This window comes from Chionomys nivalis, chromosome 2, assembly GCF_950005125.1.
Source record: "Chionomys nivalis chromosome 2, mChiNiv1.1, whole genome shotgun sequence".
Classification (NCBI taxonomy): Eukaryota; Metazoa; Chordata; class Mammalia; order Rodentia; family Cricetidae; genus Chionomys; species Chionomys nivalis.
In genome coordinates this window covers 75,333,056-75,404,013 of record NC_080087.1, presented here as the reverse complement: position 1 = coordinate 75,404,013, position 70,958 = coordinate 75,333,056, and the positions used below count along the sequence as shown (strand labels likewise).

Here is a 70,958-nt window from a genome sequence, read left to right as displayed (position 1 = left end):
CCTCTCCCAACTCCCCACCCCCCACTCTACTCCCCCTCCCTCTCCAGTCCAAAGAGCAGTCAGGGTTCCCTGCCCTGTGGGAAGTCCAAGGTCCTCCCCCCTCCATCCAGGTCTAGGAAGGTTAGCATCCAAACAGGCTAGGCTCCCACAAAGTCAGTACATTCAGTAGGATCAAAACCCAGTGCCATTGTCCTTGGCTTCTCAGCAGCCCTCATTGTCCACCATGTTCAGAGAGTCCGGTTTTATCCCATGCTTTTTCATTCCCAGTCCAGCTGGCCTTGGTGAGCTCCCAATAGATCAGCCCAAACTAAATTTAAAAGAAAGCTCAAAAACAAATAAAACAAGAACAAAAACTAATCTTGTTGTGGAAACTGCAGTGTGACCCATTTAATCACACAGTTTTCCCTTAATTCCATTCATCTTTACTAGTGCTCATTGCCTTGGGTCATTGGTCTGTCTTAAGGCCTCTGGTTTCTGCTACACTATGATAGTGGACTCTCACTGAGGCTCCTCTTGGATTGCCTGTTGTTGTCCTATGTCATGGAGATACTGCTGCTTTGGATCTGTAGGGTTGTCCCCTTCACATGCTCCAAGCTCATAGATTCAGTGGATGCTGGGGTGGGCCAACTCATAGCCCTGGTTCTGGGCCTAGGTGGTAGCTGGGTTTTTCAGCTCACTAGCTTTCCCTCATGGTCACTACACAGGAAAGCTTTCCAGCACTGCCTCAGCTAGCTCACCCAATGCAGCCTACAGGAATGAGTGGGGCCTATTCTGTTCTCAGGCCCTTGGATCAGGGGCCCTCCCTCACTCACATCATCAGGGTCAACTCTATTGTTTTTCCCAGGCAGAGTAAAGGGACCTCTCTTCTGACTGCTATAGGGAACATATGGGGTTTGGTGGTGTAGCACAGAAGTTTTTGTTCCACCCAGTCCCATAGCCATTCAGTCCCAAAGAAACACACAGAGGCTTATATTAATTATAAACTGTTTGGCCTATTAGCTCAGGCTTATTATTAACTAGCTCTTAAAACTTAAATTAACCCATAATTCTTGTCTGTGTTTAGCCACATGGCTTGATACCTTTTCTCAGTAAGGCATTCTCATCTTGCTTCCTCTGTGTCTGGCTGGTAACTATGTCTTTGTCTTCCCTCTTCCCAGAATTGCCCTAGCCTGGTCGCCCCTCCTATATTTCCTGCCTGGCTACTGGCCAATCAGCATTTCATTGAACTAATACTAGTGACAAATCTTTACAGTGTACAAGAGTATTATGCCACAGCATGATGGGGTCAGCTCTCCTGTCTTCAGGCACTCAGGCCTGACTCGCCTGTGTCCCTGACAACAGGGTCAGCTCTAAGGTACTGCCCAGGTGTACTGGAGAACCCACTCTCCTGTGTGCTGCAGCTGATGTGGAATATGGCTAAGTGTCTCAGTCTCATACACTGGGGCCAGCTCTCTCAGTTGCCACAGGTAGAAAGGGGCTGAGGGGGAAGGGCATCTTTTTTTCACCCATGCCATCACATGGCAGATGAGAGGAGGTCAGCTCTCCTGCTCTCATGTTCTCAGGGTCAGATCACCTGTATCCCCGACCACAGGGTCAGCTCTCCTACACTTTCCAGGTGAGGTGCATGCCTATCATGAGGGTTGAGGCCATTTCTCCCGGGCACAGAGGTGAGTTCTCCCTGATGGGTAGAGCCAACTCTCCTGTTACAGTATCCAGAAAGAGGCAGGGTCAACCATCTCAGGGCCAATGAATGGCAAAGCTGGCTCAACAAAGCATGGTTCCAACACAGGCCACCACCAGATCACCATGGCCCCTGCAGCAACATGGCCTCCAGGTATCAACATGCTCCCAGGTGGCCATCTAGACTCTGAGCACAAAGCCCTCAGTGGCAACTGGAGCCAGACACAAGCCCAGCCCTAACCTCTGCAGGGCCACGGACCCTGAATGACATGGCCCCTGCAACAACATGGCCCTTGTTCATCAATATGACCCCAGGTGGTGGGCCAAACTTCAAGCATCAGCATGGCCTTTCATGGTCTAAGAAGCCACAGACATCAACACAGACCCAGGCTGCAGTAGGGCCATAGACCCAGACATGGCCTTCTGCAGAAGCCCTGGTTCAGATGATACCATGGCCCAGCTGAGAGCCCTGGCCACCCAAATCAGCCTGGCCCTGCCAGCAACACAACCTTTGGACACTAACATGGTCTTAGGTTGCAGCCAAGACAGTGGGTATGGCAGCAACATGGGCCAGGGACATCAACACAGACCCCAACCACTGCAAGACCATGGACTCAGACATGGTCTTTGGCAACAGTCCGGGCCATGTTGTCATGACTTCTTTAATTTTTATTATTACATAATATTTATAATAAATAAGTAAATATCATCAACTGGGTCCATTTAGTGTTACTCATCTCTGTATGTGTTTACATCTGACCACTTGGGTTTGGTGACCTACAGGGGGACTCATCCTTGGAGAATACCGGTTCTCCCTACTCAGTACTCAATAATTGCCTGTAGCTCTTGATTTAGGGTTGGAACCTCATGAGATTTCTCCATCCATGCCACCATGTCAATTGGTGCTGTCATTTTCAGGTCTGTTTAGGTGGCCATATGGTTCATATTTCCTGGGTGCAGCTATCCTGTCATATTTAGAAAACACAATCTCATGTAAGATGCTATGGTTCTCTGGCTCTTAAATTCTTTCTACATCTTCTTCTATGATGTTCCCTGGGCCTCAAACCAGGGAGTTGCATTATATAGATTATCAACTCATGAAACCCATGGTGTTTCATTGTTCTTGCCATTTGGACAAGTTTTGGGGTTTCTTTGGTAGTTTCCATAAGTGCAAAAAACAAACTTCTTTGATGATGGTGAGAACAACACTTGTTTGTGGCTTTATCTACCCCAGGACGGGTTATATCCTCAGTCTCAGGTTCAGGTATTAATGTTACCGTGTTCTTGTCCTGCACTAGGTTGTGTGTAACAGTGCTGTGTAGACAACAGAGAGAAACTTGCCCTGTGTGGGACCTCTGACCCTTGTAAGGGCCTGTTTCCATGAGTGTTGGTCACTAACCTCCCTGCCAACCAGAACCTGAAGAATATACATGGCAAGGTTGACCACAGTCATATGCAAGAAGATCTGAGTGTTCAGAGATAGTGGGGATGCATTGCAGACTTTTTGATCTGTGAACTGAGCTACAGAACTTGATGGTAGACAGACCAAATGTGTCTTTGTAGGATGAAGTGCTATGTCCCTCCAAATATACTGACCTCCTATCCTCAACGTGAGCTAAAACCCTCCAAGGCTTTTCTGTCTAAGGCTGTCCTAGAGATAGATGGTGATGAGAGTTCCATTGCACTTCTCTTGGAAGCCTTACAACCTGTCCTAAGGACTTGATGTGTGAGCAGACACTTCAACCAGGATACCAGGAACAGACCTCCTTTCACCTCAGTGGTCCAACTGGACCACAACTAAGCCATGCTGCTAGGATGTTTCATGATGACTGACATGAGCCACTAGTCCCCTAAGGATGAAGAATGACTCTAAGAATGATCTAGAAATATGAAGGGTCAGGACAAGGTTTCCAGCAGAACTTCCTCTAACCATGGGTATTAATACCCTTTCTCTTAGACACATTGACCATGTAGACATCTGTCCTGAAGTTCATGTGAATATTGATTATCTGACCTATAGAAACTAGAAGAAAAACTTGCTAAAAATAACCTGATGGACCAGGTTGTACAACAGGTATGTTGGTTAGTTTGTGTCACCTGACACAAGCTAGAAATACCTGAAGAACATCTAGAAATTTCTTCCATTAGCTTGTTCTGAGGATGCATATATACAGCACTAACTTAATTATTGATTGAAGTGTGAAGGTACAATCCACTGTGGGTGGTAACCCTTGGCCTACTCAGTACCCAGTGGGAACTGTAATAGTATATTACTTGTATTTTGATAAATAAATTTTGCCTGATGACCAGAGGCAAAGCTAAGGCCACTAGAGGTCAGGCAATGGTGACACATACCTTCAATCCCAGGATTTGGGAGACAGAGTCAGATGGATTTCTGTGAATTTAAGGCCATCCTGGGCTACACAAGATCAATGCGGAAACAAATCCAGGTAGTGGTGGCTCACACCTTTAATCCCAATGTTTGGGAGCCACACACCTTTAATCCCAACACTAGAGGGAATATAAAATTGGAGGAGAGAGAGGCTTTGTCTGGTTAGTTTGCAGTTGACCATCTTTGGTAGAAGTAAGGCTTCTCTAGTGACTTGGTTATCTTGCTTTTCTGGTTTTCGGGTTGAACCCCAATTTTTTGTCTCTGGGTTTTTATTATTAATGCTACATTTGATGCCTTACATTTGAGGTAAAAATTCACAAAAAAAATACTTGCCTGAGGCTTTTTAGCAACCAACAAAGGCTAGGGCTGCACATGAGGCTTTCGCCAGAGCTGCACATGGGGCCCCAGCTCCACCCAGCTCTACTTTCTTTTCTTCTCCCCCACTCAGCACCCTTCTTGGACTGCTGCCAAACTAAGTAACTGCCTTGAAATCCAGTCAGGTTTTTAATGTTCTATGCAACCTCACATTTTCGTCAACATCATTGGTAGATTTGAACTCTTAAGGAGGGGAATTGATTAAAGAGAGAGTTTTCCCACATTAAAAATGGGGGGAAAGCATTACAATGGAGAGATTTGGGTCTCTGTATGATGATATACTAGACAGTTTGACAATGGAATGAATAAATGAGAGGATATCTAATTTAGATGGGATTTATGTAATGTCAATTGTAAACATAGTCAGCATTATGGTTTTTGTCTTATCATTAAACAAGTTGATTAATCTGGTAGCTAAGATATAGGTCTTAGAAAAATCTAATAAAACAGATCACAGAGTGATTCAAATCCAGACAGAAGAATTTAATGGACAATCAATTTCAGCACTGCATTATAAGAATAGAGAGGAATAGCCTAAGGTTCTCAGACAACCAACCTTAATATATCCAGTAATCTTGCAAGAATTGCCAAATGGCAAAGGTTCTGCTACAGCTAACTGGACTCCTGTGCCATTGTTATATTTAAAGAGATTCAAGGAAGCAATAGTCTCCTATAACAAGCATTCACCTTTTGTGAAGCGAGTGTTAAAATCATGGTCAGTTTGTAATAAAATTATCCCTAATGACTGGAAAGAGTTGGTTAATGGAGTTTTAGAGACTGGTACACAATAACAATGGAGTACCTGGTTCAAAGAAGAGGCTAAGCTTATTGAACAACAGACTAAAACTGGATTTATGCTGCACAGCAGCTTTAAATGCTTGGGACAGAATTGGAGGATTGAGGGAAAAAATGAGTCATTTAATAAAGTCATTAGGGCCCAAAGGCCCTTTACAGATTTTTTACAAAGACTGACTTCAGCAGTAAATAGAATGATGCCAAATTCAGAAATTAAACAAATAATAATTAAATTTCTGGCTTTTAAGAATGCCAATTCTCTATTCATAAGGATAATTAGACCATTAAAGGCAAGGTCAGTACCTTTGGAGGAATAGATCCAAGATACAATTAATATAGAATTTTTCAGAGCAATTAAAGAACCTAATGCCTTATTGTAAGAAACCATACTGCTGTGGATGATATAACAGCTATAGAAGAGAAAACAAAAAAATTATGAGAAACCATAAAGTGAGTATTTGGCAAACTTATATAAATGAACAAAGATCAACATTAAAATGTGAATAAATGACATTTTCATTGACGGTCTGGTAGACACACATGCAGACGTAACAATAATTTCATTAGAATATTGGCATTCAAATTAGTCTCTTTGAGATGTAAATGTTCAAGTTTTGGATATTGGAACTTTATTTTGGGTAAAGAAAAGCATGAGATGGGTTGAATGTATAGGGCTAGAAGGAATAGATGAATATTAAAACCAAATATTGCTAACATAGCAATGAATTTGTGGATTTATGATTTGTTACAGCAGTGGAATACTGAGATTAACATTGCCCCAAACTTAGAGACAAACCATAAATTAAAGTATGTTTCTGGGGAAAATATTAGAAGTTTTTATTAAAAAAAAGAACTGTCACCAACCATTCAGGTTGTACAAGAACAGAGCAAAACAGATGCTAATATTTCAAAAGCACTAACAGTCCTATCTCTAAAATGGTTGACAGACAAACCTATATGGGTTAAGCAATGGCCTTTAACAATAACAAAACTGAAGGCTTTATAACAGATGATACAGGAGCAGCTAGATGTTCAGCATATTGAAGGATCAATCAGTTCTTAGAATTTTGTATTTGTTGTTAAAAAGAAATCTGGAAAATTGAGAATGGTAACAGATTTAAGAGCTGTTAATAAGGAGATTCAACCAATGGGCCCTCTACAGTCTGGCATTCCTTTGCCTTCCCTATAGCCTAAAAGATGACCTCTTGTAGATATTGATTTACAAGACTGTTTCTCCACTATACCTTTACAAAAAGACAGAGAAAAGTTCGCCTTCACAATGCCTACGTATAATAATTGTCAGCCTGCTAAAAGATATAAATGGAAGATCCTCCCACAGGGAATGTGAAATAGCCACACTCTGTGCCAATATTATGTAAGAGAGTAAGCCACTGAAAATGATACATAAACAATTTCCGGAATCTATAATTTACCATTACATGGATGATATTTTGCTATCAGATTCAAATGTAGATACTTAAAAAGAATGTTTGAAGAAGAAAATCTTTCCTTGTTGAGTATTACAAATTGCTCCTGAAAAAAATACAAAGAGGAGATTCTATTAATTATTTAGGCTATAAAATAGCCTAAGTTTACAAAAAAAATTTGACCTCAAAAGGTACAAATTAGGAGAGATCAACTGCAGACTCTTAATGACTTTCAAAGATTGTTAGAAGACATTTCCTTACTGCAGCCCACTATTGGGATAAAACCTAATGCACTGATTGATTCAAACAAAACCTTAGTTGTTGACAAGAACTTAAATAGTCCCAGAGAATTATCAACTGAAGCTGAGAAAAAATTGACTTTGATTGAAGAGAAATTACAGAAGATATTTGTGGATTCAAATCTTAGCTGCATTCTGGTCATATTACCCTCCAAATATTCCCCTACATGAATTTTAATACAGAAGGAAGATATTAATTTAGAATAAAACTTTTTACCACATAAACTAAGTAAAAAATTTAAAAAATATGTGGAAAATGTCTCTGAGTTAGTTCTATTTTTTTCTTTTTTTTTTTTTTTTTTTTTGGTTTTTCGAGACAGGGTTTCTCTGTGGTTTTGGAGCCTGTCCTGGAACTAGCTCTTGTAGACCAGGCTGGCCTCGAACTCACAGAGATCCGCCTGCCTCTGCCTCCCGAGTGCTGGGATTAAAGGCGTGTGCCACCACCGCCCGGCTCTGAGTTAGTTCTAAAAGAAAAATTGAGACTTCATCAATTAGCAGGAATAGAGCCAGCAGAAATTATAGTACCTTTACTAATGATGAGATTAACAAATTATGGGAAGAAAGTGAACCCTGGAAAACAGCTTGTAGTAATTTTGGGGGGAGAGATTAACAACAACTGTCCTAAAAGTGATAAAATTTGACCTATAAAGAAAGTCAATTAGATTATTCCTCACATTGTATGGGATACACCAATAACTGGAGCCCCTACATTCTATATTGATACAAATAAATCAGAAAAGGCAGGTTACAAATCAAAAAATTTAAGTAAAATGGAACAAGGTCTTTATGATTCTGTCCAAAAGTCAGAATTATATGCTATTCTCCTGGTACTAAAGGATTCCTGGACAAATGAGACATCTAAAGAAAAATAACAAATCATCCAGGAAAAAAAAATGTCTCAAGATAAAGAGTAAATTGGCCTATTGGTATATCACATTTTCAACAGGGTAAAATTTCATAAATCTTTCCAAATGTTTGTTTCTGATGTTCTCTACAGACATATAAAGCAAATGGTCTTTTTGTAGTCACAGTCCAATTAAAGATTAAAGTTGGCTTTGGAAATGGAGTTTGGCTCTCTCCTTATGCTTATTAATGAAAAATTCAAAATCTCTGTCTCATGTCAGAAGAGCCATGATATGAGACAGAGAAAAACAAAAATTTAAGAGCTATTTTATTGTTACTAATCTCATAATCCTTTGATTTTATATTGACCCTTTGACAGCTTTTCTTAAGGCATAAGGCTTAATATTATAATATATATTGTTAATAATATATTGTATATATAAATATATATTTAACTTTACATCATGATATTAATGGTCATACAGAATACTAATTCTAGAAAAGTATTTTTGTCTACCTACCTATACATGATTTCTTGTTTGAGTCTCTATCAGTTTTCTGCAGTGAACCATGAGCATACCTAACAGCAACCTTTAAAGTCTCCATAAGGAGGATGGGGCCTCAACAATGATTCTTCCAGGACTATGATAACACCACTAATCTGAAAAAACATCACTTAAGGATCAGCTTTGGGCTACAAACTGCTCATAATAATTTTGAGGTGGCTAGCTGAGGTGATCTAGCCTAACAGACTACTCCAGTCAGAACTTGAGACAAGCCCAGCACTTTCCTATTACACAGAGACTGAACAAAATATGGTACAGCTACCTCTCTCAGGACTTGACAATCAACCCAAATTTTCCTTCATGATCCCCTAAAGATACCATCATCCCCAAACAGCTGGAAGTAAATTTAAGAATACTATGCCCACATCTCCAGGAGGTGGGATGGATGGTTTTTAGACATTCAATGAATTATGAATATTTGCCATTGCTTAAAGAGTTAGTTATAAGTTATTATTGGTAATGGTCAGGAGAAAAAGCTAAAGGAAATTAAATTCTAGGTTCTTGTTTTGAAAAAAGTGGATAGAGATATGATAAGAGAGATTATTGAATCTACTCTTTTATTTATTTTTAAAAAACAACCTTTTTTCATTTTACATACCAATCTCAGTTCCCACTCCCTCCCCTCCTCCCCTTCCCTCCACCTAATCACCAACCCCTAGGACAACAGCTCACTCCAGGGCTGGCCTCTGCTCTCTTCTCCCAATGTGTCCTATATGATGTAGAATGCCAGATGAGTTTCCAGTCTGCCCTGGGTTCTTAATGTTCTGAGAAGGTGAGATTTAATCCCCATAGGAAAGTGACATAGATGTCTGTGAAGGCTGAAAAGGGACCAGCTGATTGATGCCTGGAAAAGGGGACAGACCCATTCACAATGGAGTCACCAGTCAGGGTACATTGTCATGAAGCCCAGGAATTGTGTGAGGAGATTCATGTGGGTGTAACTTGGGTCCTGGAGAAAAGATAGACATCTCCATCACCCTAGGAAGAGTTTCAGAGGAACCCTCCATCTTCCTAGGATGTACCTATGATCTTTCCATAGCCTTCCTGGGATGCATCTGTCCTCTGTCTAAGTGAATTCCCCATGGCAGATGCCGGAAGGATAGGGTGGTAACATAGGACCCTCTGGTAGAGTGGTATACTTAGAAACACAGGAAGCATACAGTAGGTCTGAGAAGGCTGCCAGTGACCTCCAGGTCTGTAGGGATAGGGGTGGAAGCCAGATACAATTAAGCTCATGGCTCCTGTAAATACATTTCTGGGTGTTATGCGGACTTCTATCACTGTTTAGTGATTACTGGGGGACCTGAAGCTCGTGTTTGGGTTCTGTCCAGTTCGGTAACTCTGCCACCATTTGCCTACAGGAGAGAAATTTCCTGCTCTATATCCCAGAGAACAAGCAAATCCAAGGTGGACATGTGTCCTTTGTTCCACTCCTGGGGACTCTGAGGTCACATAAGTCCATCCGGAGAGTTAGTTAATGGCCTAGTCACCTAACCAGCTATACCCTTTGGGGGTCTCTGAAGATGTCCAGGGGACATAGCCCAACTATGACTTACATGGAAGCACACTGGCTTATTCATATAGCAGTAAGGTCTTGTTCCCTGTCAACTCTAACAGGTGGTAAAAAATCAAGTACTGACAAAAAAAAACTCCCCAGTGTCATCTGGAGTCTAGCTAGGGACAGAGATTTGCAACCTGGGCTTCCTGCTGTCTCTATGAGGATCCCATGGCTTCCTTAGTCAGGGCCTGCCTGATTCCCACAGAGTCTGTCTCAGGGCCTTGTGTCCTGTGAGAGTTCCAAGTTTCTGGTCTGAGGCTGACATCCTGGGGCTGAGTTTGCCCAGCACAGGTTCTGCTCTCTGCAGGTAGAGGTGAGGGGTTCTGACCTATTGCAGTTTGTCTACCCCATGTGTGTTCTGCAGGAAGGGCCCAAACCCCAGTGTGGGGACACTGGGAGGAGAGAGCAGGCACAGCCCGTGCTGGCAGTCCAGTGTATGAAGTAAGACATGCCACACCCGGCAGTTGGGAGACAGGTTTTCATTTACTGTTCACATGGAACTGCACGTGTGCTGTTTCAGCCTTCAAATCTCTGTTTAAAATCTGAAGTGTGTACAAGCCTGAGTCATTCTCAGTAACATCCCGAAGCTGGAGGGATCCATTGGGGTACACTGTCTCTCTTCTGCTGTGGACAGGCCCCCGGGTGACGGAATTTGTGGCTCTGCTGTATTCTGCAATTTTAAAGATCTGGATGCTGTACACTCCTCTGTACCAGGAAAAGGCCCTCACATCTTCTGGAAGATTGTGAACAAGAAAAAGAACAGTTTCCCCTTCGGCAGCATTTCGTGGCACTGGCTCTATGGTGAGTTGGGCAAAGCTGAGAGGGTTGCAGCACGTAGAGAGGGAAGCTGGAAGAGAAAAGAGAAACAGCCCTCACATGGGGATCACTGAGTTGGCAGAAAGATGGCAATCTCTATCCTGTGCAGGTGGATTTGTCACTCAGCCTAGAGATGTAGGGGTGGTCCATCCCACTCGGAGGAGGTCGGCAGCATGACCTCCATTTCCTCACTACCATGAATGTGTCATTTCTCTGCATCTAACTCTCCTCTCCTGTGTCTACATAGCTGCCCCATTGTTCCCCGTCAGCTTGAAAGGAAGTGAGGTACCAAACCAGGCAAAAACGCTTCCCAGGGTCACATGTAGTTGTGTAGTAGATGACTGGTACCAGGGCTTCTGATGTTGACCTCTCTATGAGGTTGCCATGGTTTCTCCCATGCATGGCTCAGGATGCTGAGCTGACTCTGACGTCTCAGGCTGAGTTACTTTCCATCAAGGTCTTCCTTGATACAAGGGAATCATGAGATGGAGTCTAATCTACAGTTGTCTGTCTCCTCCATGTGTTTCCTGCACTAAGTGCTTAAACCCCAACATGAGGACACAGTACAGAGGGGAGGCAGGCACAGGCCAGGCTCAACAGTCCTGTGTGTCTAAGTCCCGTCCGGCACAGACCGATCGCAGAAAATCACTTACAATCCACGTGGAGTTGCACATGCACTAATTCTATTTTCAGGTCTCTACTCAGAGTTCGTAGGGTGTAGAATCCAGTGTCTTTCCATGTGACATTGTGAAGCAGCAGGGATCCATTGCTGTACACTGTCTCTCGACCACTGTGTGCAGGGCCTGGCATAGTTGAATTCGTGGCTATTATGTGCCGAGCAACTTCCAGATTGTTGAACGTAATCACACCTTTGTACCAGGAAAAGGTTTGAAGATTCTCTGGGAGATTGTGAACATGTAGAAGAACGCTTGCCCCTTCTGCAACACTGGGCGGCACTGATTCAATAGTGAGCTGGGCAAGGGTGGGAAGGTGCCCACAGGTGAAAGAGGAGGCTAAAAGGGAAGAGAGAGATCCATCAATATTGGGACTTTGTACTTGGCCAAAAGGGAGCACTGAGCAGGTGTGTCCATTGCTCAGCCTAAGCTTGTGAGTGTTTCCCTGTCCTATTTGGTGGAAACCTGCACCCGACCTTCATGTTCTCAGTGTTCCCACACTTGTCATTTGCACTATATGTCTCTCTCCAGTTGTCAAGATTGTCCTGGCTTACTGCCATCAGACCCCTGCTCACACTTACAGTGGATGGTATTGGGGTGATGGCTGTCCAACCTCTTCCCCTACAGACCCTGTGTCTTCACTCTGACTTTGTTGTTGTTCTGTTTCTCTTGGGGTTCCAGTCAATACCTGACTTCACCTTCTAACTTCTTTACTCATCTGTCTTCCAGTCAGCTGTCACTGGGGCTCCATGAGAACTGAGATCTGTTCTATACTTTTGAAAGCAATACTACCTAGAAAATCTCAGATACATGTGGAGAATTAATGAATGAGTGAAAGATGTCCCAGGACCCTGTACGCCCATGGATTTATTTAACTTATTTATAGGTTTGTGGATCCAGAGCTGAATTTTTCCATTTGATTTGATTTTTTGTTCTCATTTGTATTTGTGTGAGATTATATGCAAGGGCATGTCTCAAGGTATGGGAGTGAATGCAGGACAGGTACCTAGGTGGATGTCAAAGGACAATTGCATTCTTTGCTTCTTGGGTGGAGAGACAATGAGGCAAATGCCTGTATCCCCTGAGCCATGTCACTGATCAACTTGGTTTTTCATGTGAGAAGTCTTAGCTGAGAACATCAGTCTTCAGAATATTGTGATCAGGGAAAATAACTGTGGGTAGCAACAATCAAGCCCCCCCCCCTTGCCATTTCTTGCACTGAGAGCTTCCTACAACTGAGCCTCTGTCTGGCCCTTTGGCTATTCCCCTACAAATCCCAAGACTCCTCTCAGGTACTTTTCCAGCTTAGGAGACTCCAGACAGTAGGTGAGTCCTCTCCTCTCACACACTGTCAACTCGTGATCTCCTCCCCCATGGAGTCCAGGACACTTTGCAGAGGGGCACTGAGTGTGCCTTCATTGTCTCTATGAACTGATCTGTCCTGTGTCACCTCTGCTCCAACACAGCTCCCAAGATCGGTGGTCGTTTCGCCTTCTAGCTGAGCCACCTCTCAGAAAGGGGCAGCTCCCAGAGTCCTATGGACTGTGGGCAGGGTCTTTGTTCAAAACCGTGTTCCACCCTTCTCCACTCCCAGTGTTGCCCCATCTCCCTCTCTACTTCTCTCTAAATGGTTCAGTCCTGCACACCACACAGTGATCAAAAGGGCTGATGAGCATCCCTGTGTCCTGAGAGAACAGCAGCTCACCCTGGGGCTGCCTTCTGCTGTGTCCTGCTCTGGGTCTGTCAGAAACAAGATGGAGCCCCTGCAGTCCCTGTGTGACTCTGAAACCCAGTCTGCCCTGTGTACTCAGCGCTCTAAAAAGATTCAATGTCTTCTTAGCAGGAATGTGACAAAGATGTCTGTGAGGCCTCAAAAGGAAGAACTGAGTAATGCGTAGAGAAGGGGACTGATCCAGTCTCACTGCAGGCTTTAGCCAGGATGCTGACCAAAGACAAAGGCCCAGGAGCAAATGTGTCAGGAGCCTCACATCCTGGGTGAGTGGGAGGAGATGACCTGAGTCCTACAAAGAGAGTGCTGGGCTCCATCATCTCATGTGGGGTTTCACAACAATGCTCGCACTCCCTCTACTGAGATGTCTAATGGATCTGCTCGTGTGCTCCCTGGCCTCTGGAGTGGCTTGAGCTTCTGCCTAGCTGATTCCTGTAGGATAGTCTATCTTTCCCAAAGGAAATACATTTTTGGGGAACTGAATATGAAGCCCTGGCAGTGGATCACACACAGAGAAGCAGCCATTAGGTCTGAGAAGGCTGTATCACTGATCTCCAGGAATGTAGGGACAGGAGCAAAAGCCAAGAAACAAGTTCCTGGTTGGGGAAATACTTTTCTGAGTATTGTTGTGTGTCCCAATGCTTCCCCTAGTGGTCATCATCTGGTGAGCTGTCCATCTCAGCAGGGCCTGTAGTCCATTGCTTGCAAGAGAGAATTCCCTGAGCTTAACCAGAGAGAACAATAACTTGTCAGGATATGACCTGTGTCCTCAGTCCCTCTCCTTAGTGACCCTGACCTTCCTTTGGAGTCTCATAAGCCCATCAGGAGAATTCATTAATGACCTGGGCACCTGTCCAGCTATGCTCTCCATGCTGAGTCTCTGGGAGAGATGTCCAGGGGACCTAGTCTAACCATGGCTCTCATGACAGTGCACTGGCTGGTTCCAGACAGCACAAGACTTTGAGTACTAGAAAGCACTGTTCCCGACCATAAGGAAGTCAAAATCCAACCTTCACAAAATGCTTCTCCAGGATACCTGAAGCTGAGTCTGGGAGAGAAGTCTGGAGCCAGGGCATCCTGTTGTTCACCTCTCCCTGAGGATCCAGTGTTTTCCTCAATCAGGCCCAATGTTGGTCCCTCAGATCTTCTCAAGGACACATTCCTGTGAGAACTCCAGAATGCTAGACAAAGGCTGATATCCTTGGCTGGACTACCCACCATGCATCCACATGTCTGCAAGGATTCTGGTCCACTGCAGTTATTTTCCACCACATGTGTCCTGCACTAAATTCCCAGACCTCGACGTGGGGACGCAATGCAGAGGGGAGGTAGGCACAGGCCAGACCTGATGATTCTGTGCATGTCCGGTGGAATAAATCCCACTCAATACCCAGCGTTCACAAAGAACCACTTACTGTACACAGGGAGGTGGATGGTTGTTAGTGACACAACTCTTGAATGTCTACTGATGGTTCGTAGGGTATAGAATCCTGAGTCCACATGGGTGACATTGGAAATCCACAGGGATCCATTGCCGTACACTGTCTCTCTACCGCTGTATTCAGGCCCCGGCAAACTTAAATTGTTGTTCAGTTCATAGAGTACAATTCTGCGTTTCATATTTGTTAGCCCTTTGAACCAAGCAAAGGCTAGCAGATTCTCTGGCAGACTGTGGACATATAGAAGGACACTGTCTCCTTCGAACACATTGGGCGGCACTGATTCAATGGTGACTTCAGCAGTGGCAGGTGAATGACAACAGATTAAAAGGAAGGCTAGAAGGAAAGGGGAAAAACCAATCCTGAGCAGGTGTGATCATCACTTAGGTGTGTGGGTAGGGCTGTGACCACGCTCCTTGATGGAGGTGAGCAACATGGCCTCTATTCCCTCAGAGCCTCTGATGGTGTCTTTTCCTCTCTATGTCTCCCTGGCTTCCCCTCCCAGCGTCCCTATATCCCTCCTCACATAAAGAGTATTTAGTATGAGAAAGTCACTGCAACCTCCTCTTCCTCTAGAGAGTCCTCACTTTCTGGTTTTTCTCTCTTCACTTTGTATTATCAGCCAACCCCTGACATCAGTTTCTGGATCCACTGACTTCCAGTCCGCTAGAACCAGGGCTTTGTGAGGACAAGAATTATTAGTGTGACCTTCTAGGAAGATCGAGTTCCTGGAAAAGATTCAGACACCTTTACAGAAGGAACAGAGGAATGTTGGAAGGAAGGGTGTCTCCATGGTATCATCTACATAGGTCGTGGTTTGGAGTGAATGGTAATAATTATATTCAACAGGGGCTGGAGAGATGGCTCAGAGGTTAACAGCACTGCCTGCTCTTCCAAAGGTCCTGAGTTCAATTCCCAGCAACCACATGGTGGCTCACAACCATCTGTAATGGGGTCTAGTGCCCTCTTCTGGCCTGCATGTATTACACACAGACAGAATATTGTGTACATAATAAATAAATATTTAAAAATATAATAATTATATTCAACTTTGATTTATTTTTTTAATTTACTTATATACTATATGTGTGTATTTCTGAAGGCACACAGGTCAGTGTGTGCAGGTGTAGGACCATGCCAGAGCAACTGTGCGGAGGGCAGAGAAGAGGCTGCAGGGGTGGGAACTGAGGACTGAATTCAGATGGTCTTGTCTCCCACACTGAGCCATCTCACTGGCTCACTCCTGTTGATTTATGTATGGAGTCACCCTGTCATGACTGGGACATCGGGCTTCAGAACATGGCAGCCAAAGAGAGTCACTTTGAATAGGGAGTGATTGGAGTTTTTCTCTTCCCTCATCACCTTCTGTCCACTGAGCGCTTCAGGATGCTGAGCCTCTGTCCCTCACTGTACCTTCTGCCCCAGAACTGCAAAGAGAAACCTCAAGTCCCCTCTCAGGTACCTGTCCTCTTAGGCGACTCCAGGTTGCTACTGAGTTTCTCTCAACCCACAGTCAGGGAGTGGGTACACTTACCTGTGAGAAGGAGCCCCTGCCAGGGAGTGCAGCCCTTGTAGGGAGTCACAGAGGATACCTCCATCTCTCTTCCCCCTGTGCAGTTCTCCCTCTGAAGAGAAGAGTTTCAGTTCCAACACAGCCCCCAGGCTCTGCTGTCCTTCCAGATGAGCTGAGTGTCCTCACAGGCGTTTCACACAACCAGATGTGCTGAGGGTTGTTGGATCTGTGTCCAGGGCACCGCTCTGTCCTTTCCACTCCCAGTGCTGTCCTACATCCCTCTCAACTTCCGATTATGTTTCTCCTCCAAGCAACACGTTGAACAACAATACTGATAAGCATCCCCATGCTCTCAGAGAACAGCAGCTCATCCCAGGGCTAGCACAGGCTGTGTTCTGGCCCTGGGTCTATCAGTATCCAAGAAAGAGCCTCCATCCTGCCTACATGTCCTTGTGACACAGATACCCAGCTGAGCATCCAGGCTGCGCTATGTTCTCCATGCTCTGGGAGGATGGGATTTACTCCCAGCAGGAAGGTGACAGAGATGTCTCTGAGAGCAAAAAAGAGACCAGCTGAGGGATGACTAGGGATGAAGGCCAATCCTGTATGACTAATGTCATGAGTCAAACTCCTGATTCGGGAGGGAGACCCAGGAGCAGTTGTGTGAGGAATTCCATGATCTCAATGTTATGGTAGGGGTGACCTGCGTGTCCTTGAGAGGACTGTGGGCTCCTTCTTTCTATGGAGGGCTTCAAGGCAGCCTTCAGCATTAAGTGTTGGCTGAGCTGTGTGTTCGGTAAGCCCAAGTCCTCCCTGATCTTACCTTTGCATTTCGTTGTGGTGATTCCCTGGTGGTAATCCTGTCATCCGCTGTGGAGATGCCAGGAGGGAAGAGGCTTTCAGGTTACCCGTACAGAAGAAAGATGTTCTCAGACACAGGTCACAGCAGGGTCTAGGTAGGGAGCTCTAGATTAGTAGAGACAGGGATGGAAATGAGTCTCCTAGGCAAGGTCATAACTCGGAAACAATTTTCTGAGGTTTGAGCGTGTGTTCTGATACTGCCCCCTGGGGGTCACCTGGAGAACTGCAATCTCATGCCTAGGGCTACACCAGGCAAGGTCAGCAAGTCCAATGTGGACTGCCTAATGCCCTCAGCACAGGGGGGATGTGGGGCCTGTCACCCTGCTCACTGAGCTCTTCAGAACTCCTAGTGGTAGGGTAGGCCTAGGCAAAGTTTCAGAGTTTCCTGGGAAGTCCTTGACAAAAGTCAAAATAGAAGAATATAGGTACCCTCAGGAGGAGCCCTGTGCTGGGAAAGTTTCAGAGAAAAGTCCTAGGACATTTCTCTGGAGACTCAAAGAGAGTCTATATGGGCTGTACATGCATGTTTGGGCCCATCACTGGTGTCTAAATCTTTCCTTCTCTTTGCCCACAGGTTCCAGAGGGGCTGTGATCTCTAGTACAGAGAATATTGATTTAAATGGATAAGTCTTCTACTCTTCCTTATACACTGTTCTATTTCTTTCTCTTGTTGATAAAAAAAATACCCTCAGCAACAGCAGTTTAGGAGAGAGAAAAGGGTCCATTTCCTTCTGAGGCCAGCACTGAAAGAAGTCAAGGCATAAAGCATGCTGCTCTCTCCTTACACTTAGCTAGCTTTCCTTTATCTATTTATTTATTTAGGTTTTTAGTGTGTAGCCTTCATTGTCCTGGACCTTGCTCTGTAGACCAGGCTGGCCTCGAACTCACAGAGATTCACTTGCCTCTGCCTCCTTAGTCCTGGGATTAGTCCCGATGTCTGCACCACCACTACCTGACAAGCTAGCTTTCTTATACAATCAAAAATCATCTGCTTAGAGATGGTGCTCCCCACAGTGGCCTGGTTCCTCCTGAATCAGTTAGGACAATCTGTCACAGACGTGCACCGTCTGACCTGATAAAGACAGACCATAGACATGCAGTTGTGTTACTCGGTTTAGACTCTTTTTTCACCAAAGTGACCTTGGGTTGTGTCAAGGTGACAACAAATGCTAACTAGGACACCATTTCAAACTGCTAAGTCCTCCTCCTCCACAAGGAGACTCCATGGGAAATTCCACATTATCCAAGTAAGCGTCCCTCTGAGTTCCCCACAGTTCTCACTTGTCCACAGACTCTCACAGCTGGACACTCAGAGCCAGGATTCAGCTTGGGGGCATCTTCCCTGGGTTTCACTTTTCCCGTTTCATAGATCCTCAGCCCGGAGATGCTCTGTCATCTACCACTTACACTCTGAAGAATTAATGAAACAGCCTCATCAAACCATAAGAGCGATCCTGACTCAGGACAGGCCTCCCAGGCATCTCCAACATCTGCCTCTTGTGGAATCAGAGCAGAAGCCAGTCACCAGGTGAGAAAAGACAGGAACTGGGAGCATTGCAGGTGAAAGAACATGGACATGGTTCAAAGCACTGGGTGTTCCTTCTGGGTCATGGAGATCATGAAAGCAAATGGTGGAACCATGAAGGCAAGAATTAGTGACAGAAAGAAAAATATACTTAACCTAAAGTACAATCTCTCTCCTTGGAAGAAAGCCCCCAACACATTCAAGACCAGTCCAGGAGAAACCAGAGAAGTAAGGAGAAGAGAAATAATCATAGCTGAGATCTAATGAGAGGACTGGAATTTGTTTGTACCACTGTATCTATCCATAAAAATCAAGGCTTTACCCCAAAGCTTGAAGCTATCATTTCAGGGATCTACTTACCAAGACCTGTACTTTTTTAATGGTTAAGTATATTTACTGAGTGTTTACATAAGGCCAGACTTTCTATGTGCACATTCAGTTAATTAATTATCATATGACCCTCTTTTTTCTTTTTCTTTTTATTGATTTTATTGAGCTATACATTTTTCTCTGCTCTGCTCCCTTCCTCTCACCTCCCCTTTAACCCTCTCCCATAGTCCCCATGCTCCCACTTTACTCAGGAGATCTTGTAAAACCTGTAATTTTCTTCACTGTGATTGTATTGGGCCAATGGCAGAGTTATGGACTTAGGAGATATAGAATCCACTAATATTAATATTGATGTTGGAAATAAAGAGTTCTTGGGAAGATGACTGTAGCTTCCTATTGATGAGTCAAGAGTGTCGTGCAGGTGGATTAGAGGCTGCACAGAAGGAGAGGTTGAGGTTTGACTCTGGATGAAAATGAATATTTGAGAGGGGTATGATCAGGACATCTTGACCATCTGGAGCAAACAGAATAAAGGCACATGTGATGTCAGCAGAGAGAAGGGGAATCCTGGTTTGCAGAAGCTGTGCTATAAACTTAGTTGGGCAGGACCCAGAGCTGGAGTGCAGATTAGTAGAAGACTTGAGTAGCATGCAGATCAGTAGAAGAGTATTCATGCAGTATGCACAAGTCCTGATCCATCTTGAGCACAGCACACAAACATCCCCACTGAAAACTCACGTGTGCGCTGAGCCTGATTCTGAGCTGTCCCCTGTCTCCATCACCCTGAGCCTCTCTAGACAGGAGAGTACCCTCTAACCCATTCTATCTCAATCTGGGCTGAGCTGCATGAGCTTGGGCTAGGCCAGGAGGTCCTAGTCAACCTAGGCATCTGTGTTGTGGGTCTATGTCACCAATCCAAGAGGGACCTAGTGTCCTAGCTCTACTCTTCTGTACTTAGGCAATTGTAGCCATAATGAAATAGAAATTACTCAAGGTGATGTTCAGAGTGAATGGGTCACTTAGGGAGGCACTCACTGGGTTCATACTCATTGGTTCCTGTATCCATTGTGACACTGAGTGAGAGTCCACTTTCCTCTGACAGCTTCAGCCTGTCACCTTCTGAGAGGCTTGACCATTTTTCCACAACAGGTAGGTTGTGTTATGACTCTCGGGTTCATGCTTTAAGGCCACTCTTCTCACCCTGCATGGGGTTAGAATTGTTCTTTGTGATGTTGGACTTGGGTGGCAGTGCTGTGCAGATAACAGGGAGAAGACGCGCCCTGTGGGATCTCTGGTATTAGCAAAGGCCTCTTTCAACCATGGTTGGTCTTTCTAAGCCCTACCTCCAATCCCTGTCCTTAAGAACCAGGCAGAAGATGACTCAGGAGGACCTGAGTGCTCAGAGATGGTGGTCTCCTGTGCTGTGGGGGAAGGTCTTTGTCATGTGTGATCTGAGTTTCAGAACTTGATGGTACAGATCTAGGACCTGGAGTCAGAGCCCCATTGTCTCTCCTGGTCCTTACTGAGGTACTGCCTACATCATGTCATGGAATGCTGTGGCCCTTCAACTGCACTGACCACCCTTGCTCAGCCTGGTCCAGAGCCCTACAATACCTTGCTAGTCACAGAAGTCCTATGTATAGGACAGAATAAGACTTCCCATTGAACATCCCTGAGAAGCATCCACATCCTGTCCTCAGGACTTGTGTGTACAGAAATCACACACATGAGATTATGAGGGGTCCTAGTACTCAGCTCACTACCCAGGCTGGACCATAACATGGATCAATCTTCCCAAGTGTTTGATGGTGTCTGACATGAATTACAGGGCTTAAAGGGCAAAGAATGGGTCTCAGAATGATCTAAGAGAGGGGAGGGCATGGAATACAGACAGGCTTGAAACAGAACCATTATTTCTCCCTGTTCTATAGTACACTGTCTCCCATAGGTGAGGACCATGCAGGGAAATGTGTTGAAATGTGAGTGGCTGTTTTATTTCTTGTAATTTTTATGTATATAGATACTTTGACTTCACATATATAAGAAAAATACATTGGATCCCCTGGAAATGGAGTTACAGGTGGTTATAAGCTGCCATACTTGTGCTGTGAACTAAACTTGGGTCCTCTACAACAGATTCCAGTGCTCTTAGCCACTGAGCCATTTCTCCAGTCCTTCCTGGTAGATGTTTTCAGAACTAGATCTGACTGGTAGAAGGTAGAGGGCAAGAACTTGCTAGAACACTGCCTGAAACAGGTGTGCTTGGCAGATCTGGGTTAGGCATATGAGACTCTGCTCTCTCCATAGGAGAGCATTCTTACTAATGCCCAGGCTCTAAGACTAATCCCCGAAAGGACTGCTTCTCTAAAGAGCACAATGAAGCATAATGAAAGACAGATGTTAAAGTTGTTTGAAGTCAGTGACTTCTTCAGCAGAGTCCCTGTGTTAGAGGCAGGATCTATTGGAAGGGACAAAGCAAAGCCCTGTCCTTCACCTTCCAGGAGTGACAATGTCACACCAGAAAACACATGATTTCCTGTCTAGTACGTGGGCTGTGGCGTCCTGGAATTCAGCAGAAATTCTTGAGAGGCAGGTGATTTAGTTCTAGAGTTGAATCTAACTGTTCATTTATTTTCATGACCTAGAAAATATGCTCCCTCAAGCTACAGATAACCAAGATTAACATCTCTGAAAGACAGCTCCTCCCTCTCCACAGACATCTGACAAGGCCTCCAAGGTAGAGACACTGGATATGTAGCTGTAGACAGAGAACTAGTGCTTCACATCTGCCAGTCATAAACTCCGTGAGCCCAATTTGACCACTGTGTTTTCTGTGTCTCAATATCCCAGTGATAGAACACATGGTAAATGATTGTTGCCATGGCAATAAGGTAGGCTAAATATGATCAGGAATCTGACATTGGGACAGGACAGCTGTCCACATCAGTCATGTCTGTTACTATTTACCTACAGAAGAGTGTTCAATAGACTTAATCCCTGAGGATATATAGTCATCAGGAGCACCTGGGTCTTCTATTCCTCCTTGCATACCATGACACTCCTGTGAAGTCTCTAAGACCATCAGAACAGTTGGCTACAGGCCTGGACACCTGTGCAGTTGTGCTCTTCATGCCAAGACTCAGAAGGACATGATCAGGTGACCTAGCCTAACTGTGGCTCTCATGGAACACTGGCTGGATCCATGAGCTAGAAGACTCAGACAACTGATAAATCATTCTTCTCTGTTAGCTCTAACATGTCAGGTTACAAACCCTGCCCACTCTCCATCAACTTACCTGGAGTAAGGATTCTAGGACAGTGATCTGGAGGCAGAACTTTCTGGTATTTAGTCTTACCTCTAGTTAGATTCCATAGTTCCATCAGCCAGACCCTCCCTGAGTACCACAGTTTTCTTGGGGCTACATTTATGGTGAGACACATACAATCTGTGCTTGTTTTGATCCTTTGGCTGCATTGCTTCACCACACATCCTGCTCTCGGCACGGTAAATTCAGATAAAAGATCCTAACATAGCCTATAATTTGTGATCCTAGAGAAGCTAAATAAGAAGGTGAACCCAAAGAAAAACATATAGTTATCCTCCTGGACATTGGAAGTAGACAAGATTGCCAGGCAAAAATTGGGAACTTGGGGGTGGAGTGGGATGGGGGTAAGGGGAAATGGGGAGAGAGAAGTGAGAAGGGGAGGATTGGGGGAGCTTGGGGGAATGGGATGGTTGGGAAAAAGGAAGGGTGGATGGGAGCAAGGAAGTATATATCTTAATTAAGGGAGCCATCTTAGAGTTGGCAAGAGACTTGACTCTAGAGAAGCTCCCAGGTGTCCAGGGAAATGTCCCCAGCTAGTTCCTTAGGCGGCTGAGGAGAGGGAACCTGAAATGGCCCTATCCTATAGCCATACTGATGAATATCTTGCATATCACCATAGAACCTTCATCTGGCGATGGATGGAGATAGAGACAGAGACCCACATTGGAGCACCGGACTGAGCTCCTAAGGTCCAAATGAGGAGCAGAAGGAGGGAGAACATGAACAAGGAAGTCAGGACCACGAGGGGTGCACCCACCCACTGAGACAGTGGGGCTGATCTAAATGAAAATGATTATTGTAAGTTAAAAATCAAAAGTGAGGGCTGGGGATATAGCTCATTAGCAGCATGCTTACCTAACATACACAAAGCCCCAAGTGGATTCAATCCCCAGCACTAGATAAACAGGACATGATGGCACACACCTGTAATCTGAGCACTTAAGAGGAAAGGCAGGAAGATCAGTAGTTCAAGGTCATCCTTGGCTTAGGTGAGCTCCAGATTTAGGAGAGACCCTGTCTGAAAAAAAATTGGCAGCTGGGTGTCTTGTAACTTTTCTATTGCGGTAAAGAGACACTATGACCAAGGCAAACTATAAAAGCCATTAAATGGGGACTTGCTTACAGCGTCAGAGTTAGTCCATGGTCATCATGGCAGGCAGCACGGAGGCAGGCAAGCATGCACTGGAGCAGTAGCTGAGAGCTGTCTGATCCACAGGCATGTTGTAGGAGGCTACTTGTTTGTTTCCTGACCATCCAGACTCCCGAAATAATCACACAGAAACTATATTATTTAAATCACTGTTTGGCCAATCACTTAAGCATATTGCTAGCTAGCTCTTACATCTAGAATTAATCCATTTTCATTATTTTATATTTTCTCATAAGGCTTGTGGCCTACTGGCAAGGTTCCAGCTGTCAGCTTGCATCTTTCCCCCTGGTGACTACATGGCATCTCTCTGACTCCACCTTATTCTCCCAGCATTCAGTTCAGCTTTCCCCACCTACTTCTGTTCTGCCCTGCTATAGGCCCAAAGAAGTTTCTTTATTCATTAACCAATAAAAGCAACACTTAGAAGGACTTCCCATACCACAGAAACACAGAAGAGAGAGCAGGACAGGGCCTGGTGTGGGCTTTTGGAGGCTCCTCCAACAAGGTCATTCCTCTTAATCCTTCTCAAACTGCAGAACCAAACATTCAAATATATGAGCCTATGGGGACCATGCTCTTTCAAACCAATGCAGTGGAGGATGGAGAGATGGCTCAGTGGTTAATAGCACCTGCTGCTCTTGCAGAGGACGAGTGTTCCACTTGAAACACCCACAAGTGGCTCACAACTACCTGTAACTATAGTTCCAAAAATTCTATGTCCTCTTCTGGCCTCCAAGGGCACCTGCATACACACATAGGCATAAAACAAAATTCATTATTTTTTTCAAAAACAGGGCAGGTGTCTACAGAGGAAAGACACCCACATGATTACAAACAAAGTTGACACCTCTATTGGGATAATTTACATATAATCAATCAAGTAAATAGCTCATTCTGTAGGTCTGAAATTTGAAAGCGCTCTTGATGATTAATAAATATTTAATGCCAGCCAGGCGGTGGTGGCGCACGTCTTTAATCCCAGCACTTGGGAGGCAGAGACAGGCGGATCTCTGTGAGTTCAAGACCAGCCTGGTCTACAAGAGCTAGTTCCAGGACAGGCTCCAAAACCACAGAGAAACCCTGTCTCGAAAAACAAAAAATAAATAAATAAATAAATAAATAAATAAATAAATAAATATTTAATGCTGATGGCCCAGCACCTCATTGGATCACCCACCCAAAGCCACAGGATCCTAGGTGGGAAATGGACATCAGTAAGCACAATTAAAATCCAGAGAAAATATATCCTGATTGCTCGACACTTGGAAATAGGGGAGGTAGGGGAGATGATTCAACATTCCTCCAAGGTCACAACCTCTTTAAACGTCCCCTATGCCTGTTACTTTATCTCCTGCTTCAGACTCTGACCTTGGACTACTGACTCCTTGATGTCACCCAACCTGGCCTCTTTGGGGACTGCTGGTTCTGTGTTCCTCCTGGCGCTAGCTCACAACTTCCACTTACAGCTTCTCCTATAGCCTTACCTCACCATTCACCAGCTGCCCCAGTCCAGTGCTGCCATGACTCCCTACCTTTTTCATATCACTCTCGTTGCCATGGCAAACTGCTTTAAGGTGTCTGGGACACATTTTGCAGGGACATTAAATCTCCTAGATTGCAACAAAACCTCAACCCTCAACACCCAGCTCAGTCCCAGAGCCCTGTCGTCCATAACACCTCAGTTCTTTGTGGTACTCAAGTCTACTATCACCTACCTGCTAACTGGTCAAGAGTTTGTGTGCTCGTATTTCTCTTCCCAAGTTGGGAGTGATACATAGAAAAGAACCCCTACTAATTCTGGCCATGCACTCAGTAGCTGCCCAACATAATAAAAGGTGGTTCAAATCTTGCCCCTTCTGGCTGTTGCAGGAATAACTGCAGGTGTTGCCACTGGGACAGTTGAAGAAACCACAAGGAAAAAAGAAATCCAACCCAAGCCTGCTCAGGAGGCAATTTTCTCCAAGCAAGTAGAACTGTCTCAGCACTTCTGGACTATTTAGTCTCAGGATACCCGAAGAAAAACAAACAGTCCAACTGAGACATCTGGTCGATTCACATCCAGGAGGAAGAAGAGAATCCAGCCCTGGACATCTGTTTGACCTGCTGCATCTATGAGAAAGAGAGGCTCACCTGGGGTGGGGGGTGAGTACCGATCTACCCCATTTGTCCCTACTTCCTGGTCCTGTCTCTGAGATATTGATAAGAACTCTGTCTCCCCCTTGTGGTTGGAGTTGAACAGACTCACTTTCAAAGCTCTACCTCTCTGCTCTTTCTTGCTTGGTTTTTGTTTTGTTTTTATTATTTATTTGATTTTTAATTATGTGTATATGGGGGAGTTGTGTACACATGTGGGAGAAGGTGGCTGCAGAGTCCAGAAGAGGCTTTGGATCCCCTGCAACTGGAGTTACAAGTGACTTTAGGCTCTCAATGTAGTTGCTGGAAATCAAACTCAGGTCCTCTGTGAGAGCAACACATGCTCTTAGCCCAGCATTTCTCAGCCTGTGGGTCACTACCCCTTTGGGAGGGTCAAACAACCCTTTCACGGGGGTCACTTAAGACATCCACATATAAGATATTTACATTATAATTCATAGCAGTACCAAAATTACAGTTATGAAGTAGCAATAAAATAATTTTATAGTTGGGGGTTACCATAGCATGAGGAGCTGTATTAAAGCCAATGTCACAGCATTAGGGAGGTTGAGAACCACTGTCTTAGCCACTGAACCATCTCTCCAGCCTCAGGATAAGCACATTTATTGGCCGTGTTTTCCCCCTGTACCAATAACACTGGGACTTCATCCCTAAAGAATCAGGAATTGGACCCGCTTGTCTCATGTGGGTCCACGCAGATAGGCTGGTAGCCAGCCAGGCTGACCCACCTGCCACTACAACGAACAAAGATGTGGTGAGAGGTGAGAAAGATGGAAGAGCCGAGTGGGGTGTGTGCTATGGAGAAAGGTGGAACTGGAGATGTGAAGACAGTGGTGACAGGTGTGAGAGAGCTGAGGTCAATGGTGGAACATGTCTGTGCCCAGTGGGGTTAACAGGGTCATGTGCATAAGCCTGGAGCTTATGAAGATGCAGATTCAGCCCCCAAACACACCTCCAGGCCATGGAACTGCCCTGGATCTGGGAAATGATGGAGGTCCAAGAAAAGGAATGGTTCACTTTCCAGGATTGGACCTCCTCAAAGGATCACTGTGGTTCAGGATGCCAATGAGGCCCATGGGTGATTAGTGGTCCTGATGCAGCCAGGGGCTGAATTAATGGGCTTGGCCCATGTTACCAGCTAACATCACTCAGATGTGGGTGATCTATGCCTCGGCTTGGAGCCATGTTGATATCCATGGGCTATGTTGATGTGAGTGTCCTGTGCTGTCACCTGAGACCATGTCTGAATCTGTGCTGCCACCAAGGGCCATGTCTATGTCTAAAGTCCTATTGCATCTGGGGTCTGTGTTGATGTCTAGGACCATGTTAACCACCAAAGGCCGTACAAATGTTCGTGGTCTATGCTGCAGGCTGAAGCCATGTGATGTCCACACCACATGAGTGACCTGCACTGCCACTTGAGTGGTCCAGGCTTTCTCTGGGTCTGTGGCCCTATTATAGCTGAGAACCTTGTTTGTAGTCTGTGCTGTCACCATAAACCATGTGGAAGCTCGTGACCCATGCTCCCATCTACTGTAAAGAGCAAGAAAGCTGCCTTTGCAGTGATATTGATGACTGCAAAGTTGAAAAAGAGGGACATGGAAGGATTCAGCGATAACCCTTACTCTCTCCCCAACCCCCACCCAAAAAAATAAGTTACAGCCTAAAAAGGAAGTCATCAAAAGAGAACTCTTAAGAAGTGTATTAAGGATGCTAAAGTGTAGCTCTCCACAACTGATGGCTTCCAGTGGGGGAACAGGAGGGGAAAGACTCCATTCTATTTAAGGGGGCCACTGATAGTTTGACCACACTGAATTTATAGATAACACAAATTGGACTCTCTTATCTTATTCAGAGAAAGTGACAAGGGTAGGGGGAGCAGATATTAAAGAACTGGGCAATGAGTGTAATCAGGACATATGATGTAAAATTCCCAAAGAATCAATAAAAATATTATATTAAAAAGAATCATGCATTGAACTAACCACCAATGGGTGGAGAAGGGGGTATCAGGATTAATGAGGTTTTAATGGGAGTTTAAGGTGACTGTTTCAATGTGTGACCAAATGTAAGCTGCAGTTTGCAGATGACGAGCCAAATAAACAGCCACTGTAGCTGCAGCAAAGCCCACATGCTTCCTTACTTACAGCCTCCCATTATCCAACCCAAAGCATTAGCCGTCCATGCTGTATACACACCCACCACCTAGTCACTTGCTAGTATCTCAATCATCAGATGATTGTGGCCAGGGAATCACAGAGCCATGCTTTTCTTAATTTCTCTGTGTTTAAAACAGGGAGGTCAGGTGGAACCAATGAACACTTCCTGATCCCTAGAAATGACCAGGGACAGCACAGGTGAGGCTGGCTTCACATTGGTCACCCTGTCCACCCTCTCTTATAATGAAACTGCAAGTGCCAAAAGTCCAATCTGTCCTCTACCATACACATGGCTCAGCTGCCAGAATGAACTTGCCTCCTAGTGGACACTCTGGGCTATGACTTTTATTTATGCAAATAAAAGATAAGGGCAATAGCCTGACCAGGCTGTGGACTTGAGCACCTTAAAATGGTACATCAGGCGGCACGCAGATTGAGATGGGAAGGGAGGGATATTTTAGTAATAAACAATGTCCCCAGTACTTATGTGAAGTAGATTTAGGCGCTGGAGAGATGGCTCAATGGTAAAGAGAACCTATTACTCTTACAGAGAACCCTAGTTAAGCTCCCAAATTTACATGGTAGCCCATAAACATCCATAGCTCCAGTCACAAAGGATCTGATGTCCTCTTCTGGCATCTTCCAGCAGGGCAGATATGTAGTTTGCAGACACACATGCAAGCAAAACAGTCATACACATAAAACCAAAATAAATCTTCAAAAAGGAAACGAGTAGAATTAAAATCCCATCATCACTTAGCTAGGCATCACCTTTAAGAATGAGCAAAATCAAAGCTGGGGAAGTGGCTCAGTTGATAGAGCACTCACCCGGCATACAAGAGGCCCTGGATTGCATCAGCGAAAAATAAAAACTGGGCACAGTGATACATGCCTGTAATCTCAGCACTTTGGTAGGTGAAGGCAGGAGGATTGGGGATTCAACATCCTTCTTATGTGTACAGTGAGTTAGAGGCCAGTCAGAGCTACTTGAGACCCTCTGTCAAAAATAATAGTGATTCTGAGTGAACTAACCCAGAACCATAAAGACACATGCTGTCTCTCATATGTGGGTGTTAGCTTTGAATCTTCAGATATGTGTGTTTAAATTGGGGTACCCAGAGAGGTCATGAAAATAGTAAGAGGTGGGCAGAGATAGATAATCTTCAAACACTTCAAAGAACTGTATAATATGGCATTTAAATAACTTAGGATTCTGTTAACTTGAGACACAATTACTTCTGGCAGCACTGATCTATTCCAGAGAAAATTTTGGGCACCAAATACACTCCACTTGGAGCTTATTTTCTTCTTGGCAAAACTGTCCTTTGGGCAAAGAACTTCCCCTGCCTCAATCGCTGACAAAATGCACAGTGTCCAGACTGAACAAGCAGGATACAAGCAAAAAGGCTGTCAAACCTTGCCAAGACGGTATAAGATGCTTTTTCAAATTTTCCTGCCTCTGAAAATAGTCTGTCTGTCAGATACTCTAGGCCTTAGCCAAAGTTGGTTGCCCCAACATTGCAAATGAGATTTTGGGTGATTGGTCAGATAGCCAGTTGTCACTGTCATCTCTTGCACCTTTTGGAAGTTGCTTGGTTACACTTTACTCAAGTTTACTCAAGTAATATTATTTCCCTTTTCAGATATTTGATGTTCAGGTATTTGGGGTTGAAGACTAGATAGTCATATTTACTTTCCTCTCATGACTTAGTCAAGCCATTTTTAATATAAGACTTTTATTCTTTAGGATAAGATAATTATTGAAACATTTAACATATGTTTCTTGTTTGATATTGTTCAAGCTGGTTGTCATTCTAATTTTTATGTATGTTTTTCCTCTTCTTTTCCCTGGACAATACTTGATATTTGTTCTTATTGTATATAGTTTTGTATTAGGCTTAGAACTCTTTTATTTAGACAAAGGAGGGGTGCTTTGGAGACTCCTTCAGCCAATAGCCTTTAAGATACCAGCCCACTTTGCGTATGGTCTCTTATACTATAAATGAAGATGAAAAGCATTCATGGGTCTCTTGACTGCTGAATTCAGTTCCAGTCCCAGAGGACTGTGAATTGCTACCCTTTCTGTGAGTTTATCCCCAAATAAACAAACTTTTGTTATACTTCATTCTGGACTGTTGTGGAATCCTTTTGCATGCCAACAGATGAGGTTTGCTTTTTTAAGACACAAATTTGGAAGAGATAAGGAAGTACAGATGCATCTGGGAAAGGGTAGGGAGAGATGTAGCGGTAAATACCATCAAAATATACTGTATAGCTGGGTGGTGGTGGTGTGTGTCTTTAATTCCAGCACTCAGGAGACAAAGGCAGACAAATTTCCGAGTTTGAGGGCAGCCTGGTCTACAGAGTAAGTTCTAGAACAACCAGGACTACACAGAGAAACTTGTCTCAAAAAACCAAATATATGTGTGTATTGCATATACTTAAATATGTATATAAATATATATGTGTGTGTAAATACATTATAAAATTCTCAAAAATATTTTTAAAGGTTTAGAACAAATGAGGGCTGGAGAGGTGGCTCAGCGGTTGAGGGCACTGACTGCTCTTCCAGAGGACCTGGGTTCAATTCCCAGCACCCACAATAGTTGATACATGACTGTCTGTAACTCCGGCTCCAAGGGCCCCAACGGTCTCTTCTAGACTCCTGTAAACTCAAGTGTGTATCACACACATATACATATAATTTTAAAATGAGATTTTTTTAATGAACAAAATTTCATCATACATTATGAATTTCTACTGTAATCCTAGCCCTTAGAAAGCAAGACAGAAGATTCAGGAATTCAAAGCCAGCATGGACTACCTGAAACCTTTCTCACAAAAAACTAAATGAAACTAAGGATGTAGTCAGTTGATAGCATGCTTGCCTAGCATCCACAAAACCCTGGGTTTGACCTTCCTATTCTGGCGTGAAATCTGAAATGGTTGTACCAGACTGTGACCCCAGCACTTGGGAGGTGGAGACAGGAAGATGAAGAACTCAAGATCATCCTCAGCTACATAGCAAGTTTGAGGCCAGCCTGGACTATATGAAGCTCTTCTTTCTTTTTTGTTCTTTGAGGATTTCACACAATGTATTCTCCTATCTGGTGAGGGCATGTTCTCAATGGAGGTTCCCTCTTCCCAGATGACATTAGCTTGTACCAGTTTGACAAAAACCACAGTGGGTTAGACACAAACACTGCATCATAACTTTCTGGTCTTGGGCATCAGTGGATTTTGGCCTTCGGGGCTTGTTGAAGTGAATCCTCTGCAGTTTCCAAGAAACAACTGCACATTCACCTGTGACAAACATCTCCTGGACTCACCTGTGAGGTCTGCGCCTATGGGGGACCACCCTGGCTACAGCACTCTGGCCTGAAATGAACTTTTTGATGCCAATGGTGAGAAAACAAAACAAAAGAAAGTTCCAGATCAGAAGCTAGCGACTGAGAACAGGAAACCAGGAACATCAAAGTGCATTTAAATAAATAAACATCATCTACAGTTCTCTTAGGGTGAACAGCAGCTGGACAGTGGAGCAAACCGTATGTTTAACGTGTTTTGTTAGTTAAGTTAGCTCTTTGATGCTTTCATGTGTGTGTATGATGCATTCCGGTTATCCTCTCCCTCACTCCCATCTTCCCATCCTTCCCCAACCCCTGACATTTTCTCAGAGTCACAACTTTGAGTTCTGTTGTGTGGCCCATTTCATGTAACCAGGACCACCTGTGTGACCACTGGATTGAGATCACCCACTAGCGACTGGTGGGGCCACCAATAGTATATCACCCCCTCCTCTGTCTGCCCTGTATCTCTTCCTCCATTCGCGTGGCATCTGAAGCTGTGGTGTGTCACACAATATACCTTTTTGTCCAATCAGCACCACTCATAGAATATTCATTGCTGTGAGTCATTGGTCTGGTTCATGGCCTCTGGCACCCCATCATCACACAGAAACTGTATTAATCAAATCACTGCTTGTCCCATCAGCTCTAGCATCTTATTGGCTAACTGTTACATATTCATTTAACCCATTTCTATTACTCTGTGTATTGCCACAAGGCTGTGGCTTACCAGGAAAAGTTCTGGAGTCTGTCTCTGGTGGGGCTCCATGGCTTCTCCTTGACTCCGCCTCCCTTCTCCTAGTATTCCATTTAGTTTTCCCAGCCTAGTTCTGTTAGTGATAGGCCCAAAGCAGTTCCTTTGTTAACCAATGCTATTCAATTCACAGTATACAAAGGGGAACCCCACATCAGTGTGGGGAATTCCTTAGAAGGACATCTCCATCTGAAGGAGTCCCACAGGGGCAAGGGCCTGCCTTGCCTCTCCTGGTCAGGTCAGACACCTCCTGGCACAGACCTGTGACTTCAACAGACAGCCCAACAAACAAATGAGGCCCTGGGCCCTAATGGCAGTGACTTGGGAATGGGGACTCACCAAGACGAAGTCAGTCTTAGCCTGGCGGAGAGCAGGTGCAGACGAGGAGGGTGTTTTCCAACACATAGCCAATAGGAAAAAATCATCCCTCTCAGTAGAACCTCCAGATGAAAAGTTTTTATGGCCCAACAAACCTCTCTGCATATGCAATAATCCAAATCAGACCAAATCAACCCAAATTAGAAAAGGCCCAGGTTTAATGAATGCCAGTGCTCCCAGGTGGCCTTTCTGGCCCCCCAGGGATGGAAATGGGAAGGAAGACCAGGAAAACCATGAAGAGGGAAAAGGGAGACTGGAAAGATCATGTGTTCGTTCTCTGGGGGACAGTTTAAATGCTCTGTGGGAGTGGCCTTGAGGCTCTCTGGGGAGGGTTACCATTTGGCGGGTTTTCTCAGAGGTCAAGTCTGGGCTGGGACAACTCCTGGAAAGGAGCCTTCCACCCAAACATTTCAAACTCCCAGACACACGGATGCCTGAGACTGGGGTGACGCCCCAACCCAAACATTCCAGACTCTTTGACAGAAAGATGTCCACAGCTGGGGTGAAGCTTCCAACCAGACAGTTAGGATGGGCCAACCCAAGGCCCAGGATGTGGGTCTGGGTGATAGGTAACTGAGCTGATCGGTTCAGGTCTAGGTCCAGGTCACTGGGACCACCCTCCTCAGGCAAGGGGCTGAGCCAGCTCTCATAGGCCCATGGTAAAGGGCATTTTCTTAAATAGTGATGGATGGGGGAGAGCCCATTGTGGGTGGAACCATCCCTGGGCTGGTGGTCCTAGACTCTATAAGAAGCTCCTGCCTCCAGGTTCCTTTCCTGCTTGAGTTCCTGTCCTGGTTTCCCTCAGTGATGGACTGTTACCTAGAAGTGGAAGCCAAATAAACCCTTTCCTCCCCAACTTGCTTTGGCCACGGTGTTTCATCACAGCAGTAACAACCCTGACTAGGATAAGCGTTTACTGGGAAAGAAGGCTCACAAAATCAATTTTTTGTTTTGCTTCTTGTTTTTTCGAGACCGGGTTTCACTGTAGTTCTAGAGCATGTCCTGGAACAGGAAAAAAAAAAAAAAAAGCACCCAGCAATTGGATGGCAGTGATGTGAACTGTTGGTTTCTGGTTACCTTGGGGAGAGTGCCCTTCTCCATAAGAATTGCATGTGGAAGTAATCAGGGACTGGCGAACTATTTCAACCATGGTAGGAGCAAAGGGATCAGAAAAATAGTAAAGAGGATGAAGACACAAGTAAAAATAATAAAACAGAAAACATCGGATAGTGCCAGGAGGGAGTTCCAGTGAATACTGACGCCCACGTTTAATTGTCGATTGCTTAAAATACCCGACCCCAAAAGATAGGAGTAAGATTTTTAAAAAGCTGCATTAACATGATACAAGAAAATGAACAGCCGGGCGGTGGTGGCGCACGCCTTTAATCCCAGCACTTGGGAGGCAGAGGCAGGTGGATCTCTGTGAGTTCGAGGCCAGCCTGGTCTACAAGAGCTAGTTCCAGGACAGGAACCAAAAGCTACGGAGAAACCCTGTCTCGAAAAATCAAAAAAAAAAAAAAAAAAAAGAAAGAAAAAGAAAAGAAAATGAAAAATGAACAGGCCAGTTGAGGTTGTGGGCTACACCTGTAGTTAAATATTCTGTTGCTAGAACAAAACAAGTCACGCTCACACCCTAGACCAAAACACTCTGTGGGCAAACCACTCACAGGGTGGAATCCAAAGTTATCTCCACAAAGGGAACTGGAACTTAGTTGGATCCTTAGACTTGTTTGTTTGCTTGTTTGTTTTTGTTATTGTTATTCTGAGACAGGGTTTCTCTGTAACTTTGGAGCCTGTCCTGGAACTAGCTCTTGTAGACCAGCTGGCCTCGAACTCACAGAGATCCGCCTGCCTCTGCCTCCCAAGTGCTGGGATTAAAGGCGTGCGCCACCACCTCGCAATAGATCCTTAGATCTTTTGTTTGGGGTAGAAATAGAACCACTCTAGGCCTGAAATACGAGGCCTGGATATAAGCCCCACTTGTTGACAATAACCTTGAGAGAATAGAAGTAAGTTCCAACTCTCTAACCTTTGGTCGTGGTGGAAATAGGCTCATATTTCTGGGGCTCCATAGTCATAACACTCAAGAATCTTTATCAGCTGAGACATCTCTCCAGAGTCCCCCCCCCGCAAAAAAATCTTTTTATAATGTTTTTATTTTATGTGCATTGGTGTTTTACATATATAAACTCTGTGTGGGGATGTCAGGTGCCCTAAAACTGGAGTTACAGACGGTTGTGAGCTGCCATATGGAAGCTGGGAATTGAACCCAGGTCCTCTGGAAGAGCAGCCAGTGTTAAGAACCGCTAAACCATCTCTCCAGCCTCCTCCTTCAAAAAAATCTTTTTTAAAAAAATCTTAAAATGTAAAATAAATTCTCTAAAAATATGTGAAGTATGTATATAAATATTTAAAACCGAACAGAACAGGGCACAGGCATTGGCAGAGTCATACCAACTTTCACCACCAGAGGGCACACCAGGCTTAGTTTAGGGCTCCATTACGTCTGAGTTTGGCTCCACCAATTCCTAGACATCCTTTCAAAGTATTGAGGACTCCTAAACTGGGTCGTGAAAAGGAGCTGAGCATGGTGGCACACTCCCAGCCCTTAAGGGTCAAAGGCAAGAGAACCAGGAGTTCAAGGTCATTTTCTACAACTGCAGTTCTCGACCTGTGAGAAAAAAAAAAAAAAAGTGGCAACCACTTTGTCTGTTGAATGGCCCTTTCACAGGGATCACAACAGTGACAAAATTACAGTTATGAAGTAGCAACTAAAATAATTTTATGGTTGGGGTCACCACAACACAAGGAATTGTATTAAAGGGTCACAATAGGAATGTTGAGAATTAGTGTGCTACAACTTAATTCAAGGCCAGCCTGGGCAAAAGTGGCAACAAACACACCCACCGCCAAAAAGAAGTTAGGACAGAGATGCCCCACATGGTGGACCACGATGCTCCAAGAAGCCATGGTTTTTAAATTAAAAACCCCAGGACCAGGTCCGGGATACCTCCATAGGTATACTGGAGGCTGATCTTGGAGCCTCAAAAAGCTCCCAAAATGATATAGATGTATCATTGCTCTTAGCACCCATGAGAACTAGAGAGTAAGAGCCTGCTGCAGAAGACACAAAGAAGTCAAGCTGAAAGCGATCTGAAGCTTCCCTCCTGCTGGTGCTACAGAGGCTGTTCAGGGGGAAAGTCGCCAACGACCTCACCCAGCTATGGGCCCTGCAGCCCTGGCCTGCAAGACAAGGCCTCGCGCAGCATTTGTAGTGGTGCCACAAATGCTCAGGGGTGACCAACTGCTTTCTCGTCGGATCTGAGGCCCAATCCACACAGGGAGTTCCATGGTACTGTAAACCTGGCCAAAAATCTACAGCTATGGGAGTCAAAGTCTCCAGGGGGAACCTACTGCTGATGGTTCCCTAGATAAGCGTGTAGTCAAACTGCCTTCTAAACATTTCTGTTTATAGCCACAGACCAACGCAGCTCTCAGCCTTGGCCAGATAAGCCTCTTCTGGAAGCAGGTGACAGTTAAAACAGAGACTTATAAATGGCCAAATTGGGGCTGGAGAGATGGCTCAGTGGTTAAGAGCATTGCCTGCTCTTCCAAAGGTCCTGAGTTCAATTCCCGGCAACCACATGGTGGCTCACAACCATCTGTAATGAGGTCTGGTGCCCTCTTCAGACATACACACAGAATATTGTATACATAATAAATAAATATTTTTAAAAAATAAAATAAATAAATAAATGGCCAAATCGCTGAGAGTAAGTGAGTGCTTAGTGCTCAACACTAAACAAGACATCTCCATCAACTCCCCTCCAAGACCATGACAACATCAAAGAAAAGTGGTGAAGAAAAGGCTGTAAGGACCAGAAGACAGGGAAGAGTCCCAAAATGCTGTCTTCTGTCTACGTAGCTGTTACACAATGAACACTGAGCAACCATGGCTACCTGCACAGGGCCTGCCCCTTTCTCCCCTCTTAAAAGAAGACGTGAAAGTAGGAAGGGCCTAGCTGGGAAAGAGATAGGAGTCGGCAAGAGCAGGAATGGATAAGAAAAGTTAAAAGTGAGCCCGGCGGTGGCAGCGTACACCTTTAATCCCAGCACTCAGGAGGCAGAGGCAGGGGGATCTCTGTGAGTTTGAGGCCAGCCTGGTCTACAGAGTGAGTTCCAGGACAGGCTCCAAAGCTACAGAGAAACCCCCTCAAAAAAACAAACAAAAAAGAATAGGTCGCTGGTTTGAGGTGGGGAGCCATGTGGATCTCTAGAGGAAAACCATTTATTTTAAACTTTATTACGTGTGTGTGTGTGTGTATGTGTGTGTGTGTGTGTGTGTGTAGGTCAAAGGACAACTTTCTGGAGTTGGTTCTCTCCTTCCACGATGTGGGTCCTGGGTGTTGAACGCTGGTCATCAGGCTTGGCAGCAAGCGCTTTTAACTACTAAATAAACCCTCTAACTGAGAGGAGAAGCACTCTAAAGTGAGCTGCAGCATGTGCAGAGGTCCTAAAATGGAGCTTGTCCAATAATTCAGACACAGTAAAGTCATTTCTGCCACAGTATGGAGCTCAAGCCTGCACCGGTGTCCATTAGAGCCCCACCCCCTCTCCAGCCTACACAGGAACGTCCTTCCTTGCCCAGCTGTACCGCCTTCCACCTGTCCGTGGTCACTGCGCACGTCTCTCTCGTTGTTTCTCTGTTCCCTTTACAAGTGGGTGTGATGGAGCTAAAGCATATTTACTTGACAGAAGCTTAATTATTCATCCGCGGGAACCTGAACAGGGAGTTAAAAGAGGTCACGGGGTCAGGGTGGGGTGGAAAGAGGTGGACGAAGAAGGACGGGGCATGGGTGGGGGGCAGAGTGGGGTCACACAGTGGAGTGACAAGGGGTATGGCAAAGCAAGGGTTTGTGGGACACGGGTGGAGATGAGTTAAGGGTGGAAAGGAGAGGTGGGGACTTGGTACATTAAGAAAAGGACAGGGAAAAAGAGGATGAGGGGTGGAGAGGGGGAGTGGAGAGACCCGACTGTGGGTAGCAATAGAGGGAGAGACAGCGGTGGGAGATGGGACGCGGAGAACAGAGTGAGTCGAATGGGTGGTTCAGAAGTGTACGGATGGGAGTTCAGAAACTGGAGGGAAATCACGCCCGGTGGGCTCCGGACTGCCAAGGAAGTCTGCGGCCGGGGCGTGGCTGGGGGTGTGCAGTACACAGGATTCCTCCACCCCCTCGGAGTTCCTAGTCTTCTCCTTTAGTCCCGCCTCCTCCTTGGGAGTAACAAGCCCACCTTCCAATCAGAGTCACGGGCTGGGCAAGGAGTATCCAATGGCACGGCAGAGGCGGAGCTGGGGAGGGGGCTCACACGGCCAGGGGAGGGGGCGCGGAGCATCGAGGGCTCAGGATCCGCGAAAGGCGAGCCATGGCGTTGGGGCTGCAGCGCATGAGGTACAGGGCTTTGGGGATAAAATGATGGGGACTGGGGGCTCTCCTTGAAGGGGGTGTGGGGGAACCCCTCATCTGTGGGGTGTGGCTCAAGTTGAGGACACTCTGGAGCGCGCGACTGGGGACACATCCCCGACGCACCCTCCAACCCAGAGGGTTGCAGAGGTTCTGGGATTTACCCCCAGAGCTCCAGCTGTCCCGCCCCCCTCCCCAGGAGTAGCTTTGGGGTTGTGAGCTGCGATTTCCTGATACACGGGGTTCAATCCTCCTTTTGGACTGGGAGTGAAACTCTAAATTCCTATGGATTAGAGGTGGTTGTGTTTGATCAGTGGCCTCTCTTCCGAAAGAGACTTTCCTCGAAGCTACTGAAATGAGTCTTTCTCGGCCGTCAGACGCCACTTGTGACTTCCAGAAGAGAGATTACTTTTATCCTGCCCATTATAACAGTCTCCCAAATTTCAAGTTGCTCAAGAAATGACCGGAAAGAATGACTCGTTAGGGGCTGTGTGGGACCCAGCACTTGGGAAATCAAAGTCAGCCTGGCCTACATGGCGAGTTCCAGACCAGCGCTTTGGTCTACACAGAGAATTTGTCTCAACAAAACGGCAACTTAAGGGGGAAAAAAAAAAGTAGGGTCACCCCTTTTCAATGCCAAAGGAACAAGCCTGACCCACTTCCCAAAGCCTGGTTCTGTGTCTCATTCATCTGCCCCCACCCAGTCTGTAATTGAGGGAGAAGGGTCCCACCCAAACCCTATTTAAGGGACATCCTACGGGAGAGATGCCCTGTCTGATCAAGCGAGGGAAGCAGCGCCCTCCTGTGGCCGGGAACAGCTGGGGTCATCCTGGGAAGAAGTGGATTCTGTGTTCACCTTGCAACAGGTGCAAAGGCTAGGGACCATAACCAGGTTGCCACAGGGGACCCCAGAAAACTGCCCTAGACCCTTGACAGTCCCTGTCTAAACTGAGGTGTCCCTCAGCTCTCGCCACAGTTGCTTCTCTCTGGCTTCTTAGGTCTGACTGGTTTTCTCTACACCCTGATTTTACCCTCACCTCAACCCACCCAGGCTCCCTTTTTCCCGTTCTCCTGTTTCAATTTCTGGCTCTGAACCCACCAGGGAACTCCATCCCCACCCCTTCTTGGCTAGTCCTTGCCTCGCCCATGATAGTGCCCCCTATGGTTGTGTGAGGGGGCCCCTCTGAACAGAAGTAGATGTCTCCCCTGGGCACCTAAGGCCAGCCCTTCCTGTGGTGTCATCTCGTGCTGCCGCACACCCACTAGTAACTCGCACCCGCCTCCCGGTAGAGCTCTGGGCCCCTCCTGCGCCCCTAGGATGGCACTTGGCATCGGAGGGGACTTAGGTGATGGTAAGTGGTTCCCTCCGGACCATGCACCTTCTTCCTTGTAGCTTTCGGCTTCCAACCATCTCACCCTTTTGGGGGGGGGGTGTTCTTGGAAAATTCACAACAAGCACATTGCCCTGAGTACCCACCTGAAAGCAGGGTTCCCCATAAAAACAGGACTGGTGACTGGCATCCCACCGAATAGCCAAATGACCATACTGTTGAGAACAAGTTAGATCAAGGTCAGAGAGGCTCCTCTCTGACCCCCTACCCCAAGTCCTTTCTCCCACCCGAACCTTGGCCCCTGGCCTGCCAGCTCACCTCCAAGCAATATCAAAAGGGGTCTCTCCCCAGATATAAAGCTAAGTCTCCACCACACCTCAAATCCTTCACAGTTTTTGCCAACCCACGAATACCGAGCTGAGAGTCAGAAGAGAAGCCCAGAATGTGCGAAAGAGGCTCCCTTAATTTCCTAAGCTTTTCGGGTGGGGAAAGAAATGGGGACTTTTCTCCCTTGGCGAAGGGGCCACTGGGCCCCAAGTCCCCCTTCCCAGGCCTCACCCTGGGCCTCTTGGCCACACCCTCTGTTCTCAGCTAGAACACGGAGTAAGGGTGGCAAAGTTCCAGGCGCACGTCCCAGGCTGGGCACACTGCCAAGGGGTTGGACCAGTGCTGGGCCAGCTAGGAAGATCTGCAGCAATGCTGGGACAGGAGGAAAAGACTTAGACCACCGGGCAGAAAGGAGCAGGCAGGGGTCCCTTGGCTGGTGGGCACACCCTCCTGAAGAATTAGCGTTTTAGAACGTGGGCCCTAAAGTCAGGGTTCAAATCCCATTTCTGTGCTGTGTGATCTTGGCCCAGAGATTTCCTTCCCTGAGCGCCCACTTCAAAGGTCTTGGATAATGGGGGTCAAATCTCTCCCAGCGAGAAAACTTGTGCCTCTACACACACACACACACACACACACACACATCCAATGAGGTGCCAGAAGTCAACAGACCTGATTCCCTAGGGATTATTGTGTGGCCTCAGGCAGGGCAATTTCTATCACCTCTCTGAGAGGTAAGCAGAAAGGTAACAATGGGTGCTGGGTAGGTGTGGGACTTAACTGAAGCTACTGAGCAGGGAAGACAGGAAGGAATGAGGAGGACAGTCTAGGAATTACCACCTGAGTGACACAGGAGGGGGTGTCATTGCTCTGAACCTCTATCTGAGACAGGCTGACCTCGAGCTCACTACATCCAGGGGTGACCATGAACTCCTGACCCTCCTGTCCCCACCTCAGTGCCAGAGTGGCAAGCCGGTGCCACCCTGGAGGCAAACGCTCCACCCACTCACTGAGCTACATACATCTCAGGCCCCGTTTCTACCTTTTAAAAAACATCACACTCGTTTATTTCTGTGTATGGGGGAGGGGCTGCGTGCTTACCTTGGGGGGGGGGTGGTGAAAGTCCGGGACACCTTGCAGGAGTCTGTTCTCTCCTTCCACCAGGTGGGTTCAGGGTCCAAACTCAAGTGATCAATCAGACTTGGCACTGTTTCTACATTTTTAAAGGGAGAGCGTCACTTCTGCTGCCTGTCATAGTTGTTAAGACTGGAGGGTGTCTCTACTCTGCTTCTGAGTGTGCAACACACTGTCACTGTCATTTCATCATGAAGAGGCGTCCGTGTAAGAGCCAGGTGTGTGATTACACACTCACAAGCATACACATACTTGCATGCACATGTGTAATTGCACATTCAGAGGCCCATAGGTTACTCCAGGGTACAAGAGACTCATAAACTACACTAGCCAATCGCCACGCCTCACTTCCTAAACCTCTGACATATATTAACTCATTTAATCTTCAGACCACTGTCGGAATCCGTCATGGTGATGCAGTCCTATGACCGTAGCACTCAAGGAAGAGGTTGAGACAGGAGGATCATAAGTTTCAGGCCTGTCTGAACTACACAATGAGACTTTGTCTCCCAGACCCACCTCACATGCCCCCAAACCCAAACAAACAAAAACCACCCCTTGGGGAGGAGTCGGGGCTATTACTGTGCCCAGGAAGGCTAAGCAACCTGCCCAAAGTCACACAGCAAGGGCAATAATGGTGTCTGAACTGGAACCCTGACCCAGAAGAGGCAGCCCCTCCACTCTGTTTCACAGCAAGGCCAGAAAGTCAGCGAGAGGCCCTTACTTCCCCTCAGAACATCCGGAGAACAGACTGAGAGGGGAAGGAGGGTCCCTCTACAGCCACCAGCTGGCTCATTCTATGGCGGAAGAAACCCTGCCACCCTAGCGCCAGAGAGTAGGGTTACAGAGCTCAGCTGCCTGGGAGGCGGGACGCCGGCCCCACCCCCACCCCATTCCCCCTTCTCTCTCCCAGTTCCCTCTGTCCAAGGGCCCCCAGCTCAGTGAGGCCCGCCCACCCCCACCCTCTGGGCAGGAAGACAAACAGGGCTGGAACAGTACAGTACAGGACGGAATGTCCTCTGGGCGGGCAGGACTGAGGCCCCTGCCCCCACCAGCCAAGAGGGAGTTCATGGGGGCGCCCCCTTGGCTCCTCCAGTACTAGGACAGCCTGCCCCCTTGAGGGCCTTACACAGCCTTGCACTAATGGGCTTCCCCACTCCACTCCCGACCCAGAAGTGATGACGATTAAGAAAAGGCAGTCTCCTGTCCCAGAGTCGGCTTCCTGGAGTAGGGGGCCAGCATCACACGGAGTTGACTGGGCTCAGTCGGGTACAGGTTGTGTGATCTCTTGGGCAAAGGACTTCAGCTTTCAGAGCCTCCGTTTCCCCCTTTGCAAGGTGGGTTTTAAATTCTCCCTCTCCCCTGTCAACACCAGGCATAGTGACATGACTATAAATGTATAATCCCAGAACTCATGAGGTGGAGTCAAAATCAAAAGCCTAGGGTCATCCGGGGCTTAGGCTACATGAGACCCTGTCTCAAATAATAACTGGGTGCAAAAGGCACACACTTTTAATCCCAGATCTTGGAAGAAAGAGACAGGCAGATCTCTGTGAGTTTGAAGCCAGCCTGGTCTACAGAGTCCAGAACATCCAGGGATACACAGAGAAACCCTGTCTCGAAAAACCAAATAAAATAAATACATAAAAATAAATAATAAACCGGGAGGTGGTGGGATTTCACTAAGTTCAAGGCCTGCCTGTTCTACAAAGTGAGTTTCAGGACAGCCAGGACGGTACACAGAGAAACCTTGTCTAGATAGATGATAGATAGATAGATAGATAGATAGATAGATAGATAGATAGATAGATAGATAGATAGATAGAGAATGAGACAAATAAATAATAAAATTCCCTTGGGCTCCCATGAGGGTCAGCTGAGTACATGTGATAAACACATAGGACTGATCAACTGCTAGTTTGTGGGTTAGAAATCTTGTAAGCATCAATAATACTGAATATAAGACTAGATACAATAAACCTTTTGTAAAAGAAGAAAAAACCAAAAAGAGACATATGAGTCAGGTGTGAAGCACAAACCTATAATCCCTGCACTTGGGTGATAGAGGCACAGGATCAGGTGTTCAAGGCCAGCCTGAGCAACATAGGGAGCTCCTATCAAATAGACTATAGTGTCAGATAAAGTTTGGGATTTTGTTTGGTTGGTTGCTTATTTGTGATTGAGACAGGCTCTCACTATGTAGCTCTGACTGGCCTGGACATGTAGACTAGGCAGGCCTCGAATTCAAAGATCTACCTTTCCCAGTGCTGGAATTAAAGGCATGCACCACTACTACCAGGTTTTCTAGGTTTTTGTTTTGTTTTAAACAAGTTTTGGTTTGGTTTGGTTTTTCGAGACAGGGTTTCGCTGTAGCTTTGGATCCTCCCCTGGATCTAGCTCAAAACGAACTCAGAAAGATCTGCCTGCCTCTGCCTCCCGAGTGCTAGGATTAAAGGAGTGTGCTACCACTGCCCGGCTTACACCCGGAGTTTTAAATGGGTTTGGCACTTGACAGGGAAAATGGTGTAATAGTGAAAATGAGTAATTGATAGATATTAATATTACTCGTGAAAGATCGAGATCTCTCTCTGTCTCTCTCTCTCTCTCTCTCTCACACACACACACACACACACACACACACACACACACGGAAGTCAGGCATTTTAAGTGTATTAAAGGGTAGAGGTGCTGGGCAGAATACAGGGGTTGGTTTGCTGTGTCACCCTTGGTGGGGCCCTGCCCCTCTTAAGGCCCCTTTGGTGTGTCGTTAGACTTTGAGATATCTTTGTGAGATTCAGCTTGTCAGAGGAGGGGAAACCCGGAGGGAAGGAAGCCTGGAAGGCTGCGGGCTCTTCGTGCTCCAACTCTCCTTTGGACTCAGGCCAGCTCTACCACCCCCTCCCACCGGGAGGCCTCCATGTCTCCCAGGCGGCGTCTCTAGCTCGGGAAACGAGCTGCAGACAAATCCTGGAGAGAACAGAACGCCTTAGGCACACATCCCTGGGGAAGAAGCCTGGAGCAAGGCCCTGCAGGGAGGGCCACATGGGCTGGAACCAAGACAGGTAAAATTTGGGATAAGGAGAGGGGCTTCAAAGGGAGAAGCTGCCGGGGTCCAGCGATGTCGCCGGAACCCCAAGTGGAGGCGTCCCATATGTGATCTATCGCGTACAATTTCCTTTCCACAGGTCTAGCACGGAGCTGCGGAAGGAGAAGTCGCGGGATGCTGCGCGCAGCCGGCGCAGCCAGGAGACGGAGGTGCTGTACCAGCTGGCACACACGCTGCCCTTCGCGCGCGGCGTCAGTGCGCATCTAGACAAGGCCTCCATCATGCGCCTCACCATCAGCTACCTGCGCATGCACCGCCTCTGCGCTGCAGGTGAGCCCGGAACGCCCCTCGCCCCGCCTCTGCCCAATGCGGAGGCCCCGCCCCCGGGAAGCCTTTCCTGCCTCCCTGGCCCTAGAATCGGCTCTCTGAGCGAAGAACCGCCCTTCTAGTGCTGGACCAATCGGAGTCCTGGGTTCAGATAGACCCCTTGGGAGGCCCCACCCCTTAGGATCTAAGGAGGCCCCTTGAGGTCTTAGGCTTGGTCTTTATGGGAGACTAAAGTTCCTACCCACTTAATTTTGTGTTTATTTTCTTTTTGTTTCTTGATTTTTTGGTTTTGGTTTGTTGTTTCTTTTTCTTGAGACGGGATCTCACTGTGTAGCTCTGACTGGCCTGGAACTTGCTATACAAACCAAGCTAGCCTTGAACCCACAGAGTTCTGCCTGCTCTGCCTACCTAATCCTACCCACCCATTCACCCCGCCTTCAAGTGCTGGGATTAAAGGAATGCACCACCACATCGCCAACTTATGTGTTTGGTTTCTTTTTTGCTATCCTGGATATTAAACCCAAATCCAAGGGGTGTGGTATCCAAGCATCCACCGCAAAGTGATGGCCCCCCAGACCCCCCTCACTGGGGGATTCTAGGCCGGCATCCTACCACAGAACCACATACCCAACCTCTTGACTATTTTATTTTGACACAAGGTCTTACTAGGTTGCTCAAACGGGCCTTGAACGAGACGTGAATTTTTGGTCCTTCTGCCTCAATTTCACATAGCCACCACGCTTTGCCAATCCTTGCCGGCCCCAGGAAGCTTCACAACCTGTTTTTAAAATTCCTTGAAAGCCTCTCTTCATCCTCTGTCCTCTTCTCTAGTTCTATTTCTTGTGCGTTCTCTCTCTCTCTCTCTCTCTCTCTCTCTCTCACACACACACACACAGAGAGAGAGAGAGAGAGAGAGAGAGAGAGAGAGAGAGAGAGAAAGAGACGCCTAGAAATTTGAAAAGGTTGCATTATAGAGGATCTACTCATTAAACCCCCTTGCCCCATAGAAGAGGGGGAGTTTGCCCCTTGTATAATTCTATCAGCTGTCCTCTGACTTCCACGTGCACAGGAAATAAATAAAATGTAATGGAATTCTGTCTTCTGGAAGGCCCTGACATTTTAGAATTCTGCCCATCTGGCAGACTATCCATACCCTCCCCCAAGAACTCCAGAAAACTCGCTCACAGCTCCAGAATTCCAACTGACCCCAAGCCACATTGAAGTTCAACTCCTCAGTTCACTCTTAAATCTTGGGGGATTCTCTCCCCTCTGGGAGTCCATGTTCCTGTTTTCAAAGTGTAGTGGCCTGGTCCTCTTCTTTAGGATTTCAGGTCCCTAGAATTTTCTCCCGCTCACCTAAGCATTTCTATGAATTCATATGGGCGAGGGAAGATGGAGGGAAGCTAGCTAGGGTGAACCCATGACTGACCACAGCTGCCCCATCCTCCCCCTCCCCGCCGGCTTGGGCACCAGGGGAGTGGAACCAGGTGGGAACAGGGGGAGAGCCACTGGACGCCTGCTACCTGAAGGCCCTCGAGGGGTTCGTCATGGTGCTCACCGCCGAGGGAGACATGGTTTACCTGTCGGAAAATGTCAGCAAGCACCTGGGCCTCAGTCAGGTGAGCTGCCTGCTCTGTGTCTGCTCCTCCCCTACTGGTGATGCGGGGGGGGGGGGATGGTTCCCCAAAACCTGAGTTCTTCCTTTATGAAGTTCACAGAATGGCAGAGGGAAGAGAGGAATGTCACCAGACAGAATGGTCAAAGCTGTGACGGCACAGCCTAGATGTAGGAAATGTGGAGCCGAGAGGCCTTCGTAGCCTAGGAGGAGATGGACTTGGGGCTGCTAAAAAGAAAGGACATCTTAGCTGAAAGCTGATTGACTTAGCCAGTCAGGCTGTGAGCAGAGGGGCAGTGAGGACCGTGACTGTACATGCCGGCACAGGCAAAGGCCCAGAGGGGAGATGAACATGGAACAGCAGGAAAAATGACTAAGTTCATCACGGACAGAGGGCAGTGGAAGAAGTTGGGCGGGATAAAAAAGGTCAGACAGATTGACAGGTAGATACTGTGTGTTCAGTGAGGTTTGTCTCCAACGCACTGGGGAGCCATAGAAGTCAAAACAATGGGGAGGTTTGCTCAAGAGGTAAGATCATATTTACAGTTTATAAAGGGAATAGAGAAAGACTAGAGGTTAGGGGATCAGCAGGGACTGGATACCCCCTCAGGCGGAGGAGAGGAGCTGAGCAAGACATTGGGGAACTGGAACTAGCTTTAATTCATCCTTAAAGTAAACCCTGTATAAGAAAGTTTGTGTTCTTTTTTCTCTTTCATGTAAATGGCTGTACAGTGGACCTCTGTTCCTTCTCCCCGATGCATAACCCCACTCCTGCTACCAATTTCTCTGTGAGTGTGAGCTCTCAGAGTCAGACGAGTGACTGCCCCAAAGTTCCAAACTAGAGAGGGATAGAACCAACTCTCAAACCCAACACATTGTGTTGGGTCCCACTATGGGTGCTTTTCATCTGTGTCCCCTCCTCCCAGTACCAGGCTCATTTCCTAAACTGAAACAAGTAACAGACTCTGACTGCCCAGGAGGGGTGACTCACCCTTTGCATTTGTGACTCCTGTTTTTATTTTTATTTGTTTTTATTACTAGTAAAAGTTTATTTAACTATTTTATGTACATGGGGGGCCTGACTGACTCTGTGTGTGTGTGTGTGTGTGTATGTGTGTCACCTGCACGACAGGTGGGTCCTGCATATATGTTTGTGCATCATGTGCATTACAGGTGCCATCAGAGGCTAAAAGGGGACATTGGATCCCCTGAACCTGGCATTACAAGCAGTTGTCATTCACCTGATATGAGTTCTGGGAACTGAACTCAGGTCTTCTGTAAGAGCAGCAAGTGCTCTTAACCTGTGAACTATCTCTCCTCTGTCCCTTTCTTTCTTTCTTTCTTTCTTTCTTTTCTTCTTCCTCTTCTTTTTCTTCCTTCTTCTTCTTCTTCTTCTTCTTCTTCTTCTTCTTCTTCTTCTTCTTCTTCTTCTTCTTCTTCTTCTTCTTCTTCTTCTAGACAGGGTCTTCCTATGTAGCCTTGTAGCCTTAGCTTGCCTGGAACTCAATATGTAGACCAGGCTGGCCTGGAACTCATGGAGATCCACCTGTTTCTGCCTCCTGGATGTTGGGATTAAAGGCGTGGGTTATCCCACCCTGAACAACTCTCATTTTAAAAGAATTCTCTTGCTCCAGAGAGCCATAGACTCACTTCACTTACTTTATTGAGCTTTTCCCCTCCCTTTGAAACAGCATGTCATATAGCCCAGGCTAACCTCAAACCCACTATGTGGCAGAGAATGTCCTTGAACTTCCCATCCTCCTTCCTCCACATCCCCATTTCTGAGATTATAGGTACTTGACACAGTGCCCAGATGCTGTGTCTGATGTCAAATCCAGGGTCCAGTCTGAATTAAACAGGTGTGCTACCCACTTACCCACATCTCCAACCCAAAACATTTTCTTTTCTTTTTTCTTTTATTCAAATGTCATCTCCTCAAAGAAACTATTCAGGGCCACTGTCTTTTATTATTATTATTATTATTATTATTATTATCATCATTATTATTATTTGGTTTTTTGAAACAGGGTTTTTCTGTGTAGCTTTGGTGCCTGTCCTGGAACTAGCTCTTGTAGACCAGGCTGGCCTTGAACTCACAGAGATCCACCTGCCTCTGCCTCCTGAGTGCTGGGATTAAAGAGGCACGTGCCACCACCGCCCGGTGAGGGCCACTGTCTTTAAACTAGATCATCATGTGACCTTACCCAGGTGCCTCCCCAGATGCACACATGCATGTCCACCACCCAGTAAATGTCAAAAGGCAAGGATCCATCTATGATCTGTCCAATCATTTAGGAAGGCTCCTAATAAGAATTGGGTGCTGAGAACTGGTTGCTGAATGAAGGAGTGGGTGAATGAGTGACTGAGGAGGCCGATGACCTCAACCAGATTCCTGATTGGGGCAAAAGTGACAAGCAGAGGGTGGAGGAGTCAGCCCAGGAGTCCTGTTCAGTGTGTCTTCTCTCCACTATAAACCCTACCCTTTCCCCAGCTGGAGCTCATCGGACACAGTATCTTTGATTTCATTCATCCCTGTGACCAAGAGGAACTCCAGGATGCCCTGACCCCCAGGCCAAGTGAGTGCCCTGTAAACCCAGACCCCACTTCCCAGCCCTCCCTATCTGGAACACCTGCATAGAGAAAAGTGAAGGGAATTACCTATGCCCTGACTGCTCCCTTCCCTGAGTGCTCCATTTCCTGGGTACTCCCTTCCCTGGGTGTTCCCTTCCCTGGGTGTTCCCTTACCTGGGGACTCCCTTCCCTGAGGGCTCCCTTCCCTGAGTGTTTCTTTCCCTGGGAACTCCCTTTCCTGAGTGTTCCCTTCCCTGGATGCTCCCTTTCCTGGGTGCTCCCCTTCCTGGTTCCAGGTCCCAGCTTTGGGGATGAGGCTGGGGAGACTTTAAGATTTTATTTTTGAGTCAAACAGTGGTAGTGCACACCTTTAATCCCAGCATTTGGGAAGCAGAGGCAGGAGGATCTCTGTAAATTTGAGGCCAGCCTTCTCTACAGAGTGAGTTCCAGAACAGGCTCCAAAGCTACAAACAAAAAAAAAAAAAAAAAAAAAAAAAACCCAAAGATTTATTTTTGCTAGGTGTAGTGGTGCATGCCTTCAGTCCCAGCACTCGAGAGGCATGAAAATATCTGTGAGTTCAGGGTCAGCCTGTTCTACAGAGTGAGTTCCAGGACAGCCAGAACTACATAGAGACCCTGTCGTCTCCCCCACCCACCCACCCAAAAAAAAAAAAAAATGGAAGGAAGAAAAAAAATTATTTTTATTTTAAGTAGGCGGAGCGGAGGGAGGGGTGCTAAGGGGTGGAGCGATGATTGTACAGTGCAGGTGACTTCAGAGGCCAGACGTGGGTTTTGGAGTTACAGATGGTTGTGAGCTGCCTGACATAGATTCTGGGATCCAAACTCAAGTCCTCTATAAGAGTAATACCAGCTCGTAACCGTTAAGCCATCTCTGAAGCTGGGGAGACTTTCACATTCACTTAGCAACACGTCACTTCTCCGTGCCTTCCCAGGTCTGTCCAAGAAGAAGCTGGAAGCCCCCACAGAGCGCCACTTTTCCTTGCGCATGAAAAGCACACTTACCAGCAGGGGGCGCACGCTCAACCTCAAAGCTGCCACTTGGAAGGTGGGCTGGTACTGGTCTCAGTGGGATGGGTCTGACCCCTGAAAATCTCACTCCTTATTGGATCTGGGTCTCCCGGGCTCAGAGATTTGCTGGAACTCCTTCAGACTGAGTCCAATAGGGTATTAGAACACGTATGAAATTGTGTATCCCGGGGCCAGACATTAGGATGGCAAGGTTCTCAGCCTCCTGAATTAAGTCTCCCAAGTTTCCTGAGGGTTGGAATGAGGATCCAAGACCATAATCAAGGATCTTTTCTCCCCGGTTCCCTATGGGACCCAGACATAGGTCTCCCAGCCCTATGGGTAGCCTAAGGCTAAGATGGATACCCACACTCACAACGCCCCACTTCACCCAAAGGTGCTGCACTGCTCAGGACATATGAGGGCCTACAAGCCCCCTGCGCAGACTTCCCCCACCGGGAGCCCTCGCTCCGAGCCTCCCCTGCAATGCCTGGTGCTTATCTGTGAAGCCATCCCCCACCCATCCAGTCTGGAGTCCCCTCTGGGCCGAGGGGCCTTTCTCAGCCGCCACAGCCTGGACATGAAGTTCACATACTGCGATGAGAGGTGGGCAGTGGCTTTGTGCAGAACCACACCCACCCACCATCTCCTCTCTTTGGTTTTGTCCAAATTCATTCTCTCTCTCTCTCTCTCTCTCTCTCTCTCTCTCTCTCTCTCTCTCTCTGTGTGTGTGTGTGTGTGTGTGTGTGTCCAGTTTTGCCCAAATTTTTTGTGTGCCTGCTTGCCTGTGTGCCTGTCTCTGAATGGCCTTAAACTTCTAACCTCCCGAGGGAGGGGATTACAGGCATGCTGGGGTTGGAGCCTAGGACTCTGTGCATGCTAGGAAAGTCTCTGACAACTTGGCTACATACTCAGAAGCAGTGACTCCAGGTTCTGATGTCTTGGATTTCCATCCCGGGCCTGTAACACTGCCCCAGTGACTTGGCCTCTCTGCACCTCCGTGTCCTCAGCTGTCCTGCAGGAGAACAGTGCCCATTATTTGCCATTTTCCTCAGCACTCCTTGCATCGCACAGTGCAGAGCACAATGCAAGGGTCTCATTTTCAGTCTATAATGATTTTCATTCTTTCTTTTTGTCGTTTCTGCTCCAGCTTCATGCTTCTTTCACATTATTTTCTTTATCTTCTCTGCTTCTTCCTTTTCCACCCTGTCGTATACACACACCTAATTAATTCCTTTTTCACTTACTTATTTACTTATTGTTGTGGTACCAGTGGTGGAATGCAGGGCCTTACACATGCTTGGCAGGGGCTCTACCCCTGAGCCACACCCCCAGCCCCTCAATGGAAGATTCTAGGCTCTGCCACTAAGGCATGCCCTGAGCCCTTGGTTTTTTGATCCTGCTTCAGCCTCCTGAGTGCTGTATTACAGGTGTAAGTTGTCACATTCTTTCTGTTTCTTACCCTCCCCTTGTCTCTCTGTTGCTGTTGTTGTCTGTGACACCTGCCCTTTCCCTCCATCTGGGCCTTGACCAGTACCTCTCCATCTTACTACAGGATCGCAGAAGTCGCTGGCTACAGCCCTGAAGACCTGATTGGCTGTTCTGCCTACGAATACATCCATGCACTGGACTCTGATGCAGTCAGCAGGAGCATCCACACTTGTAGGTGACCAACATGTCCCCAGGCCAGAGCCAGCTGCTGCATGATCCCACCTAACAGTAATCCCCAATCTCCTGAACAGAAAGCCCAGGGTGTTGTGGGACTTCTGCCCCCCGAACCCCAAATGCTAGGGTCTGCATTTTGTCTTCTATGACCTCTCACCCCTAATTCCAGCTTCCTGAGCTTTCTGTCCTCAGGTGTCCCCGCTAAGACACTGACCCCATCCACCCTTTCCCCAGTGCTGAGCAAGGGCCAGGCAGTAACGGGTCAGTATCGCTTTCTGGCCCGGACCGGAGGCTACCTGTGGACTCAGACCCAGGCTACAGTGGTGTCAGGGGGACGGGGCCCCCAGTCAGAAAGTATCATCTGTGTCCACTTCCTGATCAGGTGAGCAGAGGGTGTAATGTGTATGGAGGGATGCATTGGCAGACCTGTGCTTTGTGCGTGTCTAAGGAAGTGTACATGTGTGCCTGTTTGGAACGCTTATGTCCATATGAATGCACATATGCATCTCTGTGTGTTCTTTTTTAGTTTCGTTTTTCAAGACACGGTTTCTCTAAGTGACCTTGACTGGCTTAGAACTCTATGTAGACCAGGCTGGCCTCAGACTCACAGAGATATACCTGCCTCTGCTTCCCAAATGTTAGGATTAAAGGTGTGCACCACCAGGGCCCCTTGCTAATTTTTTTAAAAACAAATTATTGGTGGTAGATGAATGGGTTGAAGAGATGAGTTAGCAGATAAGAGCACTGGCTGTTCTTCCAAAGGACCTGGGTTCAATTCCCAGCACCCACATGGTGGCTCACACCCATCTGCAACTCCAGTCCCAGAGGATCAGGCATCCTCTTCTGTGCATACACAGTGCATACATGGTGCATACATGGTGCACAGTCGTATAAGCAGGCAAAAATCCATACACATATAAATAAATAAATAAATAAATAAATAAATAAATAAATAAATATTTTGCTGGGTGGTGGTGGCAGTGGCACACACCTTTAATCCCCGCATTCAAGAGACAAAGACAGGGAGATCTCAATGAGTTTAGGCCAGCCTGATCTACAGAGCGAGTTACAGGACGGCCAGGGCTGTTACACAGAGAAACCCTATCTCAAAAAAACCAAACAAAAAACATTTGTTGGTGTTTTGAGATAGGTTCTCATGTAGGCCAAGCTGGTCTCAAACTCATAGCAATCCTCCTGCCTCGGGCTCTCGAGTGCTGACTAGGTCCAGACCAACAGTTCCTTTCTCATGGTGACTAGTGGTCTGGAGAATGAGTCAGCACTGTTTGTTTATCTGTGTGCCAGCTGGGGGACTTGGGCTGTGTCCTGTTGGGGGTTATACAAACAGCCGTTATGAACATTCTCAAGTGGGGTCTTGTGAGAATGAACATTTTCATTTCTCCTGGGTAAGCATCTAGGAGGGGAATGGGGAGGTCATATGTTTCCATGAAAACTGAACTTTCTAAGGAACTGAAAACTCTTCTCACAGTGCTGTGCCATTCCGCCTTCCCTCCAGCAGAGTATGTGAACCCCAGTGCTCCCCATCCTTGCCACATGTCATATTGCTGCATATTTTCACTTTAGGAATTCAAATTGCTAATATCTGGAGTAGAGTGCCTGCTTGGAATGGCCCTGTGAAGGGCTGGGGAAATGGCAGGGGTTGGGGGGTAAGAGCTGAGCTCCTGCATAGAATCTCTCAGGACAGCTGGAGATTTGGCTTAGAGGTAGAGCCCCTGCCTAGAATCCCCCAGTGAGGGGCTGGGGTGTGGCTCAGAGGTAGAGCCCCTGCCTAGAATCCCCCAGTGAGGGGCTGGGGTGTGGCTCAGGGGTAGAGCACACCGGGCCAGAGACATTCAGTCACACGTTTAAAGTCACACAGCTCAGAAATGGCAGAGCTGATATTTGAACCCAAGATGCTAGCTTCAGAGTTCTTGTTCTCAACCTCTGTGTAGTGATGCCTAACTGAGAGGTGTCTGTGAACTGAATAAGTGAATGAGCTCCATGCAGTCTGCATGCATATACATGACACAAAGTGCATAGAGGTTTTGGTGCATGTCCTTTTCCTCCAAATACAGGTATTCCTCTATGTCTGTGCGTACCAAGCGTGTGCCCGTGTCACTATGTACATTCTGCCTTTCAGGGGTATAAAGCTGGCCATCTTAAATTGGTACGTCCCCAGGATAAGCTTAGTGAGGGTAGAGTCATAACTTCTCCAGGAGCTGCTGGGAGCACCAGATGTACTTGTGTTCTGCCCTATGGGATGCTTTTGCTAGTGAAATGCAAATGAATGCATGGTCCTCAACCTCAGATCCACTCCTCCAAAGCCAATTTACCCAGCCAGCCTTAGGGTTGTCTCCAGAGCCAGAGACTGTGGGATGGGAGGTGCGGGGGATGAAAAAGGATGTATTTATAAACCTGTTCCCTTGAGGATGGAGATGTCTATGAATAGAAGCTTCTCAAGTAAATGCTTATTCATAGAAATATAGCTATGAATTCTTCATATTTGGAAATGTAATGAAGAATATGGGTTTGGCTTTTTTTTAAAGTTTTTTTGAGATGCGGTTTTCTATAGAGCATACCAACATCAGATTCACTATGTAGCTAAGGCTGATCTTGAACTCCTGACCCTCCTGCCTCTGCCTCCAAAGTCTTGGGATTACAGGCAGCAGCCATCAAGCCCAACAGGTTCTGTTTTATTTTGTCTTGTTGAGACAGGGTCTCATGGCAGTAGCTCAAACCAGCTTCTCAAACTTCCTGCCTCTCAGCCTCCCAAGTACTGGAATACGTGTTGGCTCCACCACTCCAGGCTTTAAGTTTCTTTCAACACCACTGCAGGAGCAGCCTGGAGGAGGGTTTGCCTAGCATGCATAAAGTTCTGAGTTCAATCCCCAGCACAACAAACAAACACATAGATAGATAGATAGATAGATAGATAGATAGATAGATAGATAGATAGATAGATAGATAGATAGATGATAGATAGATAGATAGATAGATGATAGATAGATAGATAGATAGATAGATAGATAGATAGATGCCATTATAAATCAAGTCTCTCTTATCATAAATTTGGGAGTAAAAGCATTTCTGAGGGGCCAAGGATGTGGTTCAGTTGACAGGATGCTTGCCTAGCATACACAAAGCGTGGTGTTCCATCCTCGGACCCCATAGCCTGAGCATGGTGGTATGTGCCTGTAAGCCCAGCACTCAGGAGGTGAAGACAGGAGAATCAGAAGTTCAAGGCCATTCCTTGCTTAGGCCAGCCTGGGCTACGCGAGACTCATCTCAAAACAAGCAAAATAAATCCTGGTGAGAAAGCAGCAAATTCCCTTCCCTTTAACTCCTAGATGATAATACCTCTGTAGGAAGACATGGAAGAGCAGCCACCTGGGCAGGAGGGTGGGCAAGGACACTTTCTGACTCCCACTGTTTTTTCTCCTGCTCCCCCCTTCCCCCACAGCCGGGTAGAAGAGACAGGAGTGGTGCTGTCCCTGGAACAAACAGAGCAACACACTCGCAGACCCCCTCAGCGGGGTACCTCCTCACAGAAGGGTATCCCTGGCAACAGTCTAGGTATGGATCAAGGCCATTGTTTTCTGAGGACCCCTAGAAAAAAGGTCAAATGCATTCACATGGCTCACAAGGCCCTGTGGGACCGTCTGCTGCCTCTCTTCCTGTCACTCACCCACCAAGCCACACTGATTTCCTCTCCGCACTCAGGGCATGCCACACTCCTTCCGTTCAGTGCCTCCCCCCCCCCCCCCGTGCCGTTTCTCTGCTTAGGATGCCTTTCCTTCCAGTCCTCCCTACATCCAAGAGTGAGATGATTGCTTCAGCTTCTTGTCGCCTTCCCTTCCTCCCACTGTGGAGTGTTCCCTGTCGCTCACACTTCCCTACTCCGTGGGAGAGAGGTGCATGCTCCAGCCAGTCTTAACACACAGGAATGCAATGGCCAGACGCTGTTTGCAGCCACTAAGCCCTTCCCCAAGGACCCTCCAAGGCTCCATAGCAATCTGATTGTGAAATGGCCTAGAATGAGGCCTTTTGACTACTCCTCTCCAGCAGTAAACACAATGACTATCCTCACCATCATCCTCTAGGCTGAGCACAGTAGAGCAGGGGTTGGCCCTCAGCCCTCGGTAATCCCACTATGTTCTGTTCATCCTCCAGACCCACCTGCTCCCCGGATTCTGGCCTTCCTGCACCCTCCGGCCCTGAGTGAGGCCTCCCTGGCTGCTGACCCTCGCCGTTTCTGTAGCCCAGATCTGCGTCGCCTTATGGCACCCATTCTGGATGGGCATCCCATAGCCGCCACCCCCAGCACCCCACAGGCTACGCGTCGACCCCAAAGTCCTCTTCCAGTAAGCAGCGTCACCTCCCTGAGCACACAGAACCCATTCTGCTTGGGCTTCTGGCTTGAGTCTTGTTGTCCTCTGTTCTCAATGTCTCCATCTCAAGGATGAGATGGGTTTCTCTAAGACCTAAGTTGCAAGGTAAGTACAATGGCACACACTCAAGATCCCAGCACTTAGGAAGGATTGAGTTCAAGGCCAGCCTTAGCTGTGTAGTGAGTTCCAGGCCAGCCTGGAATGAGATCCTGTTCTAGTTTTATTTCTGTTGCTGTGATAAACTGTCCTGACAAAGGGAGGTGGAAAGACGGCTCAGTGGTTAAGAGCGCTTGCTCTTGCAGAGCACCAGAGTTTGGGTCCCAGCATCCACATTGGATGGCTCACAACCACCTGTAATTCCAGCTCCAGAGAATCCAGCAACCTCTTCTGAACTCTGAACATCTGCATTCATGTGCAACTCAGGGGGAAAAGGGTTTATTTTGACTTGTAATTACAGGTTTTATTTTATCACTGCAGGGAAAGTCACAATGACAGAAGCTTGAGACAATAGGTCATATCACATCTATAGTCAGGAGCAAAGAGAAATGAATGGATGTATGCTTTCTTGTGCCCAGCATCATTTCTCCATGCTTAGGCAGTTCAGGACCCCTAACTAGGGAATAGTGTCTGCCACCCACAGTGGGCTGGGTCTTCTCACATCAATTAAGTTTAAATTGTGTGTGTGTGTGTGTGTTTGTCTGCATGTATATGTATGTGCACCACATGTGTGCCTGGTTCCTGTGGTAGTCAGAGAGGGCATCAGATGCCCCAGAACTGAAATTATTGGATAGGTTTGAACCACCATGTGGATGATCAGAATCAAACTTGGATCCTCTGGAAAAGCAACAAATTGTCTTTCTTTTCTTTTCTTTTTCTTGTTGTGGTTGTTGTTTGTTTGTTTGTTTGTTTGTTTGTTTGTTTGTTTGTTTGAGACAGGGTTTCTTTATATAATAGTCCTGGCTATACTGGAACTCACTCTGTAGACCAGGCTGGCCTCGAACTCAGATATCTGCCTGCCTCTGCCTCCTAAAGGCTTGTACCACCATCACCCTGTGCAACAAATTTTCTTAACCACCAAGCAATTTCTCCAGCCCCTACCTCAATTAACTAAGACAATCACCCACAGACATCTCCACGGGCCAATTCAATGTAAACAATCCCTCTTTCTAGGTGATAGTAGGTTGTGGCAAGTTGACAAAGCTAACCATCACAGAACCTGCCTCAAAATAATAGAAAGATAGATAGATAGATAGATAGATAGATAGATAGATAGATAGAGATAGATAGATAGATAGATAGATAGATAGATAGATAGATAGAACCAAGAATAATGAGACACACCTGTAATCCCAGAATTTAGGAACTGGAGGCAGGAAGAGCCTAAATTCTAAACCCTCCCCAGCTACATCATGAATTCAGGGGTAACCTTGGACTACCGGAGACAATGTCTCAGAAAAACAAAAGCAAAAAATAAAACAACAACAAAAATAAGCAAGCAAACAAACAAAACCACCTTTGTTTGTATTGCTCTTTGATCCCCTGCAAGCACCAGTTTAAAAACTTCTACCTCCATGCCAAGATCTTTTTTTTTTTTTTTTTTTTTTTTGGTTTTTCGAGACAGGGTTTCTCTGTGGTTTTGGAGCCTGTCCTGGAACTAGCTCTTGTAGACCAGGCTGGTCTCGAACTCACAGAGATCCGCCTGCCTCTGCCTCCCAAGTGCTGGGATTAAAGGCGTGCGCCACTACTGCCCGGCTCATGCCAAGATCTTAATTGTGAGCACTTCCAGACTCCATCTCTGGTGTTTCTGCTCTCTTTCCCTCCAGGCTGATCTTCCAGATCAGTTGCTTGGGGGCTTAGAGAATGCATACAGACTCTCCACTGCCAGGAAAGACAAGACTGTGGAGAAAGATCTAGATAAAGCTCAGGTGAGTACTGGCTTAGAGGAGTCAGTTTATCTGACTTTACAAAAGGGTGATGGGATGGATGGGTGGGTGAATGGTGGATGGATGGATGAATGATGGATGGATGGATGGATGGATGGATGGATGGATGGATGGAATGATTGATAGACAATGGAATAGATAGACCATTGTTTCATTGGCTGGGGATGGGAAAGGGAAGACAGAAGGACAGGGAAGGGAAGAGAGAGGGAGACAGAAAAAAATAGATGATGACAGAAACAGATAAGGTAAGAGAGAGAGAGGCAGAGGGACAGAAAAACAGGCATCCAGATAGAGACAGAGACAACGAAAGACAGTGAGGGAGGGAAGACACTTGGAGAGACACAGAGACAAAGAAGGGGAAAGATGGAAGGAGACAGACAGGGAGAGGGACAAACAAAGGATACAAAGACAGAGAGACGGGTTAAGAGGAGACAGATGAAGAAGGGGAGAGAGATAGAGTGAGAAGAGACAGAGACAAATAAATAGATACAGAGAGACAGGAAGAGAGAGAGAAAGAAGGGAGAGATAGAAAGGCAGGACTACTGGTAGAGCCGGAGAGACATGGTCAAAACCACAAAGACACAGAGAGAGACACACACAGAGACAGTGACACAAATGACAGCTGCCACAGCTATCATGTCCTCCAGGAAAGACACTCAGCATCCTGTTCTTTTAAACCCAGGCCACTGACTGATCTCTGTGGAAGGGGACTGTGCCCAAGGAGAATCGTTGAAGCACCTTAGGAACTGACTAGCACACAGTCTTTGTTCCCATTTGAGAGAGAGGAAAAACAGCTCTTCAAGCGGACCACTCAGAGAACCCTCCCCCTGCTCCACCCCAGGCCGGAGCTCCTGCTATAAACTCCCTCCTGCCCCCTTACAGGACTCTGACACTCTGGACTTGGAGATGCTGGCTCCCTACATCTCCATGGATGATGACTTCCAGCTCAATTCCAGCGAGCAATTGCCCAGGACCCACCGCAGACCTCCTGGGGTGGCCCGCAGACCCCGTGCTCGGAGCTTCCATGGTCTGTCGCCCCCCATCCCTGAGCCCTCCTTGCTGCCCCGCTGGGGGAGCGATCCACGACTGAACTGCTCCAGCCCCTCCAGGGGAGATCCCCCTACAGCCTCCCTAATGCCTGGAACTCGGAAGAGGTGAGCCACAGTAAAGAGGGATATAACACAGGCAAATAGAAGATCCCTGCCCACTCTCATGCATCAGCCCCATCCCTCAGCATGCTTCCCGTCTCCACCTCTCCAGCCAGGCTCTCCACATTTCCCGCATATGCCAGTTTTATTCCAGCCCCTGTAGCCTTTACATGGAGCCCCCTCCACTGCTCTTACCACTTACCCAACTCCCACTGTAGCCAGAAATCAATCATTGGGACACATTTACATATGAATTACTGACACTTTTTGTTTTAATGGGAAGAAACTGGGGCTGGGAATACAGCTCTTCAGTAGAGAACTTGCCTAGAGATCAAGCACCTGCCTGAAAACCCCCAGTGAGGGCCTTGGGGTGTGGCTCAGTGGTAGGGCCCCTGCCTAGAATCTCCCAGTCTGAATACATTCAGTCACATTTAAGGTTACAAAGCTCAGCCTCTCACTAGGGGATTCTAGGTGCTCAACTACTGAGTGATAACGCTAGTCCCCTCACTGATGGGTTCTAGGCAGGTTCTCTAGTGCTGACCTATATTGCCATTGTGGGGAGATGGATGGATGGGTGGGTGGATGGATGGATGGATGGTGAGATGGATGGTGAGATGGAGAAAAAAATCAGTGGATGGGTCGGTGAGTAGGTAAGTGGATAAATGAATAGATAAAGTACTAGCAGATGAGTGAATGGTGGCTGGAGGTGAATGGGTGATTAGATGGATGGATGGACATGCAGGTGGAGAGAAGGACAAATGGAAAGATCAGTGGATAGATGGACGGATGGCTAGATGGATGGAAGTATAGGTGGATCACCAGATGATGAAGAAGAAGATAGAATGACAGCTGAATGAATGAGTGGACAGATAGGTGAGTGGATGGGTGGATAGGATGAGTCGGGAGAGGAATGCGCAGATGGATGAATGGATAGATGGGAGTGGGGAGAAGGGGAATGAAGGCCCATGTGTGGAAACTTAGGTCACAATGCAGATGAATAAGAGGATGGGTGGTGGGTGGATGGGTGGGTTGGTAGGCATGTATGTAAAGGACTAAACAGTTGTTTGGGAAGACCATTGACTTCCAACAAGGGTACCAACACTTGCCCAGGTTTGTTGTATTTTGAGTCTTGCCTGTGTCTCTGCAGGGCCCTGGCCCAGAGCTCAGAGGACAAAGGGATGGAGCAACTGGAAACAAAGCCCGCCAAGCGGTCCCCCAGCCTGGAACCTGGAAGCTTCCGATTGCCTCCCCTCAGCCTGGTAGGTCTAGGAAGTTGGGGGTGGAGGTTCTGCTCTGAAACTAGCAGGTTTCAAACCCGTGTTTCATAGATGGGACAACCAGAGAGGACCAGTGGCTGACTGAAAGTCAGACAGAGTATCGGTGGTCGGGCTGCAGACAGGACCTGGATCCTCTTAAGTCTGCTAATGGGCATGAAATGACTTTGCAAACATCACTAAGAAGAGACACAAAGTAGGGAGAGAGGAATGAGGCAGTTCATCGGATGAGGAGGAATCATCTCTGCTTCCGTGGTCCCACTCCAAAATGAGACAACCTAGGATCTGGAGTACCACTGCAGAGTTTAAAGAATAAACATTGAGTGTGGTAGCCACACCCATAACCCCAATGCTAGAAAGACTGAGGCAGGAGGATTAGCAGATTGAGGTCAGCATGAACTACATAGTAAGATCCTGTCTCAAAAAACAAAGCAAGAAGCCGGGCGGTGGTGGCACACGCCTTTAATCCCAGCACTCGGGAGGCAGAGGCAGGCGGATCTCTGTGAGTTCGAGACCAGCCTGGTCTACAAGAGCTAGTTCCAGGACAGGCTCCAAAACCACAGAGAAACCCTGTCTCGAAAAACAAAAAAAATAAAAAAAATAAAAAATAAAAATAAAAAAACACACAAAGCAAGAGAGGCTAGAGAGATGGTTCAGTGGTTAAGAGCACCGATTGTTCTTCTAGGTTCAATTCCCAGCACTCACATGTCAGCTTACAACTATCTCTAATTCCAAGATCTGACACTCTCACACAGACTATATGCAGATAAAACACTAATACATATAAAATAAAAATAATTTTTTAAAAAAATTAGCAACAGCCGGGCGGTGGTGGCGCACGCCTTTAATCCCAGCACTCGGGAGGCAGAGGCAGGCGGATCTCTGTGAGTTCGAGACCAGCCTGGTCTACAAGAGCTAGTTCCAGGACAGGCTCCAAAACCACAGAGAAACCCTGTCTCGAAAAACCAAAAAAAAAAAAAATTAGCAACAAAAGTTTTTTAAAAAGCAAGAAAAACATTATTCTGCACAATAGCAAAATCTGTTTTTTGTTTGTTTGGTTGGTTGATTTTTTTTTTTTTGTAAAGCCACCTTGGATTGTATGACTTCCACGATGCCTCTAACACCTCCCTATCTCCCAAAGAACTCAGTTCCAGGGTTTGCAAGAAATGTTTGCATATGAAATGTGTGAGTGATAATATCAATAGCTCTTCATTACTGTGTGCGATCCTGGCTGCAATAAGTATCTCACAAGATTACCTTATTAATTCCTTTTGGGTACAGTTTAATATTGTTTCATAATAATAAATATTGCCAGGCATGGTGGCGCATGCCTTCAATCCCAGCACTCAGGAGGCAGAGGCAGGAGGATCTCTGTAAGTTTGAGGCCAGCCTGTTCTACAGAATGAGTTCCAGGGCAGCCAGGGCTACACGGAGAAACCCTGTCTTGAGAAATGCTTAGATAAATCAATGTCGTCCTTATGGTGAGGCAGTTACATGGAGGAAGATAAGCAGCATTACCAGTCCATCTCGGTGGCACACCTAAATGGGATGCTGGGAAGAAGTTAACAAGCTTGTGGATGGTGTGAGGACAGTGCAAGTGAGCCCACGGCTGCTGCAGCATCAGAGCCAGCACTAGCCCCTAGGATTAAGGCCTAACACCTTCCAGAGTGGGACATAGCCAACCATAGCAGGCAAACAGTTAGAATGCCACCTTCCTCCTCCCACCTGCTAGGGTGGTCCATCTTCTGAGTACAGCAGGAAAACACAGCAAAATTGCACAGCAATGGGATCAGCCTCTTGGGTCACAGAAGAAGGGAAAGGCGGGATGACCACCCAGAGGACATCTAGAACAGTGATTTTTCCCAAAGTCTTTTGGATGACTAGTACTCATCAGACTCCAGTTAACCGCTGCACCATACTGTCTTGTCAGACAGGTGATGGTGGTGGTTATGATGATGATGATAGGGCTGTTGCTGATAACAGTGATGGTAGTGATGATGCTAATGAGAGTGATGGTGCTGATGCTGATGAGAGTGATAATACTGATGATGATGATGATGATGCTGATGAGAGTGTTAATACTGATGATGACGATGATGAGAGTGATAATACTGATGGTGATGATGCTGATGAGAGTGTTAATACTGATGATGATGCTGATGAGAGTGTTAATACTGATGATGACGATGATGAGAGTGATAATACTGATGGTGATGATGCTGATGAGAGTGATAATACTGATGATGATGCTGATGAGAGTGTTAATACTGATGATGACGATGATGAGAGTGATAATACTGATGGTGATGATGCTGATGAGAGTGATAATACTGATGATGATGATGATGATGATGATAATGATGATGATGATGATGAGAGTGATAATGCTGATGAGAGTGATTATGCTAATGATGGTGATGGTACTGCTGATACTAGTGATAGAAGTGATATAGATGGGGCTGATGATGCTAAAGATCCTGTACTGTGGTTGATTCTAATCATGAGAGTAGTGAAGCTGCTACTGACGCTGGTGATGATGTCATGGTACTGATAATGACATTGATGGTGACAGCTCTATTTCCCCAACTTCCCAGAGTTTTCTTCTGCAAGGTCGACAATTCCCAGGGAACCAGCAGGATCCCAGAACCCCTCTCCTGGACTCCCATGAGGCCTTGGGTGAGTCACAACAGCTTGGGTATACAGAAACTTCAAGTCACTTCTACTCTGGATGGTTCCACAAAAGATTAACAGAAGAATGGAACCATCTCAGGGGTAGGTGAGGGAGGGTAACTTAGGGTTATTTTTGCTGTGATGAAACACCGTGACCAAAAGCAACTTGGAGAGGAAAGGATTTATTTCACTTCCACTTCCACACTAGTCCATCATGGAGGGAAGTCAGGGCAGGAACCTGGAGGTAGGAGCTGATGCAGAAACTGTGGCGGGTGCTGTGCTGCTTACTGGCTTGCTCCCCATGGCTTGCCCAACAGCTTACTTTTTTATTTTCCATTCCTTTTCTTTTCTTTTTGAGGTTTTTTTGTTTGTTTGAGGCGGGCTTTGGAGCCAGTCAAGACTGGCCTTGAACTCACAGAAAACTGCCAATCTCTGCCTCCCGAGTGCTGGGATTAAAGGCCTGAGCCACCACCACCCAGCCTCCAGGCTGCTTTCTTATAGAGCCCTGAACCACCAGCCCAGGGATAGCCCCACCCACCATGGGCTGGACTCTTCCCCATCAATCATTAATTAAGAAAATGTCCTATAGCCGGGTAGTGGCCCATACCTTTGATCCCAGCCTTAGGAGGCACAGGCAGGTGGATTTGAGTTCAGGGCCAGTCGGGTCTACAGACCAAGTTCAGGACAACACAGAGAAACCCTGTCTCTAAAAACAAAACAAAACAAAAAAGAAAAAAAAAAAAACCAGAGAGAGAGAGAGAGAGAGAGAGAGAGAGAGAGAATGTCCTATAAGCTTTCCTAAAACCCGATCTTATGGGGGCATTTTCTCAGTTGAGGTTCTTTCCCCTCAAATGACTCTAGCTTATGTCAAGTTGACACAAAACTATCAAGTACAGAGGGTGCCATCAGGTAGCCCTTCCTTCCCTCTTCTCCTGTGTCCTGTGGAGAGAAAGAAAGACCCTAAGGAGGGTAAGAACTTACCGTGGCTACCCCTTGGGGTGGACCCAGAGAGAGCTCCACTTCGAAGCTTGACCTAATTGAAGTAACCCCACAAGGCAACTCCCAGCCACGTGGCTTTGGGACAGCTGCTATAAAGCCTCAAGTCCCTTAACTGTCAGTGGGAGCTTACGAATACAGTTCTTACTGGAGGACCTGTTTGGAGAAATGAACTCATGGAGATGCTTCATGGGCAGAATCCAACCAAGAACTGTTGTGTAGTAAGTGGCTCAAGGAACACCTCCCCTTGTGACTGCAGGGTGGGGCAGTGCTGGTTCTGCAGCCTTTGGCTCCTTTGTCTTTTCATGGTGATCCTACTGTGCTGCGATCAAAAGCTTTGTCTTTTTATGGTAATCTTACCTTACAGCGATCAAAAGCTTTGGTCTCACTTGAAACTTCAAGTGAGTCCTGAGGATCAAACTCAGCGTTCTGTTCTCACCCTCCAATATGTGGCTTTTAAGGACAGAACTCAGCCGGTCAGGGTTTGCAGCAGGCACCATACCCTCTGAGCTATCTTGCCAGCATGCCTCCCTGCTTTTATATGCAGGTGCTAATTCTCTCCTGATTGACCTTCCCTTTTTCTGCAGGACTAGCTCCCTCGCTGCTCTCTCTCTACCAGCATGAGGAAACTACCCAGCCCAGGAACCACGTCCCACCAGCGGCAGGCTTGGCCCAGGCCCACTGAGTCAGCTTTCTTCCCAGATCCCTTCTTCTACCCCAGAGAGGACTCAGCCACACTCCACACCAGCAGCTCACATCCAGGATGGGGCCTCTCTCCTCTGAGTGCCCCCCAACACCCTCGGCCAGCCTCAGTCCTACCTCAGACCCCCCCAACCCTCTGCCTTCACCCATTCAGGGGTTTCTTGGATTATTTGCAGCTCAGTGACCTCTGGGAGGGGGTGCGTGACCCCCTCCACCTCCTCTCAGGACTTCTCTTGGGATTCTCCATAGTTGGTTACCTCACTATCCCTTTCTCTGACTCTGCTTTATTTGGGAGAATAAGGGGTTGGAAGAATCAGGGATTTGCCTCTGATCCTGGCCCCATGGAGTTTGGATAACCATAATCACATTTTTTGTTCTTTTGTGTTTGCTTTTGTTTTCCATCACCCTTCTATCAGTTTTACTTTATCCTTTTCACAATAATTCATTCGGACACTCTGCCTTGTGTAGGGTTCGCAGCAATGTGGGACTGCGATGTCCCCCCTCCTCAGTGGGTGGCAAAGGTGGGTAGACTCAGGGTCAGACCTCACCCCAGCGACTTGTGGAGTCTCAGCCTCCCAAGCTGCCACCCAATCTGCCTGTTATTTCTGCTCCTACTTCCTACCAGCACCAACCTAGCCTAAATAATGTCTTCATTTGTGATCTTCCTGTTTTAGGTATATCCAGCAACTTCCTCTACTCAGCAGATGCATAATCTCCGACCTTTCCTGAATCTAGAATACTTGACTCCTACCTTTACTGTTTGTAGACTGTACAACCTCTAGTCTTCCCAGGTCTTAGGCTGTACCACTTTCCATCTTCCCCGGTTCTAGATAGCAAGACCCAGGGCCTTCCTTGCATCTAGACCATGTAGCCCATGGTCTTTGTTGGTTCTAGATTGTATGCCCTTGGGCCTTCCCTGGTTCTAGAGGCTTGTGGACTCTCTGGTTCTAGAGTTTCTACTTCCTTCTAAAATGCACAATCCATGGACTCCATATCCCTTATCCTTTCCCGTTTCTAGACTGTGAGGCCTATGGCCTTCCTTGGATCTAAACTGTGCCACCATTGGTCTCCTCTGGATCTAGGCTTATGGCCTCTGGCCTTCCTTGTTAAAGACACCATGGCCTCTGGCCTCCATGGTTCTAAACTGTGTTATTCCTGTCTTCTTCAGTTCTAGACTATGCAACCTCTATCCTTCTCTATCCCTAGTCTGTACGTTCTCTGGTCTTTAACTGATTCTCAACTGCACACCTTATCACCCCGCTTTGGTTTTACACTATGCCACTTTTCTGACCTTTTCTCTGGTTCTAGAGTATAGGCCCTCCAATCTTCTGTGGTTCTAGAGCTGTGGCTCTCAGTCTTCCTAATGCTGCAGCCCTTTAATACAGTTACTCACACTGTGGTGACCCCAACCATGAAATTATTTTTGTTGCTACTTCATAGCTATAATTTTGCTACTGTTATGAATCATGTAAATATCTGCTATGCAGAATATCTGCTATGCAACTCCCAAAGGGGTTGAAACCTACAGGTTGAGAACTGCTACTCTAGACTATATCTGTGAACATCTTTAATTCTAGGCTATATGACCACTAACCTTCTCTGACATTCCCTGGTTCTAGACTATGCTATCATTGACTTCCCACTGACTCCAGACTGCATCACTTCCACCATGGTCTGCTACAGTTTCTTCAAATCCTTCTAATGCCAGATCTCATAGTCTTCAGCTCTTTCTTGGACTGGCTCTCACAGCCCCCAGTTGTGTCTGTTTTCAAACCTCACAGTGCTTTAAAGTGTGCTTTGAATTACATCATCTGTAAGGCTTTCTGGGTCTAGAGTCTATGACCACCAGAATCCTCTTACTACAAAACTCATCCTGTAATATCCTCCGCTTCTAGACTTCTTCAAAATGCCTGCGGTTCCCATGTCTTCTGTTCCCTGTCATTGCAGACCGTTTTTGTGTTGTGTGTGTGGTATTGAGGATTAAATCCAGGACTTTGCACCTGTTATTCTGCTCACCTCTGCCTCTCGAGTGCTGGGATTAAAGGTGTGCACCACCACCACCCGGCTCCCTATTTTATTTCTTGTTTGCTTTTTGTTTTTTTGTTTTTGGTTTTGTTTGTTTGTTTGTTTTGTATTGTTTTGGTTTGGTTTGGTTTGGTTTTGGTTTTTTTGTTTGTTTGTTTTTTGAGACCTGGTTTCCCTGTGTAACAGTCCTAGCTGTCCTGGAACTAAGCTGGCCTTGAACTCACAGGGATTCACCTGCCTCTGCCTTCCAAGTGCTAGGATTAAGGGCATGAACCACCACCACCTCATTTCTTGTTTTGAGACAGGATCTTGTTCAAAAGCTCAGACTAACCTTGAACTCACTCTTTCAAGGTAGGCCTTGAACTCCTGTTCCTTCTGCCTAAGCCTCCCGAGTGTCTAGGAATTTGTGGCCTTTGAGACTGAGTTCAGTTGATCTTATAATTACGATTCCTTCTTGTTTCTGGAGCCCACAACTCCAAACTTCTTGTAGGTACCAGTCTTTCTCATCTGTAAGATATTTGGTTTTAAATCCAAATCTCATTTCTACATCATTTTGGTTCCAAACCTCACAATGCCTATCTTATTTCTCTCCAAGTTTCTGTACGCAAGAATTCAAGAACTGCTTTCCCCCAGTAAAGAAGGGTAAAGCGAATTTTTTTTTTTTTTTTTTTTTTTTTTTTAGTTTTTTCGAGACAGGGTTTCTCTGTGGTTTTGGAGCCTGTCCTGGAACTAGCTCTTGTAGACCAGGCTGGTCTCGAACTCACAGAGATCCGCCTGCCTCTGCCTCCCGAGTGCTGGGATTAAAGGCGTGCGCCACCACCGCCCGGCTGGTAAAGCGAATTTTATGTCTTGAACTTAGAGCTGACTCTTCTGGAGACAGACACCATGTGCCCAATCTCTTGGGTTCTAGATTTTACTACCTCTACCATCCCCAGGTTTTAGACTATGCAAACTCTAGACTTGAAACTTCCAGAATTCCTTGATCTCAGATAACTGAGCTTCAAATATCAAGCCAGGGGGTGGTGGTACACACCTTTAATCTCAGTCCTTGGGAGGTAGAGACAGGCAGACCTCTCTGAGTTGAATCCAGACTGGTATACAGAGTGAGTTCCAGGACAGCTAGGGCTACTCAGAGAAGCCCTGTCTTGAAAAACCAAAACAACACAAAGCAACAACAAAAGAAAAACCTTCTGGATTTTGTTGTTGTTTTGACAATGTCTCAAAACTCAACATTAAATTGCCACGTGGTCAAGAATGACCTTGAATTCACAATACCTCTTCACCCACCTCCCAAGTGCTGGGATTACACTCATGCCTGGTTGTGTGTGGTGCTGGGGATTGAACCCCGAATATCATGCATGCTAGGCAAGTACTCTACCGACTGAGCCACACTCAGCCTCTGTAGATGTCTTCTGATTCTAGACCTTACGCCGTGAGTTCCTTTGGTTCTAGATGCCACAGTTGCCCAGTCCTCCTGACTTCAGATCTTATGACTCAAATTACCCTGAATCTAGAACACATCTTGAAAATATCAGCTGATAATGCCTTGCCTTATACATTTCTCTAGTTCTAAACCTTAGATACCAACTCTTTTTCATTCTAGATTGTAAGAACCCAAAAATCTCTGTGAATTCTAGAATTTAGTTTTGGAGTTCTTGGGGGCGGCAGGATTTCACTTAGCTCAGGATGGCCTCCAACTCACTACATAGGCAAGGCTGACCTTGAACTTCTGATCCTCTATCCTCCTCCACGTCTCAAATGCTGGGTTTGCACGTGTGCACCATCACACTCACCTTATGTGGTGCCAGGGATAAAACCCAGCTGTGTATGATGACAAGCAAACACTCTACCAGCTGAGACACATGCCCTCTCCCAGGCCTTTTCGAATTCTACCATTACGCATAAATCACTGGGCTAGGCCTCTGGCTTCTGATCCTACTTCTTCGGTTTCTAGAACGCAACCTCCAAATGGGTTTTTGTAGAATGTTTCATGTTGTAGAATCTAGAATTCACTCTGTAGGTTTTCTTGGTCTAAGACCTCATATCCCTTGACTTTTTAGGTCCACATCTAATCTTCTAGCTCTGTTCTGGGCTTCCTGGCCCTCGTTGTACGTGTCCCAGTTCTTCCCTTAACTCTCAAGTCTTCCCATTCCAGATCCTATGCTCATGAACTTCATGTTCAAGGCCCTCCTATCTCACAGCCCTAAAAATTCTATACCCTAGCATCTCTTTCACTCCTCACCCCAAACCTCCAGGTATGCACTTAACTTTTCTCCAGGCCTCTAAAGACCTGGGCCTCCCTCCTCTCCTTAGGGGAATCCATAATCCAGCCGCACAGGCACACGCACAGCCCTATCTGCTTATCTTGGGGTGGGGAGAGAAGGAAGGACCCCTCAGCTGTCTCCCACCAGCTATGCACCCTCCTTACCCGCAGCTCCCTTTCTACAATGGTGCTACTCTTGGTCTTCCACAGAAAAAGCCTCCCCTCTCTGTCCCATTCATGACTCTATGGAAGGTGCCACTCAATCTGTCTTGTCAAGAGGTGGCCTGTTCAGGTGCTACAGGGGAAAGGGTGTGAACCTTCTCTCCTATCATGGGTTTTGTGGGTTCTCAATGGAAGGAATTGTCCTGGGTAGGAGAGAGGAAGGACATGGCCCAGCCATTCTTGCTCAGAAACCCAAAAATGTCTCCAAAACCAGCATAAAGACCTCGCCTTGGTAGGCACCAGAGAGAAATGTGTTGACTCATCTGTGGGGTTGCTTTGAAGGGTGTGGGTGCACCATGTAGCTGGTATCCATTGGCTGTTTGTCAGAGACTATTGTATGCCATGCTAGCCTCAAACTCACTATGTAGCCAAGGATAACCTTCAACTTTGATCCCTCTGCCTCCACATCTTAAGTATTGGGATATAGGGGTGTACCACCACATTTGGCATCCATGTTACTCTCTGATGTGTGTGTGCGCGCGCATGCGTGCGTGAGTTGGGATGTGGGTGCCATGCCATATGTGTGAATATCAATGGACAACTTGCAAGAGCTGGTTCTTGCCTTTCACCGTATGGATCTTGAGCATCAAACTCTCAGTTCATTGGGCTTGGTGGCAGCATCTTTACTTGCTGATGCTTCACAGTAGCCTGTGGAGTTTGTTTGCTTATGTTTGTTTGTTTAATTCAGGGTCTTATATATCCCTGACTGGCCCTTCACTCACTGTGTAGCCAAGACCTTCTGATCCTCCTGTCTTGATCCCCCTAGTGCTGGGATTACAGGCATGCTTCACCAAACCTGTTTTATTTGGTACTGGGGATTGAATCCGGAGCTTGTTGCATGCCATCGAGCACTCTACCAATCGATCAACATCTCTAGCCCAGCACTGTGGTTTCTTTTTTAATGTCTGTGTGGTGTTGCGATCCTGCATATGTGTGTGGGACTGTTTAGCACAGCAATTCCAGAAGAGTGTGTGCGTGCGCGCGCGTGCCTGCCTGTGTGTCTGTGTCTGCGTGGGAGACTGTGAGTCTGCAGGTTCCTGCGTGGGAGGGTGTGTCTGTTCTGTTTCGTCTCTGTACGTGCCACTCTTCTATCCTTCTCCCTTGTTCCTCACAGGCAAGAAAACCTCTTTCAAGTAGTTGCACTTGCTGTGCTTCCTGCCCTGAATGTCTTTCCTGAGGAAGTACCTTGGTGGGTAAAGTGATTGGCTAACATGCACAAAGGCCTGGGTTCCCTCCCCAGCATCACATAACGGGGCATGATGGCATGACCTATAATGCCCTCACTTCCTAGCTGAAGGTGGGAGGGTTAGGAGATCAAGGTAATCTTCAGCTGCACGCTGAGTTTAAGGCCAGCTGAAGCTATGTGGGACCTTGTCTTAGAAAAAGTCTTTCTCCCTCATGCTCTCATTTGCTCAATGAACTCATACTTCAGATCTCTGTTCAACACTCCTCAGGAAGCCATTCTTGCCTCCCCCAGTTGGAGAAGGTTCTTCTAAACCTTCCGAAGTCCCCTCATTCCAGCCTATTTACACTGTTGAACTCACAGATTACCTGTGAGGTTCTCAACATGGGGCACACTTCTCTTCACCTCTTCAAGCACTGCAACTCACATGAACTTTGCACTGGGTTGGAGATTTTAGCTGGGAAAGAGAGAGAGGGAGATCAAAGCAGGGTCTTACTCTATAACCTAAGCTGACCCGGAACTCACTATGTGCCTCAAGCTGGCCTCAAACCCATGGCACTCTTTCTCCCTCAGCCTCTCAAATGCTGGGATTGCAAGTGTGAGCCTTCAGGCCGGGCTTCTCTCAAACCTCCTCTGCATTTATGCACAGGCCCCACAACTATCTATCTCCTCTTTACAAAGGAAATAACAGAAAGGGTGATTGCTTGCCCAAGGCCACAGAGTCTCAGGAAAAGTCTGAGCTGGATTTCAAATGTATTAGAACAGATACTGCCTCAAAAATAAAAGATTTCACTGGCACTGCAGAAGCAGTCAAATAGGAACTAAGTGCTGGGAACTTAGATTCAGATTTGGACCTTCAGTGAGACTTTTCAGGAGTAAATTCCTGTGAACTTCAGTGTCCTCACATGTAAAATGGACATGACAACAATACCTACTTTCTACTTTCCAGGGTGATTGTTTTTTTTTTTTTTTTTTTTTTTTTGGTTTTTCAAGACAGGGTTTCTCTGTGGTTTTGGAGCCTGTCCTGGAACTAGCTCTTGTAGACCAGGCTGGTCTCGAACTCACAGAGATCCGCCTGCCTCTGCCTCCCGAGTGCTGGGATTAAAGGCGTGCGCCACCACTGCCCGGCTCAGGGTGATTGTTGGTTGTGGCCGGGTAGAGATGGGGAAGCACTTACAGAATGTAGCCTGAGAGGAGTTCAAGAAGCTAGAATTAGGAAGATAGGCAGTATGTGAGCTCTAAAAGGAGTCAGCAGTGTGGTCTGGAGATGTTGCCAGAGGTCAGACTAGTCATGGCTTCCCATCAGAAAGATTTTGGGTGTTCTCCTAAGGGAGTTGGAGCCATGGAAGGGTGGGGCGGCTGCCAGCCTTACAGTGTTCTAGCAAGATGCCTCTGACTGCCATATGGAAGGTAAACTGGAGGAGGGAGGAGGAACATAAGTAAAGCATCCGAGGAGGCTGAAGCTGTGATCCAGGCAAGGAAATGAAGACAACAACCCGGGTGTCATTTAAGAGACTCAGTTGCTGTGTTTGGTTGTGTTTGCAACAGGGTCTCAC

At 46.7% G+C, this 70,958-nt stretch overlaps 2 protein-coding genes across 4 annotated transcripts; one reads left to right on the top strand and one right to left on the bottom strand.

Annotated features, from left to right (window-relative positions):
• Positions 1 to 10,414: 10,414 nt before the first annotated feature.
• On the bottom strand, positions 10,415 to 16,191 carry LOC130869730 (carcinoembryonic antigen-related cell adhesion molecule 3-like). Its single transcript, XM_057762136.1, has 4 exons — positions 16,128 to 16,191; positions 14,570 to 14,929; positions 11,405 to 11,764; positions 10,415 to 10,782 (listed from the first exon to the last, which is right to left on the bottom strand). The coding sequence occupies exons 1-4, from the start codon at positions 16,189 to 16,191 to the stop codon at positions 10,415 to 10,417; spliced, it is 1,152 nt and encodes a 383-aa protein (XP_057618119.1).
• A 21,307-nt stretch (positions 16,192 to 37,498) lies between these two features.
• On the top strand, positions 37,499 to 70,343 carry Hif3a (hypoxia inducible factor 3 subunit alpha). 3 transcript variants are annotated; one of them, XM_057759517.1, is made up of 15 exons: positions 37,499 to 37,540; positions 43,527 to 43,717; positions 45,188 to 45,333; positions 47,821 to 47,905; positions 48,854 to 48,966; positions 49,324 to 49,532; positions 50,482 to 50,588; positions 50,826 to 50,973; positions 54,049 to 54,161; positions 54,759 to 54,949; positions 56,800 to 56,901; positions 57,802 to 58,073; positions 59,215 to 59,326; positions 61,936 to 62,017; positions 63,595 to 70,343. In XM_057759517.1, exons 1-15 carry the CDS (start codon positions 37,515 to 37,517, stop codon positions 63,690 to 63,692), a joined length of 1,995 nt encoding a protein of 664 aa, XP_057615500.1. In that variant the 5' UTR covers positions 37,499 to 37,514; the 3' UTR covers positions 63,693 to 70,343. The 3 variants fall into 3 exon arrangements, with proteins under 3 accessions (XP_057615500.1, XP_057615503.1, XP_057615512.1); XM_057759520.1 differs by lacking the exon at positions 37,499 to 37,540 and adding an exon at positions 43,196 to 43,403; XM_057759529.1 differs by lacking the exons at positions 37,499 to 37,540; positions 43,527 to 43,717; positions 45,188 to 45,333 and adding an exon at positions 45,443 to 46,117.
• Positions 70,344 to 70,958: the final 615 nt, after the last annotated feature.

What these genes read in the sequence shown, in the direction of transcription:
- Hif3a (XM_057759517.1), top strand. Translation starts at nt 37,515, where the DNA reads ATGGCGTTGGGGCTGCAGCGCATGAG. An exon ending in TTGGGGCTGCAGCGCATGAG is followed by an intron (nt 37,541 to 43,526) that starts GTACAGGGCTTT and finishes TCCTTTCCACAG; the next exon opens with GTCTAGCACGGAGCTGCGGA. An exon ending in GCACCGCCTCTGCGCTGCAG is followed by an intron (nt 43,718 to 45,187) that starts GTGAGCCCGGAA and finishes CTTGGGCACCAG; the next exon opens with GGGAGTGGAACCAGGTGGGA.
- LOC130869730 (XM_057762136.1), bottom strand. Translation starts at nt 16,191, where the DNA reads ATGGAGGTATCCTCTGTGACTCCCTACAAGGGCTGCACTCCCTGGCAG. An exon ending in GCAGGGGCTCCTTCTCACAG is followed by an intron (nt 14,930 to 16,127) that starts GTAAGTGTACCC and finishes CTTTCCTTCTAG; the next exon opens with CCTTCCTTTTAATCTGTTGT. An exon ending in TGTGCAACTCCACGTGGATT is followed by an intron (nt 10,783 to 11,404) that starts GTAAGTGATTTT and finishes TTTCTCTTCCAG; the next exon opens with CTTCCCTCTCTACGTGCTGC.